Consider the following 72,089-nt stretch of genomic DNA (forward strand, 5'->3'; position numbering starts at 1 on the left):
GGTGTTAACAGCAACCTGCTAAATGAATATCAAACCTACCTGAGGAAGCAACCCTAGATAATGAGAGACAAGGCTGGAAAGCCCTAGACTCTGAATCTAAGGAAGAGCAATTGTGCGTAGTCATTCATTCCATCAATAAACATTTATTAAGCGCCTACTATGTGCTGGGCAGAGTTTTAAATTGAAATGCAAATCCAAAAAAGAAAGCATCCCTACCCACAAGGAGATTACAATATAGTGTCTGGCACATAGCAGGCACTTAATAAATATTTATTGAACAATTTTTTTAAAAAAGGAAGACAAGGCACAAAAGGAAGCCGACGAAGGGGAGAGGGGAAAGGTACCTCACACAGGGCATGATGGAAAAGCCAGAGAAGGCTCGAGGTAGTTTATACTCAGTTGGGGAGTGAAGAGGTGTCTGGCCTGAGCCCCCTTCCTAAATGGAGTTTTGGGAATTCATGGCTCCACCAGCAGAGGAGTAGAGGGTAGTGATGAGGTAGAAGTGCCAGGGCTTATTCAATCTTGCAGGATGATGAGGCTTAGAGATTCCTGGAGCAAGACGGAGAAATCAGAGAAGTCTCAAAGTAGTTCAGCCAGTGGAAATCAGGAGACAGAGTGAGGGTAACAGAGCTTTTTGAAGCTACCAGCTGTTACTCAGGTTCTTTTCAGTTGCAACAAGGCATATTCTCAATGCTGGTATGAGAGAAGGGATGGTAGGAGAGAGGAAGAGAACTGGGGATTTGATGCAATGGTGTTTGTTTCTTCTCTTGCCTTCACCTCCCCATCCCCCAACCACTGTGACCCTGTCTTCCTACTTGTTCTGATATGCACTCCAGGGCCCACTCCCTAGTCCAGTCTGGAAGAGTCAAACTTTGCCCTCTGCCTAGAAGCCACAGACATTAGTAAATTGAAAGATTTTAGTTACTTTCATCCCATCTCTCTGCCATGTTCTCTCTTAGTCACTAGGAAGAAGGCCTTGGCCAGCTTCTCAATCATCTCATTCTTCATCTTCCATTGGAAGTCTCAGGACCTATGGATCTTTGAGGCCTATGTTGGGAGAGGGCAAGACCTAGACCAGAATCTTTGTTTTTGCGTTCATTCTTTATCTCTTGCTTCTTATCATTACCTACCATCTCAGTTTCCTCATCTGTAAAATGGGGGTAATAATAGCACTGACCTCTCAGGGTTCTCATGAGGACCAAATCAGATAACATGTAAAATGCTTTGCAAATCTTGAAGTGTTATATAAATTCTAGTGATTGTTATCATTGTAACTATTATGATTCTGAGTTGCTGGTGTTTCTGGGACCTAAGAACTTGGTCCATTTTCCTTTCAGGAGCCAGCAGAAGGGATCCCAGGGCATGGGACTGCTTCTACTCACTAGTACCTTTCTCTACAAGGTCTGCAACCTTGTTTTTAGCTTGCTCTGTCTTTAACTCTCATGCTCTGGTTGACCAAAGAAGTTGCTCATGGGCAATTTGGTGGCAACTGGGTCTACTGAGAGTCTTCTTCTCCAAATCATTCTAGTAGTTTTGAGAATTATGTAGACTTTGATGAAAGACATCAGCCCTGTTTCCAACAGGTTTCAGCCCCTGGACAATGTAGGATCAAGAAATCAAGTTTGCCTGTCAGAACTTCTCACCCTGAAGCATTCCCCTGCCATCCCAGCTTCCTTCTTCCACTGGTAAGTTCCTTCCAAGGACCTCCATTTTGTGGATGGGCCCAGAACAGCTATGCTTCATTTCCCTCCTGGATATGCTTCTGACTCTCTAGACTTTACCACCATGCCCCTCTGAAGGTACTTTTCTCCCTTTTCAATTCCCTTTTCTATGCTATCTTCCCTCATTAAAATGTAAGCTCCTCAAAGATAAGGACTGCATTTTTTACTTTCTTTTATCTCCACCACTTAGTACCTTCCCTGGAATACAGTCAGCAGTTGATAAATGGTGTACCTATCTGCCTGCCAGTATTGGAGCCCCTCTTCTACCACCTCCCACTGTTGGAGTACTTCAGCTCTGCCACACCCATGCCCAACCACCATGCCAAGTGAGCTCGTCCTGCTGCTCTCAATTGTTTAGCACACTTCTCTTAATCAGGGTCAGCTGGGACTTGGAGACTGTTTCTAACTAGCTGAAGAATTTGTTCAATTAGCAGTTATCTTCTTCCTGATTCTCTTCCTAGCCTAAAGACCCCAAGGGATCTCCTCACTGGTAAAGCCTGATAGCCCCAGAGAGTGGTTTGTCCTGGCCATGCTGGATGAGGATGGGCAGAAGGTCACCTTACAGGATTTAGGCTGCCCTCATTGCTGCTGCACATGCCTTGTCTTATCCTTATGCTTCAGGTAACAGAATAAATCCTTCATGCTCTCTAAGCAATCTGACCTGGGAAGGAAAGGGTCTCCTTCAAAGTACCCAAAGGTGACACATAGAGAGAAAAGTTCACAGTTCATTATATAAAAGTCCATAAATTGTGAGATCAGCCAGCAGAGAGATGAGGCTGGCTAACAAAGGACCAAAAGAGATAAGGGGGTCCCATCACTGCAAGTTTTCCTTCCCCCAGGAAACTGGCTTCCTCAACCTCTCTCTGCTCTGCCCTGCCACTGCAACAAGAGGGTTTTAAATTGGAAATAGAGAAGGAGGAAGAAAAGTGTCTATATACAAACATTAAGCTAGATTCCACAGCAAACAATAACAGTGAGTGTAGCTGCACAGAGAACCATAGGAGACAATGTTTTAGAAATTCAGATACTCAAATGGATCTCTGATGCCCTTCAATGATGTGGATTACAACCCTCCAGGCCTACCTCTCCTCTTCAACTGTTGTCCATGACCTCCCATACATTTGACCCATGACCCAACATGCCAGGAGTCTTCCTAGTTCTCTTGATATCAAGAGGAAAGCAGTGGATCCCACAAGCAGTCCAGGGGATTATTCCTTGATCTCACCACACAATCAGTCCATCTTTTTTTTTTTGCTCATAGATCTCTTAGATGATCTTCCTTATTCTGCTGCTGCTGCTTCATAATTGTTTGTATGTAAAATATCATCTACTTAAACCACCATATGCCTCTCAATTGCCCATTAGGTGATTTTCAGTTTCAGTTCTTTGGAGACTATACAGTTCTATGACTTATAGCCATATAGCACCAGAATGATATTATTTTTTAAAAGATGAGCTATAAATGTTGGAGAGGATGTGGGAAAATTGGGACACTGATGCACTGTTGGTAGAGTTGTGAACTGTTCCAACCATTTTGAAGAGCAATTTGGAACTATGCCCAAAGGGCAACCAAATTATGCATTTGATCCAGCAAAATCCACTACTACGTCTGTATCCTAAAGAGATTATAAAAAAAGGGGAAAGGACCTATATGTGCAAAAATATTTATAGCAGCCCTTTTCATGGTAGCAAAATATTAGAAGCTGAGGGGATGCCCATCAACTGGAGAATGGCTGAACAAGCTGTGGTATATGAGTATAATGGAAGACTATTGTGCAATAAGAAATGGGTGAACAGGCAGATTTCAGAAAAAACCTGGAAAGACTTGTATGGACTGATGCAAAGTAAAATAACAGAACCAGGAAAACATTGCACACAATATCAGCAACATTGTCTGATGGTCAGCTATGAATGACTGAATTCTTCTCAGTAACACAATGATTCAAGAAAAGTACAAAGGACTCATGAAGGAAAATGCTATACATATCCAGATAAAGGACTGATAGACTCTGATTGCAGACCAAGGCATTTTTTTTATTTACTCCATTCTTTCTTGCGTTTTTTTCCTTGTGATTGGTTTTTTCTTTCACAATTGTGACTAATATGGAAATATTTTTACATGATAGCATGTGTTTAAACTATAACAAACTACCTACCATTTTCAGAAGAGGTGAGGGGAGGGAGGGAGGGAGAAAAAAATGGAACTCAAAGTCTTATAAAAATGAATACTAAAACTTTTCTGGACCTCTAACTGGGGGAAAATAAAATACTATTAAAAATGAAAAAAAAAAAAGATGAGCTATTATTTCAGGGAGAGCACTGGGGGCTTTAAATTCACTTTCCAGTTTCCCAAAGGCAATCCAGCCCTCTCCCTTCCTCTTGTTGGGACATTACCCTCTCCTGGTTCTCCTCCTACCAATCTGACCACTCCTCTGTCTCTTTTGCTGGATCCTCCTCCAGATCCTGCTCTCTAACCATGGCTGTCCCATGGGTTTCTGTCCTGGGCCCTCTTCTCTTCACTCTGTTGATCTCATCAGTTCTCATGGATTTAGTTACCATCTCAATGCTGATAATTCTCAACTCTACCTACCTTACCCCAATCTCTCTGCTGACCTCCAATCTTACATCTCCAACTGCCTTTCGGATCTGCCAAGCCCTTCTTAATTTCACCTTTGCAATATTTCTTGAATATTCCCCCTTCTTTCCTCTGACACTGCCACAATCACGGTGCAGGCCCTCATCATCTCATACCTATACTATTGCAGTAGCCTGTTGATGAATCTGTTTGCCTCAAATCTCTCCCAACTCCAATTCATCCTCCATTCAGTCAACAAAGTGATTTTCCTAAAGTGACTCAATAAACTGCAGTGTCTCCCTATCTTCTCCAAGATTAAATAATAATAGTTATTAATAGTTAACACATATAGTTTACTGGGTGCCAGGCACTATGCTAAGCATTTTACAATTATTATCTCATTTTATTCTCACAACAACCCTGAGAGTTAGGTACTATTATTATCCATAATTTACAGTTAAGGAAACTGAGACAGGCAGAATCTAAGTGACTTGCCCTGGGTCATTCAGCTACGAATAATCAGAGGCCAGATTTAAATTTGGCTCTTTCTGATTCCAGCTCACCACCTAGCTGTTAATAGACAGATACAAAAATGCAAAATTCTCTGTTTGGAATTTGAAGCTTTTCATAAGCTAGCAGCCTCCTCTTACCCTTTCAATTTTTTTACATCTTGCTCACCTCTACATACTGTTTAATCAAAAGCACCGGCCCCCTTGCTGTTCCATCAACAAGACACTCCACATCTTGGCTTCAAGTAATTTTTCTGGTTCTTCCCGTGCCAGAATGTTCTCTTTCCTCATCTTCATCTACTTTCTTCCTTGGTTTCTTTTAAGTCCCAACTAATATCTCATCTTGTACAGGAAGCTTTCCCAATCCCTCTCAATTCTAGTGCCTTCCCCTTTTAAATTCTTTCCTATTTATCCTGTATATAGCTTGCTTTGTATGTAATTTTTGTCTCCTTTAGTAGATTGCAAGCTCCTTGAGGACAGGAACTGTCTTTTGCCTAGTTTTGTATCTCCATCATTCAGCACAGTGCCTGGTACATAGTGGTTACTTAATAAATGTTTCTGACTTACTGATTCTTCATTCTAGGCCCAAGTCATTGTCCATTGGGAATGTTTGTCCAAGATCTATATTGCACTAATAGATGAGTTTGGGGCATTTGTGGGGAAAGCAGGTCTCAGTGCCTGAAACTCTATTGAAGACCTGGTTAGCTGTACAATGTAAGGAGGCCAGGGATCTTAGAAACAGATCACAAGGCTGTTTTGTGATGCTTGTACACAGGAGAAGCTATGTGGTATGTAGAAGGCTGCTGGTGCTAGTCAGGAGATGTGGGTATAAGTCCTGGCTCTGAGTGTGACCATTAATAGATAAATGGGTCAGTATTATTGATGTTCTCTAAGTCAATTTTCTTTTTTAAATATGGTATAATTTAAGAATCAATCTCTCAGTGCTCTCAAAATTGACTCACCTCCAGCACAAATTTTCCCCTGCGTAGACTTAGTCTAGTCCAGCTGATTTTCTCATATTTATTCTATTCAGTTCCTCTGTGATCCTGTCTGGAACTGTTACATTAAAATCTAAATGTGATGTTCTCACTGCCCTTGGTGGGGAAAAGAATTCATTATAAAAATCTTTTCAGATCTTTTCCACATTTAATGTGTTTATCCTTCTACTTTCATCCTCAAATACTTTCCCAAATACATTGATTTTATAAGAGTAATTTATAAACACATCAATGGCATCTGTGATAAAGATATTAGAAGGGAACTGGAAAGTTTTTGCAAATAATATTCTAGAGTACACCACATCTTTGTCATTGCCCAACTGACTGAAATATGTAGGAAACACAAGAGTCAAACACACATATTGTTTGTTGAGTTTTAAAAATCATTTGATTCAGGAAAGGGAAATGCAAACTTAAAAGATTTTCTTCCAATATGATGTCTTCATTAATATGCAAAATTATATATATATATATATATATATGTATTATTCCTTGAAAGACATATTAATAGATAAAATCTTGTTCAATGATCCTGTAACCATTAACATCAGTCAAGGCATAGAAGAGGAATATATGTGCTCATCAAAAGTGTTCACTATTGTCATGGTGGAAGTACAGTTTAGAGTCCAAGTTGAAAAGAAATTCTCTAAAGATGGTGATATCTTCCACATACTCTTGTTTGCACATGTCATTGTATTGATTGTATTAATTCTTGAAACACTGTAGTGTCCTATATGAGCTCCCTAATCATTCAAAAGAGTTTGGCCTAACCATTCAAATAGGAAAAGTCAAGTGGATGAAGAATGCCTATTATTCAGATTATGGTTTACAATGTCAGAAGCAATATTTGAACCCAGGTCTTTCTTATTCCAAGTCCAGCACTCTAGTCTATGTTACATGTCACCATAATATCACAAATCAGCTTATTTTAACCAGCATAGTGATGAATTTAGATCCAAATGTGCAACAATAAACCATTAATTTGACTAAAAAAGGACCAAATTGACCATTGAACAGTAAATTCAGTGGCCTTATACATGGTAACTTCCTTATGATTAGTTTATGGCATAATTTTACCAATAAATGAAATAAACTATTTAAAAATTCTATTCTAAAAATTCTTTAAAAATAGAATAGCAAATAAATGTGGCTTCCCATAACACATTTAACTTAAATTACTTAGATAATTTAAATTAAATTACACAATTGCCTTAAATGACACTGGGTTTAAGAGTTCTAGACTCAGTTCCATTTATCCATTTATTAACTGTGTGGTATTAGGCAAGAAATTTCACATCTCTTAGCCTCAGTGTCCTCACATAAAATAAAAAGTTTGGATTGGGTAGTCCAAAGTTCTCCTATTATATGAATAACATAAATTTTCACCTAGGAGAATGGCTTAACTTTTATACCTGATATTTACCTATTACCAATTTTGCATATCATTATATACCAGTAAGACTCCCTCTGCCAATATTTCCACCTGAAGAGATACTGTAGGCGAATAGGATAAAAGCAAAACCTTGGCTATGATTCACCTACAATCCTTTGGGTTGTCAAATTGCTGAACCAGTCAGTATCTCAATAGGTTTACAAAGCTTACCAAAGTTACCAATAAAAGAGTGACTGGAGAAGATAAGTGATGAAAAGGCAATAAACATTATTTAGGGTGTAGTAAACCATTTGTTACAGTTTCATAAGTGGGAGGCAGTGAATAAATCAACAGCATGATAATTAAGATAGCCATTTTTAAAACCATATTCCTGGGGATGGTGCCAAGTAGTAGAGTCGAAGAAAACTGGTTGCATCTGAAAGGAGAGAGCAATAATTTGAAATTCATTTTTCTGCCAAGTTATAAACACAGTCATCCCTCTACATTGTCGGGGGGTTAGGGGCAAATGTAAAAAATTATAAATAACTCTAAGCTCCAGACCAAACCTTTATTTCTTAATAATTCTGATCATATTTGTTTAATACACAAAACAAGTAAAATAACACACTGCATCAATAAAAAAAAGTTTTGTATTTAGTACACTATTAAGAGCCTTCGTAGCCACCTGTGTAGTTGTAACAACTACTTCATGATTCCTTTTCCTACAAAAAGCGCAAGATACACAATGTGGGAGAAAATAAAGTGACTGAGTCTGGCTGGTAGAGAGACAAAGAAGAGGCATTCTCAAAGAGAGAACATAGCCTGTAGTTCTTTAGCATACTTAAACTTTTAACAAAATTTAACTGTTTATAATAAATGTATGTATGTATACTACTGATAGTAAATGATAAAATTAATGATATGCAGCATTTGTGCATTTATGAATGACTATTTTTTTAAAGTTTTCTTTACATACACATTGTGATTTTCTGCAGTATGCCCCAAATGTCCCCAAATTCCCACTTAATTATCAATGGCCAACCCATGAATAACTGAAACCCAAATGTGAAACCCTAATATTGAGGGAAGACTAGAGTATTTTGAGTAAGGGCGTGGGGGAATGAATGGAAGTGGACATCATGCACACCTTTGCTTCACAAAATTCCAAAAAATTAGACTTACGTATCTTTTAAAATATCAACTTAATATAATAAGAATTTGTTAACAATTTAGAGTTGTTCAAAACTGGAATGGACTACCTTGGGGCAAGTGAATTTCCTGTCCCTAGAGGTCTTCAAAAGGGGGTTTATTGAGAGTGTGGTAGAAGGGCTCCATGATTTGGGAGGAGTTGGACCAGATAACCTCTCTAGTCACTTTTCAAGTCTGGGGCTCTAGAAAAAACTATTAGAGAATTGAGCTTAAGTTATCTTGGGAAATAAGATGATTTTATGTTGTATGTAAGGAATATTTCCAAATAGTTAAGTTCCACCCTGATCCCATTTCTCTGAGCTCCATTTCATAGCAGCTGCCACTGATGGAAGCTTACTCCATAGCTTCAGCTGTCATATATCATGTTCTATATGTCTAATCAGGGTTGTAGGAGCTCACCCAAAAACACAGGAGCAAGAATTGCAAAGGTTAAGATACAGAGAACAATAGAAGTAGAGAGAAAGGAATGATTGCTGTGGCCAGAGTATTTTGTAAGCTTCATTGCTAGCCAAGGTCTTGAAGTTGTTGTTATTTTCCCATTTCTGCTAAAACAATAGATTAGCCAATGAGAGAATTCCACTTCACCTCTGATGCTCCTTCATCAGGAAAGAATAGACTCAACAGGGACAGGTGCAGTAGCAAGGCTATGTGCCCGTGGCTTTATATTTACCCAAAGAGAGTGAATAAGCTACTAGCACTATTACCCCTTCTTCCTGCCCAAGAGGTTTATATCAGTTATTCCCTGTCTCACCAATAATAAGAGAGCGGGCAAGTAGACCCTGTAGGAATCTTTTGCATATCCACTCAGTTCTAGTTTAGCAGCCAAGCAAAAGATTAACACAGGAAAGTACTACAGAACACCTGCATAAGCTCCCAAATGAAGAGCCAGGTATCTCCATTCTGTATTATTAGGCACTTCCAAAAGCAGGCTCCCTGAATGTGCCTGATCTCTAGACTGAACCCTTATTGACTAGTCCTATACAACATTCCCAAAGATAGAGAGAAGGGCATATTGGTGAGGCTTTTCTCATTTCCACCACTTCCGGACCTGGGGACTCAATGCTGTCATGTAGCATTTGAGACCCCCATCCTTCATGTGGGATACACCAATTGCAGGACCTTAGGCGACTTACCTGTCCAGTGGCAAGTAATGCTGCCAGCCCAGGCATCACACCTACACCATTCAGTCCATAGATTAAAAATGGCTCTAATTTGGCCAGCCATTGGACTAGAACTCCATAAATCATAGGCCTAGTAACCTGAAGGTTGGGAACAGGAGGCATGGAAGAATACAGCTGGTGATGATAATTGTATTTCCTGTGTTTTATGCTTCCTTGATATCAGTACTTTCTAGTTTAAGCAAATTGTTCTTGCTCTCACCATTTCCAGATTCTCTCTATACCACCATTTTCCAGCAAACTCTCTTCCTTTGAAGTTCATATATTCAAATTTATCAACCAATCCAAATTCTGGTAGCCATGACCCCCAGAACATTTTCTGTCTTTCCTCCATGAGTTAAGTGGCTGGATAGTAGTCTTTTTTTCTCCCCTGCAACTACTGCCCTCATATTGAGAGACTTCAACACACATATTGATACTCCTTCAAATATCCTAATTTCCTAATTTCTAAATGTACTCAATTCTCAGGATGTAGGCTTCTATTCTACCTCAGCTACAAACAGAAATAGTCACACCCTTGATCTTGCCGTCATCCAGGTATGTTCCATGTCTATGTTCATGAACTTTGAAATTCCTTTATCTGATCCTAACCTTTTGTCATTCCATCTTCTCTATTACATGACCATTAGCCCTGTTCTTTTAGCCTCACAATGAGCTCTAATCCCTTTGCCCCTCAGTTCTTTCCCAGGTCATCTCCCCACATTGACTGAACTCTCCTCCTTCTCTATTTCAATAGGTTGGTGAATCAATGTACTTCTACACTATCCTCTATACCTGAATTTCTTGTCCCCTTGTCATGCTTTTCCAAACCCCAACTGTGAATTATTCCCATCATTTCCTCTTTGCTCCTATTCATGTGCTACTGAACAGAGCTGGAGAAAGTCATTAAATTATGCCAACTATAAATTTATATTACATGATTTCAACCGGACTCTCACTGGAGCAAGTCAGTATTTTAAAGAGGAAGCCAAAACACAACGGTGTTACTACAAAAGGAGAGGGGTGCTATATGGCAATGGCATGTTTGGGAAGGGCAGGGTCCAACGTTATTTAGAGATGTTATCCGGGAATAGAGGTAGAGGCCTGGTTCTGGGAAAGATAATGAATTTATTACAAGTATTAGTTTGGCCAGATAAGTGAGATCATTTCAAAAAAAAGAGAAATTAAGGTTGAACAAAGGCAGCTAGGTGGCACAGTGGATAGGGTGCTGGACCTGGACTCAGGAAGATCTGAGTCCCAATTTAGCCTCAGACATTTACTAGCTGGGTGACTCTGAGTAAGTCATTAAAAAAAACAATCAAAAAACAAAACAAACAAAAACAAACCTCTGTTTGCCTCAGTTTCCCCATCTGTAAAATGGGGGTTAATAATAGCACCTACCTCCCAGGGTTGTTGTGAGGATCAAATGAGATACATTTGTAAAGTGCTTAGCACAATGTCTGGCATATACTAAAGGCTTTATAAATATTAGCAATACAAAGTTACACAAAGACAAGTTATACAAAGAGAAGGTAAAATCCAATTTGATTCAACAAGTATTTATTAAGCACAGAGTCAGGCACTGTGCTCACTATTGGAGATAGAAACAACACAGTCCCTGCTCTCAAGTAGCTTACATTCTTTTGGAGAAAAGCAGCAAGTACAGAGGAATTAAATATATACATAAATATATAAAACATATACAAAGTAACTTCGGGAGGGTGGTAGCAACTGAAAGAGAGAGCAGGTTGGGTCAAGATAGCTGTCTTGAAGAAGACAGCGCTTTACCTGAAGGAACCTAGGGATTCTGTGAGGCTGCAGAGAAAAGTGGGACCTCAGGGGCAACTAGGTGGCACGGTGGATAGAGCACCTGCTCCAGAGTCAGGAGGACCTGAGTTCAAATTTGGCCTCAGACACTTGACACTTACTAGCTGTGTGACCCTGGGCAAGTCACTTAACCCAATTTCCTAGCTGAAAAAAGAAAAGTGGGACCTCTTTTATTTCCAGGCATGGGGAGCAGCCTGTGCAAAGACATAGAGGGAAGAGATATAATGTCACGGATGCAGTTTGGTGAATACACATGTAGTAATTACACATGTGTAATATGCAATAAACTTGAAAGGGAGGTTGGAGCTGAAGGGTTTTGGAAGACCGAAAGCAGGAATGTATTTTGTTAGAGAGGCAAGAACTTCCCAGGCAGGGGATTGACATAGTTAGACCTTTGTTTTAGGAATATGAATTTGAGAAGCTGCATGGAGAATAGGTTGAAGTGAGGACATACTTGAGGCAGAAGATAATTTACAGGTGAGGTGGCCCATTGGATAAAGTGCTGAGCCTGGAGGGAGGAAGAGCTAAGTTCAAATTCAGCCTCTAACAATTACTAGCTAAGTGACTCTAGGCAAGTCACTTAGTCTCAGTTTCCTCAACTGTAAAATAGAGATAATAACAGAACCTACTATATAAATGCTTATCTCTACCTGGTTTTTTTTTCCTTTTTTTTTTCAATTTTTAGGCAATTGGGGTTAAGTGACTTGCCCAGGGTCACACAGCTAGTAAGTGTCAAGTGTTTGATATGAGGCCAGATTTGAACTCAGGTTCTCCTGACTTCATGGCGGGTGTTCTATCCACTGCACCACCTAGCTGCCCCACCTTTTTTTTTTCTCTGTTGCAATATTGGGGAGGGGTGATTAAAGGCTGGAACTAGATATGTAACCTGTTTTGCTTCCCCCCATCCCTTGCATCCAAGTTTTGTGTTCTTGACTCCAAGATGCTGGGCTTTTTTTGCAGGTTAGCTCCCTGTTCAAAGAGAGCCTTCTTTGTGTAGCAGAGAGGCAGGCGTATGGAAGCAGGTGGTTATCGGGCGCTTGACTGTCTATATAGTAATTTTTTTTAAGAAGAATGATAATAAATAAAATAGAGTCGTGCTATTTTAGTGCCTGGGAGATTGGATATTTGGCTAGCAGCTCAAGGGAGTTTTGCATCAACACTGTAACTGACTCCTGTTAGGAAGCCCAGTACATATGAGCACTTAATAAAAGCAATTTTATGATGGTAATGACGATTCACATACCGCGATCTAACTAGCCAAAGGACACGGGGGAAATCCTAATAAAAGGGCAATATGACCAAGTCAATACTAAATAGTTATTTGTACATTTTGCTGTTGTGGAAATCGCATTCCTCACCCTCCCCATCCCTGCCGAAATGGTCTTTCTGCAGCAATTTAGGGGAAGCATTGGGTGCCCAGATTCACTTGGAACTAGGATTCTTCATTCAGGCAACATGAACCTTGAGTTCCAGGGCGACCAGAATATGAGCAGCTTTCTTCTCTCATCCTGATTGTTGGGAGTAGGGGGGCTGAAGGGGGGGGACCAAGCTGAACTCCATGGTGTGACACTGCAAATCTCTGACACCGGCGAAGGTCAGTGTGGGTCAGAAAGCTGAGCATTTCCTCCGGAGTCTGCTAGCCCTAGGGCTAAGCGGTCGGAGACGAGTGTGGGAGTTGGGGAGCAATCTGGGTCCTAGCGGCGCGTCCCCCGCCGAGCTCTCAGCCCACAAAGCCCAGGGATATGTGTTAACTGGTTGGCGATTGCCGCTCCCCCCCACATCCTCAACCTCCACCACCACCATCCCCATCTGTGGGCCAAGGGACGCCGTGAAAGAGGGAGGGGAAGTGGGGGGTGCGCACGTGTGTGCGTGGTGCACGCCTGTGTGTGTGCGTGCGTGTGTGTGTGCGTGCGTGTGTGTGTGTGTGTGTGTGTGTGTGTGTGTGTGTGTGCGTGTAGGGGGGAGGATTGTGTGTTCATGACAGGCGCACGCCGCGGACCCTTTACCAAACCTCAAGACGCCAGAGAGTAGCACAAGCGCAGAATATATATTTTTTTTTTACCAGCTGCAGTCAGTGTCTCTGCTGTTGCCACTGCTGCTGCTGCCACTGCTGCCTCCTCCTCTTCTTCCTCTTCCTCCTCCTTCTCCCTCCCTCCCCCCTTCCTTTCTCTCCCCCCTCCCCCCCCTTCCCGTCCCTTCTGCACTCCCAGCAAACTCCAGAGCCGGAAAACAGATCCGCCTTGCATTCGGGGAGATGACCATGCCAGAGGAAACCTGCTCTATTTAGGAAGAAGCCAAGGACTCTCCATCAGGAGAAGTCAAGGTGACTACCTTGCTATCCCTCCTTCCCTAACCTCATTCCTCCCATCCACTGCTCAGTGTCTTCTGCCCCACTGTCTGCCTCCTATCACTGGGCTGAGGTTGGGAAAGGGGCCACTCAATGCATGAACATCTCCACATTTTCACACTTTCGTTCTGCCTTTTGTTGCCATCCTAGGACTTAGGAATAGCTGCTGCCCCGCGTTTCCTGTTGAATGAAGATTTGGGGTTCCCCCCAATCTGTGGGTGAGGAGGACGTTTTTGGGAAAGAGGGAAGGGTTGAATAGAAAAGCCCTATTTTTTGAAGGCTTTGTAGGAAAAATGGCATGACACTCTTTGCTTACATGACTTGTAGGCTGTCCTGTGGGACTGCATCATCCCAGAATTCAAACAGTTGTTCATTTGCAGAATGTAAGATGTGCTTTTGAATATTTGCATTCCCAACAGCTCTGTAACGATTGCAGATCGTTCCATGTGCAAATCCATCATTCACACTGTTTTCATTCCCCATATGCTCGCCTGTATTTTTCCCACCGATGGATGGAATTTAAGAGAGAGAGAGAGAGAGAGAGAGAGAGAGAGAGAGAGAGAGAGAGAGAGAGAGAGAGAGAGAGAGAGAGAGAGAGAGAGAAAATATCTTTTGACTTTTTCTTTTGCATTATTTTAAGATTTGCAAATCAGTTAGCAGTACACCCTGATATGTGTGATAAATACCTGCAGAGTCAGAACAATAGTGTTTGGCTTGGAGAGGTTTTGTTTGTTTGGGGGGAGCAATTACCAGGTTGGGGGTTTTGGTGGTTGTTTCTTGCATGATCTTAAGTTTCCATCTTGCTATACTTGAACATTAAAAACCATGTCTTTTCATTGAAGAAGACAGGGGTTAAAATGAATGAAGACCTGAAGGTTAATTTAAGCTGGCTTCCTCAGGATCATTTAGATACCAGTTCTCCGGAGAATGTCTCAGCTGCAGTTTCCTCCCTGATTCCCGTCATAGAACCAGAGCCAGAGCTCATAGTAAACCCCTGGGACATTGTTTTGTGTACTTCAGGAACCCTCATCTCCTGCGAAAATGCCATTGTGGTCCTTATAATTTTCCATAACCCCAGCCTGCGTGCACCCATGTTTCTCCTGATAGGCAGCCTGGCACTCGCAGACCTATTGGCAGGGATTGGATTGATCATCAATTTTATTTTTGCCTACCTGCTTCAGTCAGAAGCCACCAAGCTGGTCACGATAGGACTGATTGTCGCCTCTTTCTCAGCCTCTGTCTGCAGCTTGCTGGCTATCACTGTTGATCGTTACCTCTCGCTGTATTATGCTTTGACTTACAATTCTGAAAGGACTGTCACATTTACCTATATCATGCTTATAATGCTCTGGGGAGCTTCTATCTGTCTCGGACTGCTGCCTGTTATGGGCTGGAACTGCCTCAAAGACGAATCCACTTGCAGTGTGATCAGACCTCTCACTAAGAATAATGCTGCTATACTCTCTGTCTCCTTCCTGCTCATGTTTGCTCTCATGCTCCAGCTATACATCCAGATCTGTAAGATTGTGATGAGGCACGCCCATCAGATTGCCTTGCAGCACCATTTCCTGGCCACATCGCACTATGTGACCACCCGGAAAGGAGTCTCTACTCTGGCTATCATTTTAGGGACCTTTGCTGCTTGCTGGATGCCTTTCACCCTCTATTCTTTGATAGCAGATTATACCTATCCCTCTATATACACTTATGCTACCCTTCTTCCAGCTACCTACAATTCCATCATCAATCCTGTGATATATGCCTTTCGAAATCAAGAAATACAGAAAGCTCTCTGGCTTATTTGTTGCAGCTGCATCCCTTCCAACCTCTCCCAGAGAGCCAGGTCGCCCAGTGATGTGTGATGATACACAGCTTAGGAGAAAGCTGGTCGCTTAACACTGTCTTTTCCAAACATGCTCACCCTGTAATTGTTGGTTAGATGCTCTTATTAAATTCTGTATGTTGGATTCAGCTTAACCCACGGGAAGCACTTAACATTTGTCAAAGAAAAACCTCATTAATCTAGAAGAGTTAAGTGGCTGGAGAAAGTGGGTTTCAAAATAATCAGTGTTTTTATTCACCTTTCTTGTCATGTTTAGGATTTTGTACTGTGCTCAGGATTTTTGTTTGGTTTCTGGGAAGGGAGTGGAAAAGGAAGAGTAGATGCCATGATCTACTCTAAAGTAGTCTAAACTAATATCTCAGTTGTCACCTCATCTTTAAATGAACTTTATCAATACAGAAAAGGAGAAAAAGAGAGACTTAAAGATCTTTTCTAGAATTGTTTATATGATCAAAATAAATTCTCAATCCTGCATGAGTGAAAAGGGGAAAAATCTTTTAAACCAACAAAAGGAGGAAAGAGAAGTATATATCATTGTGACCTGATTTCATGATCATAAACACAATTATAAGCTACCAGATTACATTTTAAAACTATGGCTCAGTTTAAAAAAATCTTAATCTTGGTAACTACCATCCACTGAGAATTAATTTTTAATTAATGTGTTACAGAAAATCGGCATGGTTGTCATTATTAACTGGACCCCTCTATCCAGATATTCACACTTAAGTATAGATGATAAGACAGAACAGAGGTGTACTTTGACAATTTTCTTCTAAAATTAAATGTGAGTCCACTTTGGGCTTGTAGTTGATACAAGATTGATTTGATCCAGCTATTTCAGTAGTCAGATTTTTTCCCTTGTGGTATGAAAAGGACAATGTGAGAAAATCAACTAATGGAAATAGAAAAAAATTATCATATGAAGATAAAGACATTGATGTGATGGGCATTGTGGGACATATCTATAGTAATTTTCTTTTCTGTATACAGCTATAAATGTACCAACAGTGATTTCCAGTTTTAAAATTTTTGTTAGAATTTTGAATACTATAGACTGAATGTTTCTGGTTTGAAGTTCCATGCAAAAATGCATTTGAACTGTGGTCTTCCGTCTTAATGGTTGATTTAATTTATGAATGCATATACAAATCAGATTGTATGTTCCATAGGATGGGAATTTCCAAACCATCATGTAACCCTTCATAAAAGGTGAAGTGTAAATAGTTTACTATCCATCTACTAAAAAGAACATTAAAATGCAATAAAACTAGGATATTTATTTTCAGAGAGCAAGATTTTTATCAGAGTAATTTGATGAGGAAAGCAATATCAATTGTATCGTGACTTGATGGTGGGTTTGTGAGCATCATTTCCATGAATGTTGACAAATATCAAGGGAAGAAATCCCCAGGCAGAGCAGTGAAATTTTGGCTCTGCCTATACCCACAACAGCAGAACTTTAAGGAAACCAATTGGTTCAGGCCATCTATATGGTGGCCTGATTGGAAGAGCCAATTCTTTGAGGTCTCTGCTGATCGCATGGCTCTGAAGCTAGATCTGTTTAATTACAAGTCACGCTCAACATGGTTCTCACAACCATGCTGCAATTCTATAAAATATTGTAGAAGTAAGTAGTCAATACAGCTAGTGCCAGTGCTGTTTGCTTTGGGTAAACCAGTATTAATAATCTGGCTACTTGAATCAATATCTATTGTCATGGGCCAATTATGGAATCTAGTAACAATTAAATTCTTTGTATGCACATCACCATGTAACTTTTAATACCATTTGGTGGTGAGGTTGGGGACTTGTCCCATGCATGGAAAATCTAAATATTTGGATGAGCTGGTAATTTGAGTGTGACGGATTTCTTTTCAATTAGGTAGCATTCATTATAATCTGAATAAGTGAATGATGAAAGTGAGATACCTTTATAGATAGCCTAGGATGACTCCTTCTGGACCAAGTTTTAACGGCAACAATGTGTGCTTTGATGGAAAACTCCACCATTTAAATACTTCATCTGCTTACTTTAAATGACATTTCAAGGATCTTGGTTGTGTGGTATGAATGCACCCTCCACAGGTACATATGGCAACTCCTCCATGCTTCGTGAGTTGCCTTGACTAAAACCAAATCCAAAACAAATCAAAACAAAAAACCCTCACCCCTTGGTGGCCAACCTGACGATCATAGTCTTCTCCAAAACTAATTGGTCTGGTCCTGTAATGACAGATACCTATAATCAATTCATGGCTTGTACCCAAAGCTTTTCTAGCTTGGTAAAACCTTTCAGGGCTTCTGCTTCCCATAGATTTCAAGGAACCAGGTCATCACAAACCATGATGAGGTAGGACTGCATTTATTAGTGCTTAAATTTGGGTGTAGAGTGATAAAATCATCTGGCTTTTTCAGAATTTTCAACTAAGATATTAAAAGTGATATTAGTTGTAAATTTTAAATGTACTTTAAAAAAAATCACAATTTTCCATTTGCCTATCTAAATATTCTCTTGTGTCACATCCTATTCTGAGAACATGTAGAAGCTGTTTTTGTCCACCAATTGCAAACTAGCATCAGAAAAGACATATTTCATAAAAAAAATTCTGTAATTAAAAATATCAGCATTTCTTTTTGAAATTATATAGTGCAGAAACCCTGAAATGGGCATTATATTATACTTAACCCACCCTTTCTTCTTACCCCCAAGCGTATCTGTATGAATACTGTTACAATTTAGCATCAATTTTGACTGAGTGAAAATACTTTTGTACCTGCAGCTTTCCCCTTCATCTGTTTATTTAACTTCATGTTAATGTAGACTCAGCAGTATTCAGTGATTATCACATTATTTATTCGGACCCATTTGTAGTAGTAGTAGTAGTAGTAGTTGTTGCTGTTGTTGTACTAGTACTAGTAGTAGTATACTGGTTTTAGATGTCCAGATCCTGTTTTTGAAATCAAACACATTAATTGTGATTTTTATTTTAATCACTGATGATTTCAAAGTGCTGAGTATATGTAATTTCTTTATGTGCATGTGAATGTGTGTGTCAACAGTTTGCCCAATAGTTCTAACTATCCATCATGACTAAATACATCATAGAAGATAAATTATATCTACAATGTCTCTGAAGTAAGAGATTATTTTTGTCTGCTATGCTGTCCCAATTTCTAACTATTAAGTAAGGACCTTATATGTGTTTCTAATACTAACAGTCCATCCCACCAGCAATTACTATTACCTTAGCCCAATCTTAATTGAATTGCCTGCTGATTACTTCTCTTTTTCTTTTGGCTTTTGGTTTTGTTTGTTTGGTTGGTTTTTTAATCATTGCTTTTCATACTTTCAGCAGTACTATGTGCCAGGGAAACAAATGAAAATTAAAAGCAACCAAGTAAATTGAAGTCTCTTGAGCAGCTTCAGTAAAATATTGTGGGAAAGGAAAAATTATTTGCTGAGAGAGAAAGAGAGAGAGAGAGAGAGAGAGAGAGAGAGAGAGAGAGAGAGAGAGAGAGAGAGAGAGAGAGAGATTTATCTAGTCTGCTCTTTTGACCCCAATGAAGTGTACTTCTGTTTTGTGTTGGGAGTTTTTAAAGCAAATATGAAAACATGGACATTTATACAATTACGCTACTTGGTATTCTAGTAACTGTGTGGTCTATTGTAAGCAACTTATCTACACGACAAACCATATTGAATTCAGTGTTTTAATACATCTAGCCTTAAAGTTCCTTTAGATTAAATTTTCCTAACAGTTAAAGTGTTAAGACCCACACAAAATGCTCCTTTTGTAAAAGCAATACAGTCCCATCTAGTGGAAACTGCACAGTAGAATTAGAGCAATAGAGAAAGAGATAGCAATAATAGCCTTGGGAAAACATTCATGTGGGAATTCAAGATGTATAAAGGATTTTGACAGATCTGTCTTTCTTTGATGTTAGGCATGAGTGACATTACAAACTGTAAATGAACTGAAACAACTTTGCAGTATCCTTGTTATTTTGAACATTTATTGAAATATAAATACTCTGTGTGTGTGTGTGTGTGTGTGTGTGTATACATATAAGGAATTCAAAACTCCTCCCTCCAAAATGCAGTTGGTTTAGAGATTCTATTAGCACAAAACTGATTAAAGAGGAACTTTCCATTAATATTCATTATTCCTATATTGAACTCGGATCTTGTGTTTCTGTAAAATGTTTTGATTAGGCATACGCTTATACATAGCTGGAATTTAGCTGTTTGGGGCTGTTATAAAACCACTTTTCATTATCATTTGCTGTTGGACATCTAGACACTTTCTGAAACCTCCGCACAATTCAGCACCACAGTCAGTGGTCTGAATTAAGTACACACCTCTGAGAAATGTTCATGCATGTCAGACGTGGAGCTGGGGGGGTGGGAGTGGGGGGAGCTTTAACGATGGGACTGATACTGCTCTTGGCTCTATCTGGTGAGAATCATTTCACTTTTCTCAGGACCACACATTTAAATGGGAGGAAAAAGGAAAGGAATAATTGAAAACCAGAGGTATTAAAAAAAAAACCCAACAACAACACTTTATGTCCTCAAAGGCAATGCAAAAAGGAAAATTGAAGCAGTTATCTGGAGTCTAGCCCCCAAACCTGCTATTGTTTGTTGTTTGTTTAATGAGCTTTTGTCCAAAGATATTCAGACTATCTACATTGGTATGGAACTTACTGAACCTGGTTCTCCTGATTTTTTTTTCCCCAGGGAGAAAAACAGTACTCTTTTGGCATGGGATGGGGAAAGGATATCTTCTTCAGGATCTCCTCATGTGTATGAGTAGCACAGGGACAGTACCACTGAGTTTGTCTCTTGGACAGGTCTTCTGTAGTGCTCCTGGCCTTCCCTGGAGAGAGCCTGTCTGCATACTATAAATCATCACATGGCGAAGGCATTTCTTGGCCACCATGCTCTTAGAGCAAAGCAGTAACTAGAGATTTTCCAAGAGTAGCTGGGCTCCCATCCAGATATCCCAGAAAAGCTTAGAAAGTAGAAAGCATGGTTTGTCATCTTTCTGAGACAGTGGCTTCTTTTGGAGAAATGAACTCTCCACCTTAATTTGCATGCAGATATGCAACTTTAGATTTTCCCAGAATTATCTTTCAGACACTTAATTTGAAAACATGAAGTTTAAGAGACTTCTTAATGCAAAGAAAAGTAGCATGCCAAACAAAGCTTTGCAACATTTGGAAGTTGTTTTTTTAAATTTGAAGTTCTGACCCATTTTTTTTTAGGCAATTGGGGTTAAGTGACTTGCCCAGGGTCACATAGCTAGTAAGTGTCAAATGTTTGGTCTGAGGTCAGATTTGAACTCAGGTCCTCCTGACTTCAGGGCCAGTGCTCTATCCACTGCACCATCTAGCTGCCCCCCGACTCATTTTTAAAACAGTGAATTAATATATTCCATGAGAACACTTAGGACAAGAGAGGTAATATGGGAGAGTTGGTTTTGAATTTAGGAAGACCTCAATTCACATTTTGCCACTGACATGTACTAGCATCTGTGTGACCATGGCTGTAGGCAACTTTCTAAGATTCTAACTTAGTTATCAATCGGAATTGGTGAAGGCAGTTTCCACACTGGGAATTTCCTACAGATGACATCCTGAGTCTAGACCAAAACAAAAGCACCCCCCCAAAAAAACCTTTATATCATAGAAGAGGATAATGAATTTACCACTAAAATTTTAAAATTATTTAATTTAATATTTAAATTACTAAACGATTAGTTTGGTTTTGTTTAGAGAGTTTTAAAGGTAGCACCTTTGACCTTAGTGTTTGATGTTGAAACCCAATAAGTTGATTTGGCCCAGCCCTAGCTCCTGAAAACACACACACACACACACACACACACACACACACACACACACACACACACCACTACCATCACCACCACCACCACCACCACCACCACCATCATCACCACCACAGCAACAATAACAATTTTCATGTCTATTTACTATGCCTGGGCCCTCGAAAATGATCAAATTTCTAGGCTGGACTTACCAAGAGAGCTAATTCAGGACTTAAAACTACCAAAAACCCTTCTGCTGTTTGAGGCTACCTGGAAAACAGCCTTTGATGGAAAATTAATCATAATTTACTTGGTCAAGCCCTTAGGCTTCCTTCGGGCATAGTTTACAATCTAGCACAAAAGTGTTTGCTTTTGTCGGAAAGTCAGTAAACAAATATTCTGCACTTGAAGAATATGATGATCATGTACTGTAGGCGTCCCAAGAGTAAAATGTGGAGCTCAAGGGAATAAGTGACATTGGGCGGTTTCTGTTAATATATTACATGATTTTTTTATATGTAACTTCAGAGCTCTACTATTTCTGATGTGACCAAATTAGGTACACTTAGGCTAAAAAGGGCAGTAAGCCCTGAACTAACGCATGTATTTCTTTCGACAGGCCAGTGATTTCTATTTCACGTGGTAAAATTTCAAAGTAAGTGATTTTAAGGAAAGAAAGTTTGGACATTTTTTTTTTATTTTGGAGCAAAATATCTATGGCTAGTATCACCTTATCATATTCTATTAGCCTCATTGACTATAGAAAACACTCTACGAATGAAAACTATATAAAAAAACCTCAGACTTTATTTCAGAAGATTTTATTTGCTTCCCTCCTACCCTGAAAATCTCAGCATCAATTGTAAAGCAATGATCTAAAGGGTTTTCTTTCCCATTTAAATTTAATTAAAACTACAATTGTCTTAAAGTTCTCTGAAATTTTGAAATGTGTATATATACATACATATATATAGATATAGATATAGATATATAGATATATAGGTATGTGTATATACACACATATATATAAAATGAGAGAACTGGAGGAGAGGGTCTATCCTTAAGGTTGACTCAATGTCTTCATCATTCGTTATTTTTTTCCTCGAAACAAATAGTCTTCAAATTATATTATTTTCATAATCCTAAGAAATAAAAACATTAGTGGACATACTCCAGTGGTAAACTAGCTTTCTTGTGCAATGAAAAGAAAACGTCTCCCTTAGAAGCAGATTTTCCTGTGAATTGTTTGAATGAGCAATCACAAGTAGAATATTTTAAGAAATAGAAATGGACTTTAATGTAATTCTTTAAAGGGCATAATTTTGTTGTCCTTACAAAGATTTCATAGATGAGGGGATTTTGACTTGGTTCTGTAAAAAGACTAATAGCCGCAGGCTGGAAACCCATTAGGACAGATAGAATCGGAGACCTGGAATGAATTTTTTACAGTCATTTGCACTAAACCTACCTCGTCTAATACACATGTTTCTCTAACCAAATATCTCTGACAACCAAGATTCCACACATACCATGAATGTCAAGAAATATTTCTTATACCTAATCCAACTATCTCTTGTTACAGTGGAATTCTGGAGTCAGGAAGACTCATTTTCTTGAGTTCAAATCAGGCCCCAGACACTTTCTAGCTGTCTGACTTAAGTGACTTGATTTTGGACAAGTCACTTAATCTTATTTGCCTCAGTTTTCTCATCTGTAACATGAGCTGGAGAAGGAAATGGCAAAGCACTTCAGAGTCAGAGGTGACCCAAAACAACTGAACACCAATAACTGCCTTAAAGATGGAGCAGAATTGGCTCACTTTCTCCCCATAGCAACTATTCATATACTTGAATATGTTTTAAAATTGTACCTTATTTTTCTCTTCTTCAGACTAAATAATCCCAACTGCTTCAGTCTTTTTCTGATAGGTTCCACCTTTATATTTTTTCATCACTTTTCAGATCTTCTACAAACCTGTGATTTCCCGCCTTCAAAATATGGGCAGCAAAGCTAGGTATGTCCAGTAAATAAATGCAGTAGGGTCATTTCTTATGTTCTACGTTTCTTATATTCTACACCTACCTTTTGATAGATCCTATATATCTCTAACCATATACCAGTCCGTGCTACATCTCTCAGCCCAGACACATCCCAGTGCAGAGGCCTCCCCTATTTATCAGACCCACATTGAAGATGTATATTCTATTGTTCCCTTTCTTCTCTCCAGAGACACTATTGCCTTGATCTGTTGGCCCAGGTCAAAGAATAGCAGACAAGGATAAGGACACCTAAGACTGTAGAACACAACAAAGATGTTCTCATGATACATTAGTGTTACTAGAGACAGGCTGGTAGAAAAATAAGTGTTTTACACACATGTATACACACACATAAACCTAGATTATTGTATTTTCTGTTTTTCATCTGGTTGTTGTGGGCTTATAGAAACAGAGTCTTGGTGAGCATACTACTACTTTTTAAAAGAAAATTAATGAAAATATTAAAATTATTTCAGATTTGAGATTATTCCTGTGAAATAGTAGTGAATAGATCCCTCCGGTCTGACATAGTTATAGCATTATTGTATTAATTATTATGCTTTAATACTTCCTTGACTATATCAGCAGACAGTTTTCATGAGTTGTGTTGACTATGGCAGGCATCATTGCCTGCCGGCTCATCTCCAAGCTGGTGATGAGTCTTTCCCTGCTTAGCCAGCCCGATCCTTAGATGAGTGATAGACAGTCAATCAGCACCTAAGAGTTTCCTATTTGCTGGTAGATCCTGGAGTCATAGATTTAGAGACAGAAGGTGCTTGAGAGGACATAAAGCCCAACCTCCATGTTTTATAAGTGAAGCAACTGAGGCCCTGAAAGGATGAAATGCTGGACTAGGAGTTAGGAAAATCCAAGTTCAAATCTTGCCTCATTCACTTGCTGAGTGACACTGAGCAAGTCACTTAACTTTTCTCAATCTAAGTCTCCTCCTTTATAAAACAGTGATAAATAATAGCACCTTTCTCACAGAAATGGGAGTTATTGTCCAAGGTCATACAGCTGATAGAGGCAAGTTTTGAATTCAGGTCCTATGATTTCCTTTGTGCCATTCACTCTATTACAACTTCCCTGGCATAGATTTTGAGAATCTAGAATCACCTCCATGTAATTGTGAAGCATGAGTGTAGGATAATAGTAGAAGGAAACTAAATATGTACTTATGTAGTTTATCATCTGATGGATGGGGTGGGGGAAAAGTGGAAATTATCAACAAGTTACTTGTTAGACTTATTAATCAGGCAGTGTGGTATGGTGGAAAGAAGACCAAATGTGGCGGTCCAAATCTGGATCCCGCCATTAGACTACCAGTGCAACCTAGAGGTGATCAATTTCTATTCTCTGGGTGTCAGTTTTCTCAGCTGCAAAGTGAAAGGTTGAATTAGATTATCGCTAAGATCCCTTCCAATGTTGACTCTGGTTCTATGTTTCTCTAGTGGCCCTCAGGCCCCAAGAATTCTGCTGAGAACAGTTACATAAATGATGCTTAACAAGGTTTCTTTTTCAGAAGAGCTTTTATCCTCCCAAGTGGCCTGGTTGATTTGGATAATTTAAAATTACAGCATTATCCTAAGCCAAGATTTAAAAACAAAAACAAACACTTTCTTCCTTTCTTAACTTGAGGGCAGGGACTCTTTTGCTCTTTTTATTCCCAGCACTTAGCACAGTGCTTGGCACATTGTAAGTGATTAATAAATCCTTTTCCACTAATCTTTCCTTCCTTCCTTCCTTCCTTCCTTCCTTCCTTCCTTCCTTCCTTCCTTCCTTCCTTCCTTCCTTCCTTCCTTTTTTTTCTTCTTTCTTTCTTTCTTTCTTTCTTTCTTTTTTCTTTCTTCTTTCTTTCTTTCTTTCTTTCTTTCTCTTCCATCCTTCCTTCCTTCTTTTCTTCCTCTCTTCCTTCCTTCCTTCCTTCCTTCCTTCCTTCCTTCCTTCCTTCCTTCCTTCCTTCCTTCCTTCCTTCCTTCCTTCCTTCCTTCCTTCCTCTATTTCTTTCCATTTTTTTCTTTCACTTGAAAAGATATCCTACTTTTAAGAAAAGAATCCTACTTTTAAGGGGGCAAACCTAGACATATAGGAAGTATTTATGGATGTGATCAAAATGGGAGTCAGGGAATAGAAACTAAATCCAAAGCTCCTTTGGAATTATCACAATATTTTGCCTCCTCAATAGATCTTGAGGCAGGCATAGCCAGTACAATGAGTCAAGTGAATGGGTATGCTTCCATCAGATGTAGATGCAGAATCCTTTGAAATATTGTGATGTTATTTTCAAGAGGGAAAAAACTGTATTTTCTGGGATGTCTGAATTCATAGGTCATGTCTACACAAACTGAAAAGGGATAGAAAAAGACTATAAATGTCTTAGGAGCTAAATCTAATTAATGGCCATTGGGTCAGACTGGCCAGCTGCCACAAAAATGATTATACAAGCAGACAGAGATGCCAAATGGAAACCAGCCTAGCCAATTTAAAATTTTTTCCTATTACCACAATGAAGATGAAGCAGAATAATTTGAATTATTTGTACTGTTAGGATATGTCCTTTTTAACTAGCAGGCTTAGTTTACACAAACCATCCACTTATTGTCAAACAGAAATTTTCTTTAAGGATTTGTAGGCATGGACTTTTTAAACAGGATTCTACTTTAAAAAAACCATCAAGCTAAAGGAATTTGTTTTCTTTTCTGTGAACAATTAGCTGTCAATTATGTAAATAATTATATATCATATTCAAGTTTCTAAATATAACAGTTGACATGGATGATTATATTAAGAAATTTGAATGTACCTGAGCAGCTGTGTGTCTGGTCTGAGAAAAAAAAACAACCTTTTTTTTTGTCTTAAAAACATTTTTGTAAAGCTTACTAGGTAGCTCTTACTGGCATGCTCTAGAACATGAGAAACATTTAGGGACACAAAAACCATGAATAGGACCCTGAGGGAATGATATGTAGCTTCAGGTCCAGCTTCTTCCCAAAGACAGCCAAACTACTTTTACAATAAGGCACCACAAAGCCAACCAGCTGCCTCCCCTACTAGGCAGATAAACTCTGTCTAGAATTCTGAAAGAGTAAAAGTACCATTACTGATCAATTAATTTATGTGCAAAGAAATGAAATATTTTCTTCTATTGTAAAGGAAAGAAAATTAAGTGAAAAATGTTATAGCATCATCCCTCAATTCTAACGGCAAATGGTCTAGTTGGGGAAGTAACTAGTTGAGCCAGATGCTGTGTTAGAAAGAAACATGGGTTCCAATGCACTCTGCCACTTACAACTGGTGAGAACTTAGATGATTCATTTAGACTTTCAGTATCTTTATCTAGGAAATGAGAACATTGGATGTCCAGCTCCCTTCCAGCTCTACAAAGATAAATACAAGGTATTATATATTAAGTTCTAAATGCTTGTATGGTAGAGAAAATAAATGCTCTGGGTCAAAGCACTGGGCCATGACTACAGGCTGGGACTGTCAGGGAAAACTTTATTCAAAGGCCTTCTTTAAAATGAGCCTTGGAGGGAAGGGTGACTTGAATAAGGGGAAGGGAGGAAAATGTAGGAATAAGAAAGGTAATATGAAAAGGCATAGAGATAAGAATGTGTGTTATGTGTTCAGAAACATTGAGGAAACTAGTTATACTCCTGTAAGTGGGGCTGAATTAATTTACTTTTTATTTAAATAGATGTTTTAGAGCAGTGGTGTCAAAGTCAAATAGAAACAGAGCCTCTAATCCATACCTAAGAATCCCTGCTGGCCACATATTGACAGTTTTAAAGTATAATGTTATCTATATTTCATTTTATTTTTGTGTATTCCATTAAATATTTCCCAATTACATTTTAATCTAGTTTAAGCTGCTGTGGGCTGCATGTGGGCCATGTGTTTGACACCTCTGTTTTAGAGAACATATTTAAGAAAAAAATCCTGAAAACTGCATTTTCATGAACTCCTTGGTAAACTCAAAAATCAACTTTTTCCTAGACATTTTCCCACATTTGTTCAAATCTACCTATATATTAGCTAAGAAATGAATATTAACAAAAAATATATGATTTTGCATGGACAAAATATGTTCATTCTTTAGAAATTTCCAGTAAAAATATGGCTAAATAGATATATACCTATGCACAGACTTTTCCAAGTGTAATAGCATATGCTGCTGCTTTTAAAGTAATAGTAATAATTATCGAGTCTTCTATCTTTGTCTTGATAGTTGGTGATTCTTTGGGTATAATTTAAATACAATGTCATGAAGAGAAGTTTATTTTTCCCACTCTTACTAATCCTTCTGATTGAACCCTGGAGCTCCAGGTAACAAACAGACAGGGGAAACAGATCCTTGCCAATTTAATGAACTTTAAAACAAAGGGAAAAGGAAATCAATGAAGATATTCTCTTTTCAGTAGAATGTAATTTCCTTGAGAACAGAGACTTCTACAGTTTGTCTTTGTATCCACCTAAGCATAGAGTAGCCATAGGATCATAGATTTAAAGCTGGGAGGGTTCAACAAGTCCAGTTAACTTATTTTACAGATGAAGAAACAGAGTAAATTATTTGCCCAGGGTCACACAACTAGTGAATATCTCATTTGAAATTTGGTTTTGTGGATTCCAAACACAGATCTTTATCTGCTATACCATGCTTTTCCAGGCAGTATGAAAATACTCAGAGGAAGAAAACTAATGCCCAGCCTCTCTCTACTTTCCCCCCAAAACCAAAAAAAACACCTTTGTTATAAAGGAGTATTTTTACAGGCAAACTATTGACTTCCTCAATGCTATTGAATGGAGACAAAGCATAGAGCACCTATTTCCCTCAGGCCAAAGTTTTACCTATTTTTTTTTAAAGAAATGATATGTAGTCTATATTTGATATAAATATCAATCGATCTTTTTATTTGCTTAATTTTTAAATATTTTTATTTGCTTAACTCATTTTAGCAAAGTTTGGGTTGAAACACTCACCTAATGAGTAAAGCCTGGCAGGACTTTTTTGTTTGTTTTTAACCTTACTTATAAGGAAATTCTGGAAATTTCTGGACTTTGCTGCAGACAAGGTCAAGTAAAAATGGTCTGTTTTAGTCAATATACTGCAGTCCTCTGTGTATTTATGTGTATGTACATGTGTGTGTATGTGTATGTGTGTGAATTTACTGTATTTGCACTTTGTTTTAGGGGTTGTACACAAAAATCTGTCTTAGGGACATTATAAAATTAAGAATGATGCATATTTGTTTTTCCCTGCATGAGAAGGGATCTATAATCTTAAACATGGAAATAAAATGATGGGAGAGTTTTATATATAAATAATTTTTATGGTAGATAATGTGGGAGGGAGGGAAATTTATCTAACTGAGGAAACATTCTCAGATTTCCTATTAAATTGTTTAAGTCAAGAAGCCAAGTCGATTGAACAGGCGTTTATTAAATGATCACTCTGCTAGGTACTATACTAAGCCCTGGGTATACAAAGAAAGGACAAAATGAATCCCTACCTTCAGGAAGCTTACATTCTAATACAGAAAACATGTAAATAATCAGGCAAATATAAGATATATACAGAGTAGATGGAAGGTAACATGGGGAGAGGGAAGACATAAACAAGTATTAAATAATCCCACAATAAGCATTTCTATTTTTTTAAATTGCATTCTTACATGAGTTTAGAAATGTACAGTTTGAGTTGGTAATTGTACTTGAATAAAACATAAAAATAACCCTGTTGATTTTTTTCCTAACTTTTAAAAACTCATCTTTTGGAAGATCCTACCCATAACATTTAGGCAGTTAAGTAGCTCAGAAAAGCAAAAATAAAACATTTTTGAAAGTTATATAAGTTCAAGTTTTATTTTTAGAATAAAAGGAAAGAGTCACCATCAATGTTCTCCCTGCCTTTTGAGCCTCTCTACTGCACAACCAACTTTAACTTATTAGGGAATGCCTTTCTTTAAGAAAATTTGATGTATGGAAATAGGAATTTAAAAGACACACAGACTAGGAATATTTATTTATTTTTTAAAAAGGCTCTTCCCCATAAGAAAATTCTGATGAACCCTTTTTGTGAATGATAAGCCCCCTTCAACCACTGAAAATTCTCAGTTTACAAAAAAAAATAGCACAACTTTTCGGGAATGTAGATCTACTGTATAAACCAATGGAGAGATATCACCTTTCTCTGTGGAGAGTCGCAGTCTCAGCAGAGCCCAGGTTGGAGGATGGGGTGTGGGGGGGATGGAAGTGTGGGGGAGATGTACCCAGCCCCAAACTGCCTGCCAGCTGCATGGCACTTATTTCTGCCAGCAGATTGGAAGCACAACACAGTGTCCACCTCACATGGGGTCACCTTATTCCTCCCAGCCTCAGGGAGCCGGAAGGAATGGGAATAATGAACTGGCTTAATCTCTGGTCATACTTCAGGGGGCCAAACCACAAGAGTGAGGCAGCTCATCCTTCTGGCTTGGTCCCTTGAGATAGATAACCTAGGTCTTTTCTCGACTCTATTCCTTTCATCCTTCCTCATGTCAAACAGGAAAAGCTCACACAAGTTGTCTATAAGTTCATCCTTGACTACATTTCCAAATCTGGTTCTGCCTTCCCAAATGGAATGAGGCTTTTGCATCACGGCTCCCTGAGGCCAAATCAGAACAAAACAAGAACTGGGACTAGCAACCTTGTTTTCCTGTCTAAAACTAGCTTCTGGCAAGAGTAACTTCAAACCACCAATGGACCATCAGCAATCGTTACCACTTCAAGTGTTTGGGGATTGTTTTTCCCCCTTAAAGTGGCAGTGATTTTCCTAAGAGTTGGGAGGGAGAGGAGGGATCTGTCTTGGTTTACACTAATCTTTTAATGTGATTGTTGCCATTCTTGTCAAGTAGACAAGTTTCCACGAAGCTGGTTTAGAAGTGAAAAACTGTGGCTCTAACCTCAAAGCTTCTGTTTTATTGCAGGCTTGCCAGGAAGATCTAGTCTAAACCAAAAAAAAAAAAATCCAAGCCAGATTTGGGGCATCAACATAGCAGGTGAACAAAGCATTTTTTTTAGCCTAAGTCCAGGTCAGCTTAGAATTCATTAACATTAAATAAAAATACAAGGGTGTGAATTTATTTTGCAGTGGAATAACTTTATCCTTGGGAATTTGCGATTACATACTCCCTCCTCCCATTTTTGAAATGAACTGGGGAGAAGCAGACATAAATATTAATATTATCTATTGGTGCTTTTTAGAGGACCTTAATGCACAGTAGGTGAATTTAGCCTACCTTAAGCACAGTAGGTCAATTCAGAGTGAGGCTTACGTATTCTGCAGTGGTTAAGCAAGCACAGCTTCATGGAGAGCTTTTCTAACCATACATCTTTGTAAGAATGACATTGTTTTAATTCTTTAGTTTGCTCTTCTGTATGTACCTACTATAAGATACTGCTGTTCACACACACAAAAATCAGCCTTTGACTTGTTTTTGTGAAGACCTTTTTACATCAACTCCATTTGAAAAAAAAAAGTAATTATTGTGCTTTGAACCAAACCTGAAAGTGGGGTGAGATTAAAAAAAAATTTAATGCTAAGTGATAATATTTGCCTCAGATTGAAAACTAAAGTTATGGCTGGAAAACAACTGGGCTTCTTGTAATAGGCGAGATAACTAATTAATGCACTTTATTTTAATTTTTAAAAGGCACAAGAAATACTCTGTTAACAAAACTATTCAACTTGCACTACACTGTTGGGATCTGTTGTTGAATTGATCATGTACAGATTTGTAAATCAGTCTTGTATCTGCTTAGTCATAAACTATTGAAATAGTTGTCTATTGCGGCTTGTGGAGATTTTATATGTGGTATGTGTAACAACAAATAAATCTGGCTTGGTAAAACAGCTGTGAATTTCTTGGTTCTGAGTAGGCTCAGTTTTGTTTCTTGAGGGGAGTTCAGAACTTTGTCTTTTAAAACTGGTTAAGAGGTAATCCAACTCTGCAGATCTTTAGAACCCAGAGCCTGACTCTCAGGGCTTGGATTTCAGAAATCAGATGCTCAAGGAATCTTCCAAAGCTTTCATCAATTAGGTGGTTTCAAGACCCCCCAATTCCCTCATGCACTCGTTTTATGTAATTTAAGCGATTAAAAAAGTTTGAAATCTTAGTTGGCAGCCAGGAATGGGACGGGAAGAGCCAAGAGGGTAAATCAGCATAGGTGATCAATATGTCAAACAAGTCAATGAAATATGAAATACATAAACATCTCTAGCCAGATTTTAAGAAAATGGGAATATTTCAAATGTGGAGACACATTTATGCTTCTAGCACCAAGATGGTTTCCTTTTGTTTTTTCTGAACAAAGACTTAAAGAATAAGAACATTTTAAGTGTCATCTCAAAACATAAAACATGCACATGGGACTGGGATGAAAATGTTTCTGATGCAAAGGGTGACAAGGTGTTGGCAGCAGAAGAACCCTAGTGGACCCTAATGGACTGCTTAGGTCTGTATGAGGCTACCAAAGAGAGAGGTACACACTCTTCCCTGCACACACTCCTTAGGAACAGGTTTGGGGCATCATCAGAAGCAGGAAAAAAGGGAGACATTGCTGTGAAAATTTTACTAACCTAAGAATCCCCCTATGTTCCTTCCCCAATATGACCCATGAGGGATATATTAAAATTTTAAATATCTCTGTGTGTGTGTGTGTGTGTGTGTGTGTGTGTGTGTGTGTGTGTGTGTATTTTACCAGAACTGTGAGCTCATCCATGTAGGGAGCTCCTTTGAGGGAACTTTCTCTCCCATTACAAATTGGCACCTTCTCTGCAATGTCTTAGAATAGGGGTGGGCAACCTGCAGCCTGGAGGCCACATGTGGCCTTGAGGCTGTAAGTTCTCTACCCCTGTGGACTTAGAAGGTTGCCTAAAGAACTGAGAAGTTAAGGAATGTGCCCAGGGTCACACAACCAATGTCTATGTATATGGGAAATTTTGCAACCAAGTCTTCCTGACTCTAAGGCTAGCTCTCTATTCAATATACTGCCTCTGTCTGTCCTCTCCATTTCTTTCCCCTTCACTTCTCTGTCTATCTCAATCTCTGTCTCTATCTCTGTCTCTGCCTCTTCCTCTCACTGTCTGTTTCCTCTCCACTTCTCTTTCCCCATCATTTCTTTGTCTTTACCTCTCTCTCTACCTCTGTCTCTGTGTCTCTGTCTCTCTCTCTCTCTCCACACACACACACACACACACACACACACAGAGAGAGAGAGAGAGAGAGAGAGAGAGAGAGAGAGAGAGAGAGAGAGAGAAAGAGAAAACAGAGTCAAGGTTGTGGTCCCCTTGCTTTCCTAGAATAGGAGTAAGATGAACTAAAAAACCCAGCCATGGAGTTCTGACCTAAGAGGTGAATACATGCTAATAATTAAAATCTGTGAGTTAGAATCATGACATCTCAGCTTTAGAAGGAACCTGGAAAATCATTTCATCCAGATCCTAACCTGAAGTACAAATTCACTCTATGTTATCCTTGACAATTGACTGAGAAATCAGCCACTACATGAGGAAGATTTCTGATAACAGACGACTCGCTACCTTCTGAGGAAGCCCACTCCTGTTTTGGACATGTAATTGTTGGGAAGTTTTTCTTTGCACTGAGCTGAAATTTGTAGCTATGTCATAGCCGTACTGGTGATTATAGTAGTAGTAATAGTTCTGATACTAGTAACAGTAGTAATAGTCAAGGTAAGAAGCATTTATTAAGCACCTGCTTTGTGCCAGGCACTGTACTAAACACCGGCTATATATACAAAGAAAAGCAAAAAATAAAAAGCAGTCACTGACCTCAAGAAGCTCAGAGTCTAATGGGGAAGACAATGTGCAAACAACTATATACAAACACAATTAAAAACAATGCATGCTTACTGCTTTATGCACAACACTGAAATTAATAGTGTAAGGATTTCTCTCTTCTTTTTACAGATGGGGGAAAATGAGGCTCAGGCTGAATAACTTGCCTGTGGTCACACAGCTAGTAACATTGCAACCATGGAACTGGGATTAGAATTTAGGTCTCCTGGTGACTTATCCTGCATTTTGTGCATTACATTTACAAATTTTCATTGTAAAACTTCAGATGAAGTACTCTACCTACCCTCCTACCCTCCAAAGAATTCTGGGCTCTCCAACTTTATGTGTGGGGATAGGAGAACACTGGAAATATGAGAGAGGGTCCTTTTGAGTTCAGGGCTCAGTGATGAATTGTTAAGAGTACCCCTGAATAAAGATCTGCCTGTTTAGGCTCCTGAGCATTTTTCTTTTCTTTTTTCTTTTAACAGGCTTTTATTTTCTCTCCCGTCCACCCTTCCAACTTAAAAAAATAAAATAAAACAAAACCCAGGAAACAAGTATGGATGGCACAGTAGAACAAATCCCTGCATCAGCCATGTCTCAAAAATATGTATGTTTCATTCTGCACCCTGAATCTGGCCTTTCTATGGAAAATGGGACTCTCAACAGTAATGTGATAAGTATGCACACGTTTGTCACAGGGAGAGCCCCACATCCATCTTTTATCTCCCTATAGGGATATTATTCATACAAGGTATGAAATTTTCTATCATTTCAATCCTTTGAAAAGGTATAAATTTGCCTCATCCTGGATACTTGTTGCTTCATAAATATCTCATAGATGATGATGGTCATGGCTAGTTCATAATCTGAGATACACTTTTGGGTTTGGCCTTTAAAATGGAGGCAACACATGTTGAAGATTGAGGGAGGGAAAGGGGAAAGGCTGGAAAGCTGAGGAGACAGACATAAAGACACATTCAACTTCCTGGAGGAAAGCTTAGGCAACCATATAAAATCATATGACTTCAGGGATGATAGCAGATAAAGATTGGGGGAAATTCGGGAAAATTCCTGGGCCTAGCTGGGAGCAGCAGAAATTTAAGCCATCAGCTATAGAATGGCAGTGGCAAAACGATAGAGAAATCCTCAGCCAGGGTCACAGGGTCAAGCCTGTAGCTTCAAGAACTAGAACTAAAAAGTGACAAGGCACAGAGCCAGAAGGCGGAAGACGAAACCTAAACATTTCCCTTTATTGTCACTGTGAGTCAAATGGACTATACAGGTCTCTCAAGTTGTTTCCTCTTTTAAAAATAATTCATATTTCGCCAAGGAGATATAATTTATGTCATAATATGGCGACCAAATCTAGCTGCTAGGGCAGCTGGGTGGTGCAGTGGTTAAAGCACTGAGCTTGGAATCAGGAAGACTCATGTTCCTGAGTTCAAATCTGACCTCTGACACTTAGTAGCTGTGTGATCCTAGGTAAGTCACTTAACCCTATTTGCCTCAATTTCTTCATCTGTAAAAAGAGCTGGTGAAGGAAATGGCAAACCATTCCAATATCTTTGCCAAAAAAAACCCAAACCCAAACAAATACAAATGGGGTCACAAAGAGGCCAAGCAACAACAAATCAAAATATCAATAAGTATCTAGAATAAGGATAGTTCTCAGTGTTCATACCTTATTTGAGAAGCCTAGAATGAAGGGCACAGCCACTATTGTGCCACTATTTCTCCCCTATTTAAAATAATAACAGTAATCTAGTGTAAGGTTCATGAGGATGGGACTTCCTTTTTTTGTATTGCTATCCAACAGAGTATCTGGCACATAGCAGATACTAAATAAGCACTTTCTTTCTAAATAAATGAATAAATCCTATGAGGTAAGTACTGTATTGCTATCCACATTTTGCAGATGAGGAAATGGAGGCTCCGAAATTAGGGCCACACAGCTAGTAAAGTGACAGAGTGACTCAAAAGTCTCCTGACCCCAAGCCCATTACATTATACTGCCACTCATCACTAAGGCTCCATGGTAAGGATGTTTAAAAGATGGAGTCAGTGTCCTTGTGAATACAAGAGGGAAAACTGGGTCAGTCAGAGCCCACCTGAGTTTAATAGTTGAAAATTTTATTTTTTTTATTTTTATTTTTTTTGGTATAGTTGCAAATTTTAAAGTTAGCCATAATTTGGATAGCTTTGATCTTTGTAGGTACTTACAGAATGTGTAGATACCATTGTAGCATTTCTAATTAAGTATCTAGAAAGAGACTAAGTCTCTGAGGACAGAGAAGAGATAAATATATCTGGCTTTATATAAGATTACATTGGAAATTAATGACCAAGAAAACAAGTTGAAAGTGAGGAGGGGAATTTTACTTGCCTACTTAACTTAACGGGGGAAAAGAGAGAAGAACAATTAAATAACTAGCTTTAAAAGTAATCTTGAGGAAGAGATTAAGAAAATAAGCAAATTCAGAACTGGGGAAAGTGGTAATAAACAATGAGAAGGTAGTGAGGGTTACAGGAAGAGAGTCAATGGGGATAGGGCTGCTTTGAAATAGATTAAGCTAAAATAACTGAAGAGATGTAGTACTGCTTTTATAGAGGTAGAGGGGAAAAACATCCTCATTTGGGAAATTAAAGACCATTACACTTGACACTGGTACCTTAGAAGATACTAGAACAACTGATGAGGCAATTTGCAGTCACTTAAGAAAGGACAAGAAGCTGCATAGACCCTACCATGGCTTTGTGAATAGCCAGTTTGCCAGACCAATTCAGTTTCCTCCTGTGCATAATAAACCATACGATCCTTCCATTCAACTCAACAAACATTTATTAAGTGTCCACTCTATGTCCCTGCAGTCATTGTACCAAGTACTGGGGGTACTAAAACCACATGAAACTGTCTGCGACCTTGAGGAACTTCCATTCTGCTAGTGGTCTTTGAGCAAACGATACATGACCACAGGCCAAGTTGGCTGAAAAGGAGACTTAAAGGTATGAGTTGGATTAGCTGACTATTGAGGTCACTTCTGACTCTGAAATTCTGATTTTGAGACTCCTCCTCAGTGTAAGCATAGCTCTGGTATAATGGAGACCTGTGGGCGTGTCATTCTGGCTTTGCTGATTTAAATCAATCTCCTCAGCTATTTCTGGATAAAAGTAAGACATAATAACTTCTTTCACATCAATGGGCCTACTTTCCTAAATCGGTTGTTGTTGTTCAGTTGTTTACAACTCTTTATGACCGCATTTGGGGTTTTCTGGGCAAAGATACTGGAGTGGTTTGCCATTTCCTTCTCCAGCTCATTTTACAGATGAGGAACTAAAGCGAATAGGGTTAAGTGACTTGCTCAGGTTCATATAGTTAGTAAGTGCCTGAGGTAAATTTGAACTCATGAAGATGAATCTTCCTGATTCCAAATCCAGTGCTCTATCCACTGTGCCACCTCGCTGCCCACCTACTATGCAAATACTACTATGTAAATTTGAACAATGCTGTCTTCTTTTGTGCAATTTTTTAACTTTTAAGTTCTATATATATTTTAGAAGGAAGGTATTATATTCAATCGTTGATATGAATAGAATAACCATTTTCTACACCTAAGAATAGAAGCAGTCATTTTTGGTAAGAGATATGGTTTGGCTGAAATTCTTCTGGGAAATTCTCTTCAGAATTTTTGTAGGCAGAAGTGTGTACATTCAGTCTTGCACATACAGCGTCCTTTCTAAAATCTGTGTCAGCCAAAGTACAATAACATATGCCTACTATATGTGGTTGCATATGCAACTGTACGTATTTCTGAGATAGCCTCTCTCCTGCAAAGTTTTATATAGCAACAAAGGCCTTTGTGATTTTTGTGACTTTTATGATTTTGTATTGATCTGTACTTCATAAATTCATTCATTTCTTCCGAGTCAAATAACACTTTTTTGAACAACTATTTAAAGTTCCACAAGAAGGCATATGTGTTATCTAAATTTTTTAATCTCCTCCCAGAATACAACAGAATGATCTGTACAATTAGTTACTTAATAAATATTACATGAGCAAATTAATATGAATGGTGGATGGACACTCTACTAAGTGTTGGGGGTCAGGGGGGATACAAAAGAAATAGAAACTCATAGGATGTTCAGAATCACACCCATATACAACACTGCAATAATTAGAATGCAATATAAAATATAATAAAAGAGGTGGAAAGTATAATGTATACTCAACAGTGTAAGTAAGTCCAACTTGGACTTGGGTGACCAAGCTACTCTTCCAAAATGGCACTCCATCTATTTCTATAGTAACCAAAGAGAGCACAATAGGTATGTGCTAGAGGAATTTAGAGGATAGATAGATTCTCTTATGGCAGGAAAGGCTTCTCACAGAGAGGACAATTGAATCTGAAAAAGAAAGAGAAAGATACAATAGCCACCACCTGTACACAAGTCTATCTTATCTATTAGATATTTCCATTTATTCTTCTTGGTCTAGGCTACGGTATTGTGCTCTGATTACACATATGGTAGGCCACCCAGGCAATCTTTTTGCCTTTTTGCCCATATATCTAACCTCCAGGTGCCACACAGTTTGAAATTTCAGTGTTAGAAATTCCTTCCTTGGGTACCCATTCTTACAGTTCTCTTTAAAATTAAAATATTCCTAAGCTGTGGTAGGTAGTGCTCTAGGTCTGGAGTCAGGAAAGGCCTGAATTCAAATCTGTCCTCAGACACTTACTAGCTGTGTGACTTTGGGCAGGTCACTTAAACTTTGTTTGCCTCAGTTTCCTCAAATGAAGGTAATAATAGTACCTATCTCCCAGAGTAATTGGAAGAATCAAGTGAGATAATATTTGTAAGGTACTCAGAACAGTGCTTGGCACCTTCCTTCCCTCCTTCCTTCCCTCCTTCCTTCCTTCCTTCCTTCCTTCCTTCCTTCCTTCCTTCCTTCCTTCCTTCCTTCCCTCCTTCCTTCCCTCCTTCCTTCCCTCCTTCCTTCCCTCCTTCCTTCCCTCCTTCCTTCCCTCCTTCCTTCCCTCCTTCCTTCCCTCCTTCCTTCCTTCCCTCCTTCCTTCCCTCCTTCCTTCCCTCCTTCCTTCCCTCCTTCCTTCCCTCCTTCCTTCCCTCCTTCCTTCCTTCCCTCCTTCCTTCCTTCCTTCCTTCCTTCCTTCCTTCCTTCCTTCCTTCCTTCCTTCCTTCCTTCCTTCCTTCCTTCCTGGGAGGAGTAACCTACGATATTGGTGAGTGATTAGACCTTTCCATCCTGACAGCCTCTAACAGCCTCCACTGTGGGGAGGAAGGTTGTGGTGGAGATGAGAGCAGTGTATTTTCCTTTAAAGCTGAAACCAAAGTGCAGAACTAGGAAGCAGAATTTCCTTCCTGGCATTTCCTAATGTGCAGCAGCCAAAGGCAGTTGATAATACCAGCTTTTAGAGAGTACCAGAAAGTAGGAAGGATCTATGAGTGGTTATAGAAGCAAACACCAGCCATCATTTGGGGTGGAGTAAGTTTGTAGGAAAAGAGCATTTGGTCTGAGACAGAGGAAAAATGGGAGTTGAGCAAGAGACCAGATAGCAGGCAGTCAGAGTATCCACACTGTGAGTCTTGGACATCCTCCCTCGTGTCGCCTTTTGGGAAGCATTCTTGGGTATGGTGCCAGTTGAGGCCATCATGCTTTGTGTTGTCCACATGTGGGTATGCCAGGCAGGGACACAGGCAGGGAGCAAACTACTGTTGCTGATCTGAATTTTGCCAACTGACCTTGTTCTTTGGTCCAGTCTCTGGAACCAGATACCAGCTGCTGGCGCTGGCATTCAAAAACTGGGCAGCTTTACAGGGAATTCCTATCATGGCATTTTGGTAGGTTCTCTAAACTGCACGTGGCTTTATCAGGCATAAAGTCTTCCTGACTTGTTCCTCTCCATCCCATGGAAAACTACTCGTCCTGATGGTGCTTTCCTGCTGCCATGAATGTGGCCCTTGCCCTCCTAGGCTGAACGTAAGAGGTTCTTATTAGATCTCACATTGTAACTTTGGAACTCTGTGACATTTACAATTAAATCTTGGGCTCTGTATCCAGTTTTGGTTTTTCTTTCTTTCTTTTTAAATAATGAAGTATGCTTAAACACGTCTTTGTTCTTCCTAACACTTGAATTTGTTTAAATGAGGCTTTTAAATGTTTGCACTGTTGCAAATTAATTCACAATGTCTACCATCAGAGGACTGGAAACAAAAGTCGATTTCATCACATGCAGTAAGGGAGTAATTCTTTTCATTCATGAACCATAAACCTGGAGATGAATTTAGCAAACTAATATTTCAAAAAAGCAACTCTTTGGGAGGTGGGGTGGTTATTTACACACATTATAGTGGGAACTTTTTTGTGTTTTTACTATTGCTGGACTGGACAATGAGAATATTCATTCATTCCAAAATTTTGTTGGTTTTTGTTTCCCCCAGCACTTAACTATGCATAAGATGATACTAGATGCTATGTGAGATATAAAGATAAAAAAAGACACAGGACTTGCCCTCAGGGAGCTTACAGTCTATCTGGAGAGGAAAGGCAGGAATATAAATGACTAACAAAAAGAGCTGGCATTTATACTGCTTTAAGGTTTCCCAACTGCTTTATATAGATTATCTCATTTGACCCTAACAACTGCCCTCTGAAATGTGTTACAGGTATTCTCCATTTAACAGATGAGGAAACTGAGAATCAGTCTAAGCAAATTGCCCATGGTCACACAGACCAAAAGTAGATTTAAATCCAGGTAGGGGTATGCTGGTAAATGTTTAACAAGTGGTTCTCCAGCTGGGAAATATACACAGGACATACTTTTAAATTTATCTGCATTAACATTTTCTCCATCACTTTCTAAAACCTAGACAATAAACAAAACCTTAAATCAAGCTCTGATTTGTGACGTTTATCAATGTCTAAGGTGGAAATGCTCACATTGAATCTGCTCAGCTCTCAGAAAAGCCAGTTTGAGCTGGCTCCCGCACACCCTTGAATCCAGATCTTATAACTCCAAGTAGATGGAATGGTGTCTATCCTTTATACCGTGTTGTTTCAGTGTAATACAAACTAGAACTTGAAAGTGCAACTAGAGGTTAAAAAAATAAGTTCTATGGAACTTGAGAGGAGGGAGAGAGATCACTTCTGGGCCTGGGAAAGTAATTCTCACTATTGATCCAGGCTTGGCATTCCAGGTTATATAGGGAAGTAGGGCGTTGCAGGAGGCCAGTGGGTAAAAGCGGAAGGGGGCAAAGGGCCTTGTACCGTGCCTGAAGGATAACAACGATGAGGGTGGCTCATGTTTTAATTCAGTTCAATTCAACAAGCATTTATTGAGTCAGGCACACTGCCAGGAGCCAGGGACACAAAGAAAAAAACAAAAACAAGTCCCTGCTGTTGCATTCTACATGGGAGGGGGTGGAGGAGAAGGATAAGCAGGGAACATGTACACAGATCTGTATATATGTGTGGGGTGTGTGTGTGTGTGTGTGTGTGTGTACACACTGTAAATACAAAGAAATTTCCTGGGGTGGAAGAAAGTACTTAAACTGAGGAGATCTGGAAAAGCCTCCTAAAGGATGCCAGAGTATCTGAACTGTGCCTTGAAGGGAGCTGGACATTCCAGGAAGCAGACAGACGGCATCCCAGGGGGAGGGAGGGAGTAGTGAGGCAGGGGCAGGAGAATATGCCATAAGGGGAACAGCAGGAAGGTCAGTTTGGGTGGACTGTTTGGTGAGGGGTCATAACAGGGCTTGAAGATTTGCATAATTGTCTCAGTGGAGCCTCCCCTAAGCCCCGAAGTAGTCAATCAGTTGATATACCCGAGTTTATCAAGCTCTAACTATGGGCCAGTGTAAAGTGCTGAGGATAACAAGGAAGGCAAAAACGGGGAAGACAATGTGTAAGTAAGTATGTACAGAGTAGATGGAAGATAATGACAGGGGGACGACTCACCAGTAAGGGGACTGGCAAAGGCGGCTCGCAGAAAGTGGAATATGAGCTGGATTTGTTAGCGTTGTTGAGCCTGTTCTCAGTCACATCCAACTATCCCGGGACCTCATTTGTAGTTTCCTTGGTAAAGGTACTGAAGTGGTTTGGCATTTCCTTCTCCAGCTCATTTTACAGGTGAGGAAACTAAGGCAAACAAGGTTAAGTGACTTGCCCAGGATCACACATCTAGTAGGTGTCTAAGGCCACATTTGAACTCAGAAAAGTGTCTTCCCATCTCCAAGCCCAGAGCTCTATCCACTGGACCACTTAACTGTTGGATACCTATGCCCCGAAAGATTGCCTAAGTAACTTGCCTAGTCACACACTAGTAACTGAGTGAGGATAACATTTAAACCTAGATCTTCCTAACTCAAGCCGTCTAGCTACTAAATCAACCTATATCCTAGAGAATATCATTTACCAGATTGCTCAGTCAGACCAATGAGTTAACTGTACCTGGGATTTGCATAGAACATATATTCTGATTTTGTACTGAAAGTCTTTGTTTTCTGTCAGAAGAATTTCAGGAAGTAGTCCATAGGTAGGGAGATTATATTTGTGTGAAAGGTGCCCTTCTCCTTGACCTAAAATACCTCCCAACTCTCTACTCTGTATATATCTTGTAGGCACAAATTTTTGTATGTTGTCTCTTCCAGTACAATGTGAGCTTCTTGAAGAGAGGGACCATGTTTTTGCCTTTTTTTGTCTCTAGCTCTTAGCACAGTGCCTGGCACACAGAAAATGCCTGATAAAGATTTGCTGATTGACTGATTGAAATAGTGGTATATCTGAAGTTGGCCCTGAAAGTCACACTTAATTCTCTAATGGTTTCTGGGGAAGCTGCAGTTACTACAATAAACCCAGAATTCTCAGGAACAATCTCAATTTCAAGAAAAGAAAGTCTGTGTCCAAAGGCACGCAGCTTATAAATGATAGGGCTAATATTTGAACCTAGGTCTTCTGACTCTAATCCCAATGCTTTTTGTTGTTGTTATACCGCACTTCCTTCTCTGAAATGACAATATGATTTCATGTGTGTGTGTGTGGGGGGGTGGGGGTGGGTGGGTGTGTGTCTGAGACAGAGGGATAGAGACTGCTCCTATCTCCACCACAACTGTCACCCTAGCTCCCACCCCCAGAATGGGTGGTTAAAGGCTGTCAGCAAAAAAAGGTCTGATAAGTCACTGATATTTTAGGTTATTTCTTCCTCCCAGGAAGAAAGGAAACAAGCATTTATTAACAGAGGGAAGGGAGAAGGTAGGGAGAATGAGAGAAAGAGGGAGAGAGGGGGAAGAGAGAAAGAGGAAGAGTGTGGGGAGAAAAGAAAAGACAGGGGGAGAGAAGGGGGAGAGGAGAGAGAGGGGATAAGAGAGAGAGACATACACACATGGGAGGAGGGATACAGAGGGAGAAGGAAGGAGAGAAGGAGGTGGGAATAGGAGAGAGAGAGAGAGAGAGAGAGAGAGAGAGAGAGAGAGAGAGAGAGAGAGAGAGAGAGAGAGAGAGAGAGAGAGAGAGAAATTTCCATATCTTCAATACAGCTTCCACACAGCTGACAGAATGATATTCATCAAGCCTAAGTCTGATTGTGTCCCTTCTCTGCTCAGTAAACTCCAGTGGGTCCCACTTACCTGTAGGCTCAAATGCAGACTCTTCTGTTTGTCCTTTCAAACACTTTACAACCAGACTACAACCTATCTTTCCAGTCTTATTAAACATTATGCCCCTTCACACAATTAAGCTAAATTTGCCTTCTTGCGGCTTTTCTTCCCCACTTCTGTCTTTGTGCCTTTTCATAGGCTGGCTCCGTGCCTAGAATGGGCTCCCTTCTCATTGCCACCATTTAGAAGTCTTTCAGCATTCAGCATCAGCCCAATGTCCAACATGACACCTTTTCTGATGACCTGTTAGTGCCCTCCCTCCATTTTATTTTGTGTTGATTTTGTCTGTATTCATCTATGTACATGCAATCTTCTTCAATAGAAAATAAACTCTTTAAGGGAGCTCCCTGTTTCCTGTTTGTCTAGGTCTCCCCAGCACGTGGCATGGGGACCTAGTGAAAGAAATTAAAACCATGTGATAGAACAGGATGATGAGGCACACGCTGTCCCTGTCATCCTGGACACTACTGGACTTGTCCCAAAGATGCCTTCTGTGAGACTACAGAAGATGAGTTTATATTGCAATACTCTTACTCAATTACAAAAAGCAATCATTTTATCAATCCAGGCTATGATCCACATAATATCACAACATATAAGAATAAGAGCAAGAGAGCAGCTTGTCCTTGAACCATTTCTATCCACACCCTATTGGAGACAATGGAAGGACAAAATAATAGTGATAATAATAATAATGATATGATTATATGTATAATATGACATTATATATGATACATATATTTATAAAATATATGTGATATTATACATATAATATAATACATATATTCTATGTATGTAATAGACGTATAATTATATATTATATACATATATAATGCATATATTGCATAGTGTATAATATACATATAATATGATACACATATTGTTATATTATACATCTAATATAAAACATATATAATTACATATTTGCTATTGTTGTTTACTCAACTCTTCATTTGGGGTTTTCTTGGCAAAGATACTGGAATGGTTTGCTTCTCCATTTCCTTCTCCAGCTTATTTTACAGATGAAGAAACTGAGGCAAACAGGTGTAAGTGACTTGCCAAGGGTCGTAGCTAGTAAATGTCTAAGATTTGAATTTGAAGATGAGTCTTCCCCGACTTCAGGCCCAGCAGTCTATTCGCTGCACCACCTAGCTGCCCCTAATTACACATGAACTCCTAAGCTGACTGTAGATAGGGATTTGGTGCAGTGGAGAGAGCACTGGCCTAGAAGTCAGGAAGACCTCAGTTACTTAAGGCAAGTTACTTAACCTCTCCTTGCCTCAGTTTCCTCAACTGTAAAATGAAGATAATAAAAGCACCTACCTAGAATGGTTGTTGTGGGGAATGAATTAGATAATATTTATAAAAAAGCACTTAGGACAGTGCCTAGCATACAGTAGGCACTATATAAATGCTTGTTTCTCTTCCTACCTATAGCAAAAGTGAATTTTTTCATCATTATGTAGAAACACAAATTGGTAGAATGGAAAGTATACTAGACTTGGAGGCAGAGAACATGGGTTCTGGTCCTGCACCTGCTTCTTATTAGCTATGTGACCTCGGGCAAATCATTTAACTTATTTGAACTTCAGTTTTCTCATCTGTAAAATGGGGATAATAATAGTACATTAACTTCCAATGTGATTGCTGTATAGGAGGGTTAAATCATATAATGTATATGAAAAGACTTTGTAACCATGATGGGCTTTATAAATGTATAAATGCTGTTATTATATAGTAAAGGGATGTACTTGAAACTTCCTTTTAAAATGGTACCCGAAGGGGCAAAGTCTTCTCTTTGCTCAACACACCGGACATTCATCTCTCCCAGCAATAGCAGCGGGAAAAGGGAAAGGCTTCCATTGTTTAATCCTAACTCCTACAATTAAGAGTTGTTAGTTGGCCAACTGTGTTTAAAAACCCCATTAAGACAGAATATGGTCTGTTGTGTTTCTGAAAACTCACAAGTAGGCAAGGGAGAATGGGGTGTTCAATCCCAGAGTCTAAAGGGAGATGGTGTGTGTGGGAGGAGCAGAATATCCTTCTAGCCTTCACAAATGCACATTCCTACTCCCAGGGAAAGGCAAAACTGGAACAGGGTTTGAGCAAAGCCTAACCCTGCTACTCCTTGTGGCTGTTTTCCCCTGCAGGGACTGCTTTGAATGTTTATTTTTATGAAACAGCAAGAGGTCACTGCCTCTCCCCATTCTGTATTCTGGATAGTGATACCGTGGTTGAGTTAAATTAAGCATTATTCACACCCTGGCAGCTGTGGGCATGGAGGAAGGAGGGGGAAGATGCTCTCTAATGGGTGCCTCTATAAAGGACAGATGCTGGGGTGACCTACTGCTGTACTTGAGGACCCACTGGGCATGTACCACTAGACAGTGTGAATGTGGGCTGATGTACCCACCGGCAGGAACAATTCCTGAGTGAAACAGTCTTTAGAGCCTGGATAAGGAATAAAAAAGAGCCCTTTCTGAAGTCTCAGCCAACTGGCTAGTTGTGATGACACTTGCAGTAATCCTGGCTATTGGGTAGGCTGAAGTTGGTGGATCACTTGAGCTTGGCAGTTCCAAGTTGTGGTAGCCGATTGGGTGTCCTCATTGAGTTCAACAGCCATACAGTGAGTCAGAATTTGGGTACTCAGACTGCCTTAGGAGGGATGAACCAACTCTGGTCAGAAATGGAGCCGATTCAAGCTTCCATGTCATTCAGGAGAGGAGTCTGGTCTCTGAGGAGCTGCTGTACTCCTAGCCTAGGCAAGATAGGAAGATCTCACCTCAAAAAAAAAGTTTGACACATCCCCCTCCCCCACCACTTACACAACATCTAACATCTCACTTTGTGTATTGTTCCCACATTCGAGAGTTAGAGCAGATTTCTTAAAAACATTCCTCCAAGCTTAAGATTTGGAGCTACAAAGGGACCTTAAAGTCATCAGCTCCAGCCTCCTCACTTTAAAGATAAGGAAACAAAGATTCATAGAGCAGTTAAGTGAATTACCCAATGTGGAATGGATGCTAAGTGGTAGATCATAAGTGAGCCAAAGTAGAGCTATAACTAGCAATTTTGGCACTGTAGGCAAGCTATATGAAAAACACTCTCAATTCAACTTGGCAATGCATGGCATTAGAATAATGTAAGATGTAATTAATACAAATTCAGTTCACTAGGAGGAGAAATTATTCACTGGAGTGGCTCAATAATAGTGGGTGTTATCAATAATCCTGCTGGTGGTTTTCTATTTTAATTAATTATTCTTGCTGAGTGCCTATCTCAGATTTCTATGTTACTGAAGAAATTCATGCATTAAATTATGGTGTCTTCAAATTTTTTGGTGCCTTGGAACAAAGTCTCATTGTCCTCACCCAAGTTAGGGCTCTGAATCTTGGATTTATTTTCAGTGTGGTTTTCTTTCCACTATACCACACTCTACAATTTAATGCCAACGTGCAATAGTTTTTGGGGGGGCGACTAGGTGATGCAGTGAAGAGAGTCAGGAAAACCCATCTTCTTGAGTTCAAATCCAGTTTCAGACACTTATAAGCTGTAGGACCCTGACCAAGTCACTTAACCCTGTTTGCCTCAGTTTCCTCATCTGTAAAATGAGCTAGAGAAGCAAATGGCAAACCACTCCAGTATCTTTGCCAAGAAAAACCCAAACGGAGTCATGAAGACTCAGAGGCAACTGAAAGGATTCAATAGCCACAAAGCTATAGGTTTTGGTTTAAACTTTGATTAGCATTGCCTAATTTATTTCAGGGATGGCTTGTTTTGAGTTCCTCCTAAGTCTTTGCACTGAAGAAAAGTGGGATAATAGCTCAGGTTTAAGAAATACACATATGGAATATTTCATCATGTAGATACAAAGAAATTAATTCAAAACACCACGCATCAGTACCCGGCCTCACAGGTACAGCAGAGTTGAGAGCATGTATTAACCCAACTTGTTGACTACCAAGTATTCAATGGAGGCATTTAATCCAAGTCCCAAGTAGTTCCTCGCTGGCCATTTTCTGGGCATTTTTACTATGCAAAAATGGGAATTTCCTCTATCTCAAAAGCTTTCATTATACCAGGGTTGCTGCTGTTCCTGTAAAGCAGATTTCAAGATGAAATAATGATTATTCAAGGACTCTTTTCTGCTAAGCCATCCCACTGGTCTCATCATCTAATTAGGAGAAGTCTGGATTTTTTGGTACATCTTTTGAGATACCTCAAAGCCTTCTGAAATGCCAAATCATTTCACTCTCAACTGTAAATTAAAACAGAAAAAGAAGACTGTTGTCCTAAACCCTTGTGCTAGAAAGATAAATAACCAGAGACTGTGAAGATTATCCTCCTGGGGAAAAGGAGTGGAAAGGGAAGAGAGATATTTTAAATTTTAATAGCAGCTAGGATAAGCTGCTAGGATAGGGGGGCTCAATTTAAACTCCTGCTCACAGATTGAGTCCCCAGAGGGTGGCTACTAACTTGGGTGCTAAGGGTATCCTTGTGGGTCTGCACTTTCAATGCTAATGGTTTTCCCCTTAACATTTGGCCAGTAGGCACAATTAGCTCTCAGCAAAAGCATATACTGAGACGGCATAGTGAGAAGAGTAGTGTCAACTCTGTAACAAATGACCAAAGAGTCACAGAGGTTTTGCGGCCACTGTTAACTCCAAAAATACCAAAGACCTCATGCAGGTTAAAAGCAAAAAGCTTTCTTTATTCTGTTGGGGGACAGAAATTAGACCCATGTGTTGGGGCCTCCTCTAGTAGGAGACTGGAGGCAGGAGGGCTAAAACTTGATATATTTGTGGCTAGACAAAGAATCAAACAGTATAGTGTAGCAATAGTGGTGAGGCACAACAGCAACAGTGAGGCAAAGTTGTCTAGTGACAAAAATTCCATTCATAGCAGGGTTTCATGTCTGGGCCTGTTGGAGCTTGCCCAAGCTCAGAGAACGTCAGTTCTGTGAATTAGTTGTAGCAGAATTCATCCAGAAGGTGAGAGAAAAGGATTGTTGTTATGCCAAGCCAGGGGCATAATTTGCTTGCCAGGCCTTAGATCTGGACAACAGGGTGTCTAAAAAGAGAGGGGTAGTCTTGGATCCTGATAGTAGGTATAAAACATTCCCACCATAAACCTGGGGTGTACTCTCCTACAAATAGCTTGCTCAGGGGATAGATCACCAGCCCTGGAGCCAGGGAGACCTGAGTTCAGATACAGCCTCAGATGCTTACTAGCTGTGTAACCCCAGGCAAGTCACTTAACCCTATTTGCTTCAGTTTTCACATCTGGAAAATGAGTTGGAGAAGGAAATGGTAAACCACTTCACTTCAGGATCTTTGCCAAGAAAACCCCAAATGGGGTCATGAAGAGTTGGGCACAACTGAAATGACTGAACAACAACAATGCCCAGGAAGCATGGGCTTGAACATAGCATACAATGGTAGTGGTAGCCTAGAATAACTTAGTTGCATATAAAGAAACAAGTAAGACAATAAATGGTTGTTCTAGGGCAGACTGCATTCACACAGTTGTCCCTAGCCACTCATCTACATAAGATTCCCAAAGGAGTATAGAAGGTAAACAACAGATGGATCACCCAAAAGGAACGGGGAGTGTTTTATGGTTTTTATGGAGGGAAGGGGCTTTTGAGCAGGGAAAAAACATCGACAAAAGGACAAGTATACTGTCCTCTCCTGCCCAGAGGTGACGAATTACCTGACTGAAAGCACTTTACAGCATTACAATTCAAAGGAGCTTTGTACTTCACAGTCTAGCCAGTGGCTGAAGTGGGGAAAAGACTGCAGCTTAGATAGAAAAGTGAGCCCAGGAGTCCAGTGGATTGACCTATCTAGCAGAGATGCTGCACTCTGAGAAAAGACCAGTGGCAGAGTAGCCCGCCCTGCCCAGTATCAATGTGACCTGCTCAAAGAAGCAGCCTTCCTACCCAGAAGCTGCCCAATCCAGCTCAGCAGCAGAGGAGTATACAGCCACCAAGTGCCAAGCAGATTGACCCATCCAGTCAGGATATCACACCATAGGAGAAGCAAGCCCAAATAAGACATAGGTCCAATTGGAAAATGGCGTCCTAGGAAAAGCCAATCCAGCTGAACTTCTAGCAGACCCTCTGGTGAGGGAAAAGACATTGAGTCACTATAGGAAAGACATTGAGTCCCTGCAATTCCAAAGTTGTGAGTTCACTTGGCTAGTCCCCTATGCATATGTCTCACTACTATTGTACTTTGTTTGTGATTGTTCTTCCGCCATTCTGGATTCTGAGTGTATTTGTAGGAAAGTGTATCCCTGGTGTTAACAAGAAAAATTCATAACTGTGATTTTTGCTATTCCATTGGAATAAGCTATCCTTGAGATTAGAGAATGGACTTACTTTTCACATATCTCAAGTTCCTAGCTCAGTGCTTTGTACATCATAGGTGCTTAACAAATGCTGCATTCATTCATTCAATTTGAGTAAATGTCTTTGTTAAAGAATCAACTGGATCTACTAGCTAATTGTTAAGGAGAAGTACACCAGTGGGGGCTCATGACCTGGTTTTTAGGAGGATAGCCACCCGCAGGATTATCCTTAGAACTCGGGAGTAGCAACAGCTCTAGGCACCCTACTGTCCACTGCTGGTGAGAGTTGGATGAGTGAGCCCCAGGGGGAGGGGAAGCAGCATTATAGCAGTGTGAGGTGAATTCTCAGAGAGCTTATTTTTAAAAAAGCATGTTTTTATGGAAGGAATGAAAACTTCCTAGTCATAGATCTAGAGTGGGAAGGATCTTTAGAGGCCATCTAGTACAATCTCTTATTTTACATGAGGGCATAGAGATTCAGCGACAGTTATGTGACTTACCCAAGTATGTACTGGTAGTAAACATCCAAGGTGTAATTTGAATTAAGGTTCTAAGTCTGGAGTCAGTTCATTTTCCATGGTACCGGACTAGCCCCTATGCTCACTAGCTATGTAATTTCTCAGAGGTTATTTGCTTCTCTGTAAAATGGAGATAACAATCCTTGCATACCCTTTATAAAATGTTGTGACAAAAACACTTGGGGAATTTCTTATCATTTTGCAAATGGAAATTATTATTGTTAATTACATTATTAAGAACTGCCTTGTGAACATTAAAGTGCTTATAAAAATGTGAATTATAATTATAAGGTGGCTCAGTCATTATGAAAAGATAACCAAGAAGTGGAGAGGAAGAATTTTCAAATATCCTGTTCCAAGGCCTTAATAGCTGGAGTCTGAGCAGGAGCCTGGCTTAGCTGACTTTCAGACTAGAGTTGGTAACAATTTTCTTATACCTGAGCAAAGGGCCTGAGGGGAAAGTGAGTCAATAGTCCATCTTGGTCGTAGCATTCCAAGATTCTGTTTGTCTAGGAGTCATGGCAAATAGCAAAGTCAAACAGGCAGCTTGTTGGTGTAGTTAATGTTTCAAGAGGAGCCACATAAAACCAGCAGCTTCATTTGAGAGTTAGTAGGTATAAAAAGTGGAGAAACTGTTCTAGTGAGCTCTGGGGTCTGTTCTGTGTTTGTTCTCCTGCCAGAGGCCCTCATCAACTCTGTGTGGGCTAAATACAAGCTGATCTCCCTGTCTGAAAAGAGGGTGAAAGGGCTTGAGGAATATCTCTCTGTGTTGTGCCTCATTAGTGTCAGTAGAGTAGGGGGAGTTAGAGACTTACAGAGCTCAGAGGTGGAAGAAGAAAAAACACAGGTGATGGATGGATGGCCTGAGGTTCAGGGGATTCCTGGAGGGTGTTGCTACCACAGAAACACTCTAGAGAACCACTGGGTCAAATTGGAAGTCTGGTGTAATGCTCTGCACGCCATGATTATTTAATAAATATTTATTATATTGTATTGTATTGTATTGTATTGTATTGTATTGTATTGTATTGTATTGTATTGTATTGTATTGTATTGTATGGCACCATATTATAGTCAGTCAGTCAACAAGCATTTATTAAGTACTAACTATATACAAAGCACACATCTTCCCAGCACCAATTATCTCCAATGTATCTTTGTCTATCTCTTGTTTGCAGCAGTCATGCCAGGCAGTGGATAGAGTGCTAGCCCTGGAGTTATATGGGTTCAAATCTGACCTCAGATACTTACTAGCTGCGTGACCTTGGGCAAGTCACTTAACCCTCCTTGCCTCAGTTTCCTCATCTCTAAAATGAGCTGGAGAAGGAAATGGCAAACTACTCTCGTATCTTTGCCAAGAATACCCCAATGGGGTAATGAAGAGTCAGACATGATTGAAAAGGACTGAACAACTTATCTTGTTTATACGTAGTTGTTTTCATGTTGTTCCTCCCTTTCCCCCATTAGACTTGGAGCTCGTTGAGAGAAAGGACTGTCTTTTGCCTTTCTTTGTCTCCCCAGTGCTTAGCACAGTGCCTGGCACCTAGTATGTACCTCATTAATGCTTATTGATGGTACTTAGAGTTGTATTGTACTATGGTCTGGTTTGGTATGGTATAGCATTACACGTTGATTGAACTGGTATTTCAGACAGGGACTTCTTTCAGTAAGCAAAGTATCTGGGGGAGACAGACAGAACAATGAAGCCAGCTCATGTATTGTTGGTCAGATTAAGCTAGGGGTAGATGGAAATGGAAGGTATGTGGTAGCACTGGGGGAGAAGCCAGCAGACATGCCTGTTATTGGGTTTCTAGATTTTTCTTCCCTCATATCTTTATTGTGACAGGTGTGGAGGTGTTCATGGATGTCTGTATTGGTATGCAGTTATGATTTTTGCTATGTCAGCAGCCAGGCACAGCATAAACCAGAATAGCTGGAGTTGATTAAGGAAGAAAATGTCTTCCAGATTCAGGCTGGAGCAGCCTATTTGATGGTCCTCGCTGCTCCAACTCTTCCCTATGCCAAAGGAGGAGGGGTCAACAGTGGGCACTTCTGTGAAGTCAGGTCCTGCCACATAGAGAATTTGGTAGGGGTGGTTCAAAGATTGCCCTAATAATTTAAGATTACAAATCCTACTTGGCAGAATAGAGCCCAATGAGAACACTTGGTAGAAATCATGCTGGTAGCCTCAAGGTCCATATTTGTCTTCATGCCCATTCTCCTGGGACAGTTGAGATAGACAATGGCCTTCCTTGAGCAGCATCAACTGTCCTTTCATATTCAGCTACGTATTCTATCATCTTATCACATACATAGGGGATATTTGTCATTGGGAGAATGGGAGGTGCCCTTGATGGTAGGAGAAAGTCCTTAGCTGGGACATTACTATTGCTCTAAGGTAGAGGTTTGTATTACTTTGGAGTACTCTTGCAGAAAATGAAGTATTGAAATTTCTGTGTTAAGAATAAATTAGAGAACAGAGCGTTGTTTATATAAATTTATTCTTTTTCATTCCAGACCTGTGATTTCATCTGTGTAAAGATACTCTCAACCAATATAGATCAGCAACTCTTCTGCAGCATATAAGCTTGGGGTTGCCTAGGACACAAAGAGGTTAGTGACTTGGCCAGGGTCACATAGCCAGCATGTGTAGAGGGGAAACTCGAAACTTGATTCTAAAGCTGACCATCATAAATTAATTAGCTGAACAAATGAGATCCATTTGAGGGCTAGGAGGAGACAGGATTTGGGAGACTTCTAAAAAGGCCTAAATTAGGCACACCAGGACTGATGAGCAGAACCCATTTCCAGATAGCTTAGCAAGTTTGATTAACAGTCTTATCTAGGTAACAGACTGCCTGAAACACTAGAAGAGAGAATAATCTCAGGACTGAGAGGAGTGGGGTATAAGGATACTGATAGATAGACAAGAAGGTGGTAGATTATTGTACATTGGAACCAGATAGCAATAGTAGGATAATAACTTCACCTTGGCCTAAATTTCTGCTGACCCCTGGTCACCTGTTAATGAGCATCAATGAGTATGGATTTTGGACTGGAGTAAAGAAAAACAGTGATTTCTTCTATCAGGTTAGTAGATGTAAGATGGCAATCTCAGGCATCCATGGCATGATTATCCTGGGCCTACCATGGCCCTTACTTTGAGTGCAGTAGTCCCAGGCATCTGGCCTGATGGTACAAGCTGTGCTAAACTTGTCCTGATGGTAGATCAGGTAGATCTGGATTTGGCTCACAAAGGTGGGTCCCAGATGCCTTTCCCTCCACTACACACACACACACACACTTCAGCATAACAGCATAAGCCAAATGCCAGGGGGTGCTGGAGGAAGGAACCACAAAATGCCAAGGTGAGGTCTAGGATGCCACTTAATTCATTGCTGGCCTTTTCCCTTGTGATAACTCTGCTCAAGCCTTCATTTTGACTTTCCCATAGCCTTGGAGAGATATACTTAGTAGACCTCCAGAGCTTAAACTCCTAAAGAATCACAGACACCAGACACACCCTCAGGTATCTGATCCAGCCAAAATACCGACCCAGTAACACTGCAGCTCCATCAACATACATACTTTGAGTAAGAGTAAACACTATCACCTGGGTGACTTGGGCAAAACACTTAACCTTCCTAGGTCTCAGTTTTCTCAACTGTAAAATGAGGTGGTTGGACCACATGAGATCTTAGGTAGGCTTCCATTCTAGTTCTAAGCCCCAACGGGTGCCCATTCTCTAACAGTCTGCTCTTCCCTGATTTTTTTTTACTTTTTTAAAAAATGATTTTATTTATTTGGCTAGGCAATGGGGTTAAGTGACTTGCCCAGGGTCACACAGTTAGTAAATGTTACATGTCTGAGGTCAAATTTGAACTGAGGTCTTCCTGAATCCAAGGCCTGTGCTCTATCCACTGTGTCACGTAGCTACCCCTCTTCCCTCACTTTTATTCCACCGCTGGAGAATGACCATGGACTAATTTCAAACCACTAAGAGCCTTCTGTCACTGGGGCCCATGTTTAATATTCTGTGAATAATTATCATCCCCTTTGGGGTGGAATTTCCTGCAAGTTTCCCTTGCCAACTACTCACACCTACACACTTCTCCCTCGTTTTCCAACACCGTGCCAAGATGTTATGCTATCAAGCCTATGGAGGCTACTTTGAAATATTAGATGGACATAAACAACAATTCCTTACATCTTTGCCTTTTCTCAAACTGTCCCCTACCCCCATTTCCATTTTTTACTCCCACCCATCTTCCAGAGTCCAGGTTACATGCTGCCTTCAGCACAAAGCTTTCTTGATCCCCTTCCTGATAGAAATAATTATACTCCCTACTCTGCTTTCTCATAACTCTATATGCTTCTCCTATGTACTTATTGTTTGCTGAATTGAATTGAAGTGTATTTTGAGGGGGTGGATACTGTGTGTGCCTCACAGGGAGGCAAGAATAGACATTTCCAGTATTCCCTCCACCTCCCCACCCACCTCCGCCCGACTCTGCTCCTCTAAGGGAGACTTTAATTCTTTCTAGGAAGGTAAGTAAGAGGTTGGAGCCAGAGGGCACCACTTGGCTCTTTTCAGAGAGAGGAAGTATTGGGCTAGAATTATTTCTAGACCAGGGGTTGGTCTAGACCAGGGGTGTGGAACCTGTGGCCTCAAGGCCACATGTGGCCCTCTAGGTCCTCATGTGCAGCCCTTTAACTGAATCCAAACTTCACAGAACAAATCCCCTTAATAAAAGGATTTGTTCTACAAAACTTGGACTCAGTCAAAACGCTGCACCTAAGGACTTAGAGGGCCACATGTGGCCTCGAGGTTACAGGTTCCCCACCCCTGGTCTGGACTTTAGAGGAAGTAATTCTAAGGTTCAAGTTAAACTCCAGATAACTCTTTCATTAATGGGAAAATGGCGATCCTAAGCTTTATAGCCAAGGCTTGACTCCTTTCCCACCAATAGCAGCTCCACAATAAACACACATTGCGAATAGCAGAGAAATCCATTTATACAAGTCAATAGCAAAACAGAAATCAGAGAAAGTATACATTTTAGGACAGAAGTGAAGGAGCTCTCCCACTAAGAGTGAAATATCTTAGCTCAACCAAAAGAGAGAGAGAGAGAACCAGATCTCACCCAAGGGGAAATTTCCCTAAAATCTCTAATGTAGCAAGCTGGGGATAAGGACATGATGGAGATTTCCAGCTCCTCTCACGTCGGCCCCTTCCCCAGGTCTTTCTCTTTGTCAACCTGAAGAGAAGTTGGCATTGTGCATCTGCCCTCCTGAAGGCAGACGGTAGAAGAACCAGGATCTCTCTCTTATTTTGCCATCAGCAACTGCCACTCATATAGGCACAGGATGTTGATCTCCACTAATGAGGAGAGAATTCCACACTAATGGGCTTTGAAGTTCAGGTTACAGATGTGCCAAGAAAGAGTGGTGTCATGACAAGCAGAATTCAGAGTATTTGAGAAGATCAAGCTTTGGAAGGTACAGTAGAGAGGAAGGGAATTGAGCAGATAAGGTTTGGATAGCTGATGTACAGGAACCAGACCAGAAAAATTAGCTAGATGTTTGGGGCGGGGCAGGGGGAGAATAGACTTTGTCTGCTTACACAGTGTGCAAACCTGACTTTTATGTGCTAGCCTTGTCTCTGTGAACATCACTGATGGACCAGCTGTGAGGACTGCTGTACTTATTACATTATTTTTATATGTGTACATGTCTTACTCCACTATTAGATTTTAAGCTTCTTGTGAGCACGGATCATGTCTTGCTTATTTTTAAATCCCCCCCCCCCAATGCCTAGAGTGTTACTTTGTTTTAGACTTCTAATTCAGATTTAGTTTTTAATAAAGTTTCTAAACCTAGATTTTAATATTAAATTAATGCATAATTCAAGAGACCAAGGAGTATAACTCAGTGCTTTTCACACAGCAGACATTGAATAGATGCTTGTTGAATTGTTCAGTCGAATGAGAATAGAAGTGGCATGCTAATTCATTTTCCAGATGAGATAAAACTAGGCGCAAACATTAATGTACTGGATGACAGAATCAGAATCCAAAAAGATCCTGGCAGGCTGGAGCAATCTAACAAGATGAAATATAACAAGGACAAGGAAAATTCCACACTTAGGCTTAAAACATCAACAGTAGAAAAACAGGACCAGAGAGACATGGCAAAATAACTATTCGAGCGAAAAAGACAGTGGGTTCAGTTGACCTCAGGCTCAGCATGACTCAATGCTGATGTTATTACAAAACAAAACAAAAAAAGCTGAAACAATTTTACTCCACATTAATAGAAGTATAGTGTCCAAAACAATGGAGGAAAGAGTTTGAACGTGCCCAACACTGTTTGTCGGCCACAGAGGGCCTTCATAGATGTGTCTGTCTGCAGCTCCTCCATATAAAAGCTCCAGAGATGTAGGGCTCAGGGTCACACAGGGGCAATAGCCCTCAGGGGGTACCTCTCTAGCCATACCTGCAGATTAGTTGATACCTTACCCAGAAGCAAAAAGGCTCACGTTATATAAACCAGGACAGGGAATTTTCCGGTGTTAGTGATTCATAATGGACTCTTCCCACTCTTGCTTAAGAGCTGTTGCAGACACATACCCATGGATATGTGTAGATTAAAGAAGTATATAAGTAGGACTTCCTTCTCCACGGAATTTGGCCCATGCAATGTCAATGGTTGGCCCCATTTAGGTCCATGTATAGGTAGGATTGCATGTAGTTCCCCTCTTGGTTAGTATCTTTGTTGTTATTCTAGGGAAGGAGGGTCTTGTTTTCTGTGTTTCTGGGAGAATGTGGAACACTGATAGAGGGGTCAGCTGGTTTGATTTGGGCAGGTAAGCCCAGTAATAAGCCATGTTGAGAAGTTGCCTCGGACTCAAAGACCCTTTGCTACTTGCCTTCTGACCACTCCACTAACTGAAACTCTTCTCTCCAAAGATAACAATGGTCTCTTATTTTGTTGTTGTTGCTACTTTTAAAAATAAAATTTTGTTGTTACCAATTGTTTTTTTATATCACCATAATTTTCCCTAGTATACTCCCCTCTTCTTCCCAGAGGGCTATTCCATATAACAAATATTTTTAAAGAACACAAAAAAGAAAGAGGGAAAAATAAGCATAACTACCAATGCACAAAAGTCTGAAAATATGTGCAATGTTTCTCACTCGTAAACGTCACCTCTGCAAAGAAGTGGGGTGGGGGTGTCTTCTCATATCTCTTCTTTTGAGTTATATTTGTTTATTGTAATTTTACAACACTCACTTTTGAATTTTTGTTATTGTTCTTTCCATTTACATTGTTGTAGTTACTGTGTAGATTGTTTTCTTGGCTCTACATGCTTCACTCTGTGTCAGTTCATGTAGACTTTTCCATACTTCTCTGTATTCATTACATACTTACACAGTGCATTCCATTCCATTTGTGTACCACAATTTGTTTAGCCATTTCCCAATCAATAGGTATCTACTGTTTCCAACTCTTTGCTATTTCAAAAAGCATTGCTTTAATTATTTTAGTGTATATGGGCACTTTCTTTTTATCTATGGCTTCCTTGGGATATAAACCCAGTAATGGAATCTCTGAATCAAAGGGTATGCAAATTTTAGCCATTTTATTTGCATAATTCCAAATTGCTTTCCAAAATAGTTATACTGACAGTGTGCCTATCATCTCACTACATTCTTCCCCACGTCCCAGCAGTGACTCCCTCCCCCTTTTTTTTTTTAAACCTTTGCCAATTTGCAGGATGTAAAATAAAACTTCAGAGCTATTTTGATTTGTGTTTCCTTTACTACTAGGGGCTTAGAACATTCTTTCATATAATTGTTAATAGTTTTCCATTTTTCTTTTGAGAACTGTTTGGTTATATTCTTTGACTGTTGGGAAATGGCTTTTGGTCATATATGTAATATGTGCATATAATATATAAATATGTAAGATGTATTATGCACATATATATTTGTTAATTGTTTACAACAGCTACACACCGATTACCAATTATATATCAGCAATTATATACTAAGTTCTTATTAGAGCAATTTGATACAAAGATTTTTTCCCCCATCCAACCCTTTCCCTTTATGTCCTACATACAGAAGCTTTTCAGTTTCATGTAATCAGAGTTATCTATTTTTTCTTTTGTAATCATTCTTTTCTCTTTTTTGGTTAAAAACACATTTCCTACCCATAACTATGAGAATTATATGATCTACTTATTTTCTTCTTCTTCTTCTTCTTTTTTTTTTTTAGTGCACTCTTTAATACTAAGGACACATTTCCATTTAGAAGGTATTATGGAATATTGTGTAAAGGGTTAGTTTAAGTCTCATTTCTACCTGACTACTTTTCAGTTCTCCCAATAATGTTTATCAAATAGGTTGTTCTTTCCTAAGTAATTTATATTTTTTGGTTTATTGGGTTCCATTTTTTCCTGATTCTCCTTATTTAGCCTGTTCCATTGATCTACCTCTCTATTTTTTAACTAATACCAGAGGGTTTTGATGACTGGTGCTTTGTAAAACAGTTTTAGGTCAGGAAGTGCTATTCCTCCCTTCAACCTTAACTCTTTCCATTTCCCTTGACATTCTAGAATGATTGGTTTTTTTTCCAAATGAATTTTGATATTATTTGAGTTCTGTAAAGTATTCCTTTGGTAACTTGATTGCATTAAAAATATGAATTAACTTTGCTAGGTTGTCATTTTTATCATATTGACATAGCCTAGCAATGAGCACTGAATATTCCTCCAGCTATTCAAGTTATTTATTTCTTTAAGCAGCACTTTGTAATTGATCTATGCAGGATTTTTGCATGCTTTGGTAAATTAATTCTCAAATATTTTATACATTTTATAGTTGTTTGAAATGAAATTTCACTTTCCATTATTGTCTCTCATATTTTGTTATTCTATAGACATGCTACTGATTTTATTTATTTCTTATCTTGAAACTTTCTGGAAGCTATGAATTGTCTCAATTCATACCTGTGCTGATTTCTTAGGAGTTTCTATGTAAACCACCATGTCATCATCAGATAGAGATAGTCTTATATCTTCTTTACTAACTCTAAGTCTTTAATTTCTTTCTTTTGATTTATTGTTATTGCCAGTACTTCCAGAACTATATCACAAAATAGTGGAAGAGTGGACATCCCTGCTTTTCTTTTGTATTTATTGGGAAAAGTGATATATCTCCATTGCATATAATGCTTGTTTTGATGCTTTTTATATTTAAAAAAAAGGTCCATCCATGTCTATCCTGCATTTTGCAGGATTTTTAGCATAAATTGGTATAGTGCTTTGTGCAGATCAATTGAGATAACTGTAGTTTTGAATGTTTTTATTTTTAGTATTATTAATCATGTTAGTTTTCTAATATTGAACCATCCCTATATCCCTAGTATAACTCTAATTTGGTTTTAATAAATGATGAATCACTGTAATCTGTGTGACAGATTTTATTTTAAATTTTTGAATCAATATTCAGTAATGACATTGGTCTATAATGCTTCTTCTTTGCTTTTTCCTTCCCTGATTTAGAAATTAGGACTTTGTTTTTCTCTAAAAGGAATCAGGTAGGGTTCTTTCTTTCCCAATATTTGAGAATAATTTGTATAGTATTATGTAGCACTAATACTTATCTAAAACTTGATAAAATTCTCACCTGAATTTATTAGGATAAGAAGTAGTTCCCTTCCCCTCCCCCAGCTCACCCTTGGTAGGTCCTTTACAGCTAATTCTATTTCTTTTTCTAAGATTGGATTATTTAAAATCTCTATTTGTTCTTCTGTTAATTTGTATATTTTATATTTTTAAGTATTCCTTTATTTCTTTCATGTTCTTAGTTTTATTAGTATGTAACTGTGTACAGTAGGTTCTGACAACTGTTTTTTTTATTTCCTTGATTTCATTTTCAACTTGTTTATATGCTATTTTGTTGATTTGATCTTCTTTTCTCTTTAATCAGATTGGTTAAAGATTTATCCATTTTATTAGTCTGTTCAAAGAACCAGCTTTTAATTTTAGTTATCACTTCTACGTGTTTTTTTTTTGGAGGGGGGTTGGTTTTTAGCTTATCTAGTTCTCTAATTTTTAACATGCTTGTGCTTATTTTAAGTTTGTTTAGTTGTTTGTTGGCTTTCTAATTTTTGAGAATGCATATTCTGTTCATTAATTCTCTTTTTTCTATTTTGTTAATGTATGTTTATAAATATATTCATATATATACATATGTAATACCCCCAGGACTGCTTTAGCTGCATTTCAAAATTTTTAGTATGTTGTTTCATAATTATGATCTTCTTTCATGCAGTTATTAATTGTTTCTTTGATTTCTTCTTTGACAATCATTATTTTGGGTTTCATCGTTAAGTCTCAATTTGGATGTGTTTCTCCTGAAACTATTATCTTTTTGACTGTGTTATGGTTTGTAAATGATGTGTTTACTATTCTGTCTTTTTATGTTTGTTTGCAACAATCTGTGCCCTAATATGTGGTCAATTTTTATAAAAGTTCTATGTGCTATTGAAAAATGTGTTATTCTTTGGCAGCTCAATTTAAAAGGTGCCATAAGTATTTTAGCTCTAATTTTTTCATCAGTTTGTTCAATTTTATATCTCCTTTTTGTTTTTCTTTCTGTTAGACTTATCCAAACCTGAGAGAGGGACATTGAAATCTTCTGCCAGTATTGTATTACTGTCTGTGTATTCTTGTGGTTCAATTAATTTTTTTCTTTAAGAATTTAGACGCTAAGGCACTTGGAGTTTATAAGTTGAGTATTGATATTGGTTTGTCTATGGTTGTTTCAGCACAATGTAGTTTATTTACCCATTTTTATGTTGTCAATCTTTTTGCTTTGTCTAATAGCATGATTGCAACTTCTTTTTTGGATTTACCTATGCATAGTAAATTTTGTTTTAGCTTCTCATTTTTATCCTCTGTATGTCTTGTGCAGATTGTGGGGTTTTGTTTTCCTATTCAATCTCATTCTTTTTCATTTTATTGGATTGTTTAATCCATTCCCATTTAAAGTTCTGAGAGTTAGATTTATATTTTCCTCCATTTGTCTCACATTTCCCCCACCTCAAATTAGGATTTTTCCTTTTTCCTCTGAAAAGGCAATATTTTACATATTTTCAATTATTTTAGATTAATGTACTTTAAGGCAACCCTTTTCAATGAATGGGGGAACGGGAGGGGGAGGAGAGAATTCAGAACTGAAAATAAGTTAAAATTTAATTTAAGCTTGTTTTTAATTTTATTTATTTTATATTTAATTGATGAAATAAAACAAGCATTTCCATAATATAATAGAACTAAAAAAAAGATGATTGCATATGAAACTGCAAATTTATCATGTGCAACTTGCTATTCCTTTTAAATATGTAATAAAGTTATCATGTAACTTTCTTTTTTTCTCTTTCCTCCCCATCCAGCCTAGACAGGGTTACCATTAGACACACACACACACACACACACACTCTCTCACACACACACACACAATGTGTGTGTGTGTATAAAATCATTTAAAAAATAAAAGTATTTCCAGCCCTAAAAAAGAGAGGTAACAGGCATTATCTTAATTCTTAATTCTTCCAACTGCTAATGACATCCCTTTAAAACTACTTTATATTTAATTATTTTGCATATTTTTACATTTATGAACTTTGTATTTATACTGCACATATTTATATGTAATAGTTATTTAGTTTCCCCCATCATATGTAAGTTCTTTATGGGGTAAGGATTGCTTCGTTCTTTGTACTTTTATTAATACCCAGCACCTAGCACAGTGATTGGCACATAATAAGTATATAAAAAGTACTTGACTGATTAATTGATGGGTCTGGTAAAGTCTCACTTATATCTGATAGCTACTTAGAGCTACTGGGAAGAGAATGCTTTCTCTCACTGATCAGATCACATCTTCAGTTCTGAGTACTGCACTTTAATAGAGAAACTGATGAACTGTAGCAATTGTTTGTCATTAAGAAGACAAAGCAAATGCTACCAGTGCACAAAGGCTTAAGCTGTGGTAGAAGTAGGGGTAGTGTTGCAAAAGGACCACTGAAAGGCAGGGGGAAATGCTGATTGGCTAAACAAGGCAGTTGTTGGAGTGAAGGACCCCTGGACCTAGGAAAGGTTCAGCTACAGTTACAGTTTCTAAGCCATTGACAGGAAGCACAGGAGCGATCCAGAAGGAAACTGCCAAGTCAACAGTTATGGAGAGCATCCCAATGGGAAGGAGCAATGCAAATAAGGTGGAAGCAAATGAGGTTACCTGAGGATTTGCAGGAGTCTCACTCAGTCAGGATGTCAGAGACACCAGGAATGAATACATCATCTTCCTTTGCCAGTACCCGGGAAGGCCTTTTGTCAGTCAGTCAACAAGCATTTGTGAAGTATTTGTACACACCTCTGCTCCTCTCAGACCCTTCCCCAAACATTTGTGTACCTACTACCGTGGATCTGATTAGGGGCCTTTGAAGACGAACACACTAATTAGCCTACATTGCTTTTAGTGCAATAAGGTCTCTCTAAAGACATTTAGGTAAAATTCCACTCTGAGAGTAAGGCTGGGAGCTATTCCATCTTGAGCTAGCCTTACTGAGAGGATGCAGAGCAGACATTAGAGAGAGCATAAGGTGGCTTTGCTACAGAAAAAAAAATAGAAAGATGAAAAACACAACATACATTCGTACACACACACACACACACACACACACACACACACACACACACCACACACAAAACACTAACCCTGAGGATGGCTAAAAGCAGAATTTTCTGCCTGATGATCTCTCCATATTCTTGTCTTCATTTTCAAAAGCAGTGGTTCTGGAGATCTGAATTTAGAGTGACCTATTTCATAATTGTGTTCGTTTCATTTCATAAGTTCTTCCCCTTCCCCCTCTTCCCCAAATGAATTCTCAGACTGTTCTCTGCCATGTAGGTTACCTGGGAGCTACAGTCCCCTTTCCCAGCTTAGCAGCTGGTCAGAAGGCCAGCTGAGGAATGCCCAGCCCTAAAACAACTAGCGCTACAGCCAGAAGCCTCCATACCTTAAGTGGGTTTTCTAAATTCAATCAGCCCGATCTTGCCCCCACTCCTGTTGGGCAAAAACAGTAATTTTTGTTGGTGACAAAGCAGTTTTGGATGCACAAATGATTCTTTGGCACTGGAAAAAATGGCATCATTTTCAAATGGAAATGTTTAAAATGAAAAAAAAAATTGCCATTTTCTCCTGGGGCTTGTGTTCTTGTTAGAATTGAGGAACAACTTGAAAACACACCATACTAACTCCCTAAATTGCTTACACAGAAATCATATCCATTGGGGTGTATGAAAAAGTGTGGGAATAGAAGCAGAGGATGCAAGCAGGATTTGGGGCACAAGCAAAGATACTTTAGATAGAATGATTATTGGTAATAGACAGGGGAGTTAATGTGGGAAGCAATTATTTAATTGAGGGAGAGGGAGATAGTGTACTGGAAAGAATTTTGTACTCAAAATTCAGAAGACCTAGTTAAGTTCAAGATCATCACTTATTAGCTATTTCACATTATGCAAGTCACTTAACCTCTCAGAGATTTCTTGGTGTTTGCTAACCGGGAGGAGGAGGAGAATGTTTGGGGGGGGGTGTCTTTGGAAAATCAAATAACCTCTTGGTCTTAAGTTTCCTGAAAATTGCAGATGACATTCTATAGAACATATAGAGTATTATTATATAATATTATACATTATACAATCTATATTATATATAATATAATTATATAATGCACAATATTATATAATATACAATGTAATAATAGCTCTATCTGCCTCAGAGGCTTATTGTGAAGAAAGTGCTTTATTAATACTAAAGTACTATGTAGATGTGGGTTGTTATTGTGATTTTGTCCAGCTCTGTGATTTCATTTGTGTAGGAATTCCTCTACCAATATAGATGAGAATTATTGTCCAACATTGTTTGGAGTCTCAAAACCAAAATGCATCAGAGGCAGGGTTTAAACCCGGGTTGTCCTTGTGGTTCCAAGTCTCGTGCAATGGATCACTCAAAACCACAGGATTCAGATAAATAATTTAATTCTTTCAATAAGAACATTTCTGATAACCCTTAGGAAAAAAGCAATTCCCAAGGTGGTTTAAAACAAAGAGCCTGGGAAAGAAAGCCAGGTAAAAGCCATTGGCAAGGAAATTAAAACAGTTGCAAGGAAATTCCCTAGGGGTCTCAAGCGCTTCTCCAACAAAATCCTGAAGCTATTAATTTCTCGCTGCCTAAAAGGCTGACAGCTGGATCAGCCCATTCAGGGGCAAAGTTAACTTAAATTGCCCAATCGCTTCTTGACTCACAACAGCTGCAGTTGGTCAAGTGGAAATGAGAGGAAGCTTCCCCGTTTCCACCGCTGGCCTGGCCCACAGCACAGGCCTTCCTGACTCTCCTCCACACCATGCTGCTTATATCATTATTTACCTGCTTATATCATTATTGTTCAGGGCAGATTCTCCAAACCCTCTTCAAGATGTCATAACAGGCCTAATCACAACCATTTGACTCCTTATCCAGAGTTAGTAATAAAGTGAGTTAAATTTACTTCTTTAATTTCTACCTTATCTTTATAGTCTATGGTCCAGAACCATAGTTTTAGATTTGCATGGAGACTTCACTCTTAAAAATATTTCTTTAGCTCATGCTAACCTTAGGAGAGTATTAAATGTTGGAGGCTATTCCTGGGGGAAAATACACTGTATTTCACTGGAAAGAAGGGATCCACATGTGCGGAGAATTTTAGTCGGGTTCATCTCTTCATGGACCTATTTGGGCTTTTCTTGGCAAAGATGTTGGAGTGGTTTGAATTTTCCCTCTCTAGTTCATTTTACAGATGAGGAAACTGAGGCAAACGGGATTAGATGGCTTTCCCAAGGTCACACAGCTAGTAAGTGTCTAAGGCTGGATTTGAACTCAGGAAGATGAATCTTCCTGACTCCAGGCCCAGCACTCTCTCCACTGTGCCACTTAGCTTCCCTGTGTAGACCATATGGATTTTTAAAAATCAGTGATACAAAAACTTTTTTTAAATCAACTTTATTCATATAAAACACAGAGTTATATAACTTATTGCTAGTTTGGGGGCAATAATGATTTAATCAATGAGGAAACTGATATTCCACAGAATGAATTGATCTCTAGAATAACGAGGTGAATTCCATTAGGGCACATTCTTACTCCAGGTTTTCATCCTTAGTGATGGCTTTCAGCTTCCATTTCAGCTGATTCATGAAAAAAAAAAGTATTTTCACAAAGCCCCCTGGACATTGCCACATAGACAGGCATTTCAGGTAGTTAGGGTAATTCATTCTGCATGGCTCAGCAACAAGGCTAGAACCTAGGTCTTCCTGACTCCAAGACTAACTCTCTACTACATTGGGCCTCTGACACATCTTGACCATGAGACCCAGGACAAGTCATCAAACCTTGCACTGCCCTGAGAAAACACTCTGAGACTTTAAGCTGCAGAGAATGGTTGCCAATCTATATTGATAGAGGGAATTTCTTCACAAGGAGTTTCCCAAGTTAATAAAATTGCAAATTGGAACCCCTCTCCTATTTGACCTTAAACCCCCCCCCAAAAGTAATTTAGTGTATAGGTCAAGTCAATGACTACTTATTAAGTACCTGCTGCGTACTGGAACTGTATGCTAAGTGTTAGGGATACAAAGAAAGGCCAACATAAAAAAAGCAAACCAGTCCCTGCTCTCTAGGAGAGAAGGATAATGAGGGATTGACATGCAAACAATTACACATGAAAAAGATACAGACAAGAAAAATGGGAGATCTTCTCAGAGGGATAAGGAGAAATCAGAAAAGGTTTATTGCAGAAGGTGGAGTTTTGGTGGGGACCTGAAGGAAGTCGGGGAAGTCAGGAGAGGAGATGAACAAGGAAAAAATTCCAAGAGGCAGCTAGGGGGAGCAGTGGACAGAGCACTAGCCTAGAGTCAGAGGTCCTGAGTTCAAATCCAGCTTCAGACACTTGACACTTACTAGTTATGTGACCCTGGGCAAGTCACTTAAATCCAATTGCCCAGGGGAGGGATGGAATTCTGGGCATGGGAGACAGCCAAGGAAAATGCAGTTAGGAGATGGAATGTTGACTATAGAGATCAGTGAGGAGGGCAGTGTCACAGGATGGCAGTACATGTGGAGGGGAGTAAAGAGTAAGAAGATTGAAACATAGGAAGGGACCAGGCTGTGAAGGGCTTTAAAAGCCAAACAGGATTTTTATATTTTATCCTGAAAGTAACAGGGAGCCCAATAAAGTAAAAAGAAAATGTTTAGGTATTTTTTTCCTAAAAATTTTAATCAATAAGCATTTATTAAGCACCTACTATGTGCCAGGCACAATGCTAGGTGCTGGGGATAAAAAAAAAAGGAGTGTCCTAGTCCTCTCCATTCTATCCAAGGAGACAACATATGCATATATAAGTATTTTCAGAATAAATACTAAATAAGCATAAGACATTTCTCTCAGATGGACCACATCTTGTAGTCAGTCATGATGCATCTGACCTACAGATTGGACACCATGAAATTAGGTTATCTCTAAGGTCCCTTCCAGATTTAATCATTTCCCAGGATGGAAATTAGACTGACTTCTATAGACCTCTGTCAGCTATCCCACAATGGCTGTGTCCAAGTTGTTCAAAATTCCACTTCATTTTTTGTTATATCACACTCTTCTAGTAGAATGAAGAAATCTCTTTCCCAACTTGATTACATTTTCATTACCAAAAGGCCCCTTACAAAGGGGGGTAGAGGAAACTGATAGCTGACTTTCCCTGCTATTTCTCAACTTAAGGGCAATCAACCCCTGACTTTGTAACCCAAGAGTGAGCCATGCCCATCTTGACATGCTGCTTCTGTATTCCTAGGACCAAGTTCCTCAGAGTGTAAGAAGACATAGATGCAGTTATCCACAGGATTCAGAAATCTTTGTTGATGTTCAAGCACATCCTGAGAACCCTAAACCTTGACTGTGCATGGGCTGGGCTCTGGTCTGATGGGATATATAATTATGGAGCAACTGGGCAGCGGGGGTGGGAGGGGTAATTTGGAACCATATCCTCTTTACATGTTGTATGGTCTATTTTTTTCACCTTTTCCTTCAAATTTCCTCGTCTCTAGCCTCCCCATTTATCCTCCTTACCTTAGATACAATGAAAGGAGAACCAGACAATTTGAGTAATGTCTTCCCTCTGTCCTCTGGGACATTTCCTGCCAAATTGGGGAAGAACTGGCTAAAAGTGAAGTGGAATGGTAGGAAAGGACACCAATGCTACCTGCTGAGGGAGATAGAAGACAGCAGGAGCAACAATGAACTGAGGAAGTGAAAGAGGAAACACCCATGGGGAGCCCAGCCATGTGCTCAGCTCAAAGGGACTGAAGCTATACTGCCTCTGGGGCTGGGGTGCTCATTGGGAGGGTGTCATTATTTTCCATAAGTTCTGCCATGAGTTATGTTTTCTTTGTCCTGTAATTACATACAGCTCTTCTTTGGGTTTCTTTTATGACCTATGTGCTTCTGGAAGGGCTTCTGGGAAAACACGTTGACTGATGTTATAGAATGAGATTCTCATATTTGAGAGAAGAAAGATAAGGGAAAAAACATCTCTTCATCTGCAAGATCAAATGAGCCCTGAAAGTTACACTTCATCAGTACCTTATGCTTCTGGGGCCATTCCTTCCCTTTGGCTGCAGGGTGGAGAACTCTCTTCTTAGAACCGCCATTTTGGGAAGGAGACCAGGTCAGCCATCTTTTCATTTCCCACCTAGCTGCACTCCTCTGCTTCTCTGTCATGGTTCCTCTCCAGGTACTTTTTTTTTTTTTTGGTGAGGCAATTGGAGTTAAGTGACTTGCCCAGGGTCACAGCTAGTGTTATGTGTCTGAGGCTGGATTTGAACTTAGGTCCTCCCGAATCCAGGGCTGGTGCTCTATTCACTGCGCCACCTAGCTGCCCCTTCCAGGTACTTTCTTTACCCACCCACCTGCCTTTCTGTTTACTCTTGTATGTTGCCTTCCCCAATTAGATTGTAAACTCCTTGAGGGCAGGGACTGTCTTTTGCCTTTCTTTGTGTGCTTAGAACAGTGCCTGGCACATTGTTGTTCAGACTTCTCAGTTAGGTCTGACTCTTCATGACCCCATTTGGGGTTTTCTTGGCAAAGATATTCAGGTGGTTTGCCATTTCCTTTCCAGCTTATTTTATAGAGGAGGAACTGAGGCTAACAAGGTTAAGTGACTTGCCCAGGACCATACAGCTACTGTGTTTGAGGCCAGATTTGAAATCAGGAAAATCCTGTCTCCACGCATGGCACTCTATCCACTGCACTACCTAGTTGCCCTGAAATGCTTCCCCAGAAACGTAGCTAAGCCAGTCACATGGGAGTCTTAAAGATTATATACATATGAATAATGTCTTCATTCTAGCTTTTATATAAATAACAGAAACATTTCTATTTTAAGCCCAGGGAACAAGGTATCACATTTAATCCTGTCCTTCATACAGAGCCTATTTTTTTGTAGCTGTGCTTTATTTATTCCCAGTTATAGCAGCAACATAAAATCTGTCCTTCTTTGAAAGTTCAATCATGTAATTTTTTGTTTGTTTTCTTAAATTCATTTATTTTGAGTTTTCACTTTTACAAGATTTTGAGTTCTAAATTTTCCCCCTTCCCTCCCATCCCCCCTCCCCAAGAAGGCATGTAATCTGATACAGGCTATATAATCATGTAATTTTTGAAAAAAACTAGGAATGAAGGAGGCCTTGAAGTAATAGTTCTCAAACTATAATATAAAATGCTAATCATCAGAATGATTTGACACTAGTCAAAAAACGGAAAAATAAACTAGTAATACATATAGAGTTAGATAAGCAAGACAAAAAAAACAAAGATCAGAAAAAAACTTGGGTAAAGACTCCCTGTATGATGAGAATTACCAGAGAAAATAGACAATCCCTTTAATAGTTATTAGTTTTGTAACAGCAACTAATACCATATGTCAAAAATAAACTCCAAATTGATATGTGCTCAAAAGTCCAATCATGCATTCCTAGCACTGATGGAATTCAATGATGCCAATAGCTAAAAACCATGTGCCTGATAGCCCACAGAAGCAGCATTCTATGAAGATGCCTCTAGTTCCTTTTCTGCCGTCCACAAATAAACTCAAGTCTACCCCATTCTTGAAGAGCCATTGACCCTGTCATCCCCTCAAGTGCTCATCTTTTCACTTTCATAGCTAAATTCCCAAAAAAGTCCATATCTCCTCACTCTAGCCTTTATAATCAGGCTTCCCAGCCTCCCACTCCACTGAAGTAACTAAGAGTTGCTAAGGGACAGCTACAGTGGATTCAGTGTAGGGCCTGGAGTCAGGAAGACCTGAGTTCAAAACCAACTTCAAATCAAACACAAGCTGTATGACCCTGGACAAGTCACTTACCCCTTTTTGCCTCAGTTTCCTCATCAATAAAATGAGCTGGAGAAAGAAATGGCAAATCACTCCAGTATCTTTACCAAGAAAACCCCAAACGAGATACAGAGTCAGACACAACTGAACAAGGATGAAACGGTTATTAATGAATTTTTAAAAAGAAAATAATTTTATTGTATGTGGGGAGGAATTGTTACTGTCATTTTCTTGCTAAACACTTCATTAAATGCATTTTACCTATTGCTAATGTGGTCCCTCACTGGTAAAATAAACATAGATGATGTGCTATAGTTCTGAGTAGATATTGGCTCACACCCACAACACCTCTTCAATCTGGGGTAACATTGACAGAAGCTTATGTGTCTTTGGGGAGGTGGGATGGGGAGATACTGCATAGATGGCTTCCAAACCCATATACATCACAAACATCACCTGTCCAAAATGGGAATCATTATATTCCCTAGACTCCCCCAAACCTATCTTTCCTCCAAACTTCCCTGTTTTCTTGGAGGACAGCACGAGTTCACACAAATTCACAAAATCAGAGTTACTCCTGATTCTTATCTCCTCTACTCACTCATAGCCAATCATTTGTCAACTCTTTTTGAATCTACACATTCTCTTTTTAATTCATATCCCTATCTCCATTCTCCAAACTTCTACTCTCATTCAGGTTTTCCTCATTTCTCAAGTGGATTATTACAAAAGCCTTTGAATTTATTTCTGTGTTCCTAGTATCACCCCTGCCCAACCCATTCTCTATACAATGGCCAAACTGATGCTTCCCAAATACAAATCTCACCACACCTTCTCTCATTCAAGAATCTTCAGTGGACCATAATTTCCTTTAGAATAAAATGTAGAGACCTTTTCAGTTCATTTTTTGCTGTATATATGATCCAGTTGATGAACAGGATGTTGTACACATAGCATACTTAGATTTTAGTAAGGCTTTCGATGAGATGTGGATTAGGTGATAATATAATTAGGTAGATGCAGAATTGGTTGGATAGGTAGACTCGAGTCAAGTTAACAAGCATTTATTAAATGCTTATTATGTGCCAGGTGAACACCAAAGGTAGATGAATGAGCAGTATTGAAAAGGGCTAAGCAACCCTCATACCAGAGGTACTAACTTTCCCCATATGTTCCGCTCAGCTCTCACCTGTAACTCCAAGAACCTGTAGCATGCACAGTGGCCACATCCTGGCAAATTATCTCAGCAGAAGGGCTCAACCAGGTTGACTGTAACCAACAGGCCTCAAATCTGTGGGTGAATTAGGGGGAGGTATACCCCAAGCATGTGACGACTTCTCCCTATGAAATGGGTGGATGAGAACAATTTGTTAAAACAGAAGAAGGCAGCTGAAGCAGGCACCATGGAGCACTTAGAGTTTGGTCAGATATCAAAGACTTCAAGGTCATCCGTAACATCCTGGGCCATATCAATGACTCTGGAAGAGAGAGTAAAGCTGATCACTTTATGCAAGTCTGCCTCACTTAAATCCAATTCACGCAGGAGTCAAGATGTCACCTGTGATATCGTTGGTCCTCTTCAATAACAACTATATGCCAGCGTGCTAAGTACTGGGAACACAAAGCAAGCAGAAATAAAGGAGAAGTTTACGTTCTAATGGGAGAAGACATCGCATCAAAGAAAGCTGAAAGCAGGAGAGAGGTGGGAGCCCCAGTGGGGCATGGGACAGAAAGTCTGGAGAGTCATTGAACCTGAAGAAGAATGAGCCTGGCCTGGGATTTTCCTTAAAATGAAGGTTTTGATTCTGATCTACCACCTCACATCTATCAGTTTGGCTTATATGACAGAAAAGGAAAATGACAAATGCATATCCTTTGACCAAGCAATACCTCTACTAGGTCTGTTTCCCAAAGAAATTTTAAAAAATAAAGAAAAAGGAAAAGGACCTACATGTACAAAACTATTTGTGACAGCTCTTTTGGCGGTAGCAAAGAATTGGACATTGAGGGGATGTCCAGCAATTGGGGAATGGCTGAACAAGTTGTTGTATAGGATTGTGATGGAATACTATTATGCTATAAAAATGACAAGCAGAATGCTCTCAGAAAAACCTGGAAAGACTTAGATGAATTGATGCAATGTGAAATGAGCGGAACCAGGAGAATAGGGATACAGTAACAGTAATATTGTATGATGATCAACTGTGAATAACTTAGCTATTCTCAGCAATACAATGATCCAAGACAATTCTGAAGGACTTATGATAAAAAATACTATTCATCATCAAAGAAAGAACTGATGGAGTTTGAATGTAGATCAAAGTATCTTTTTCTTTATTTTTCTTGGGTTTGTCTGTGCTTTCTTTCACAGCATGACTTACATGGAAATGTGTTTTGCCTGACTACAATATATAACCTATGTCAAATTGCTGGCCTCCTCAATTTGGAGGGGAGGGCAGGGAGGGAGGTAGAGAATTTGGAAATCAAAATTTGAAAATAAAGAATGTTAAAATTGTTTTAAACATGTAATTGGAAAAAATAAAATGTGAAATTAAAAAAATAAAATTGAGGGTATTGGAAAGAATTAGCCAATCAGAGGAAGGGACTATAGGGGTGAAGAGTATTTCTCCACCTTCATCAAACTTCATCAAGGGTATTTAGTGCAGTTCTGGGCGTCACAGCTTAAAATGATATAATAGAGCACATCATAGAGAGAGTCCAGAGGAGAGCAACCATGCTGATGAAGGTTCTCGTCCTTAAGTCCATGTCATATGGGGATCAGTAGAAGGAGAT

The 72,089-nt window shown here is 39.4% G+C and overlaps 1 protein-coding gene and 1 long non-coding RNA gene across 2 annotated transcripts; both read left to right on the forward strand.

The window, feature by feature from the left end:
- Positions 1-13,266: 13,266 nt before the first annotated feature.
- LOC144454565 (uncharacterized) lies at positions 13,267-31,314 on the forward strand. Its single transcript, XR_013483080.1, has 2 exons — positions 13,267-13,691; positions 29,970-31,314. It is a non-coding gene; the product is annotated as an uncharacterized LOC144454565 (long non-coding RNA).
- GPR12 (G protein-coupled receptor 12) lies at positions 14,328-20,315 on the forward strand. Its single transcript, XM_020997176.2, has one exon. The coding sequence runs from the start codon at positions 14,573-14,575 to the stop codon at positions 15,575-15,577; it is 1,005 nt and encodes a 334-aa protein (XP_020852835.1). The 5' UTR covers positions 14,328-14,572; the 3' UTR covers positions 15,578-20,315.
- Positions 31,315-72,089: the final 40,775 nt, after the last annotated feature.

This window comes from Phascolarctos cinereus, unplaced genomic scaffold (assembly GCF_003287225.1).
Source record: "Phascolarctos cinereus isolate Bilbo 61053 unplaced genomic scaffold, phaCin_HiC Scaffold_726;HRSCAF=1367, whole genome shotgun sequence".
Lineage (NCBI taxonomy): Eukaryota > Metazoa > Chordata > Mammalia > Diprotodontia > Phascolarctidae > Phascolarctos > Phascolarctos cinereus.

Coding starts and splice junctions, on each gene's coding strand:
- GPR12 (XM_020997176.2), top strand. CDS start 14,573: ATGAATGAAGACCTGAAGGTTAATTTAAGCTGGCTTCCTCAGGATCAT.